Source organism: Euprymna scolopes, unplaced genomic scaffold (genome assembly GCF_053919585.1).
Source record: "Euprymna scolopes isolate OS-2025 unplaced genomic scaffold, ASM5391958v1 sca46, whole genome shotgun sequence".
Taxonomy (NCBI): Eukaryota; Metazoa; Mollusca; class Cephalopoda; order Sepiida; family Sepiolidae; genus Euprymna; species Euprymna scolopes.
Window position 1 is genome coordinate 64,638 of NW_027633502.1, and position 72,089 is coordinate 136,726.

At 32.6% G+C, this 72,089-nt stretch overlaps 2 pseudogenes; both read right to left on the bottom strand.

The window, feature by feature from the left end:
• Positions 1–7,733: 7,733 nt before the first annotated feature.
• LOC145274800 (U2 spliceosomal RNA) lies at positions 7,734–7,871 on the bottom strand (annotated as a pseudogene).
• Positions 7,872–30,147: 22,276 nt separating this feature from the next.
• Positions 30,148–30,266, bottom strand: LOC145274799 (5S ribosomal RNA; annotated as a pseudogene).
• Positions 30,267–72,089: the final 41,823 nt, after the last annotated feature.

The following is a 72,089-nucleotide window of genomic DNA, read 5'->3' on the forward strand; positions in this document are numbered from 1 at the left end:
ACGTTTATATTTCCTAATCGCCTTCGTTTACTTCGCTTTCTTTTCACATCCTACCTATTTGTCTGCATAATTCTTTCTCCATTCACACTCCTTCTTTCTTTCTTCCTTTCTTTCTTTCTTTATCTCTCTATTATCTATATCTATTCTCTAGTATCTCTTTACTTTTTTATTTCTTCTTCTTCTTTTTCTTCTTCTTCTTCTTATTATTATTGTTGTTATTATTATAATTATTATTGCTATTATTGTTATTTTTATTATTGTTATTATTATTATTATTGTTATTGTTATTATTATTATTGTTGTTGTTGTTTTTATTATTATTATTGTTATTATTGTTATTATTATTGTTATTATTATTGACATTATTGTTATTATTATTATTGTTGTTATTATCATTGTTATTATTATTGTTATTGTTATTATTATTATTGTTATTATTATTGTTGTTGTTATTGCTATTGTTATTATTATTATTGTTATTATTATTATTATTGTTATTATTGTAATTGTTATTGTTATTGTTATTATTATTATCATTATTATTATTATTATTTACTCAGTAGGAGCTCTCACATCAGTCATCACCAGAGATTACTCACTGGCAATAATCGGTGGTGTTCTCTGGAGTATGGGTCCCCAAACAAGTCTCCCCAGATTTCGAGTATAATCCAACTCTTTTAATACTTTTTTGCAAATGAATTTGCGTTATCACATCAGCTGCTTACCATTTATTTCTCACTGGCAATGATCATTAGTCCTCAATGGAATTTGGAGACAATAAGTCTCCTCAAAACCCAGCACTTTTTCAGTGGATGTCTAGTTAGTGCTGTCTCTCCTTGGGCTTTCCATCTTCATTGACTCTACGCAGTTGTTTTGTCTGGTATAAGCCGAGAGAACCAGTTCATCATCATCATCATAATCATCATCATCATCATCATCATCATCTTTTTCACTTTATTTAACTGACAAAACAACATATTTCAACAAGCCATGCACAAGTCACAAGATATTTACAACTATATACAGTCAGAATGTTTCGCTAAGGTCACGTTAAACCTTGCATATGGTGTGCATCAAGCCGATTACGACGATGTCAACTGTCTGGTGGTGCTGGCGAAAGACCACGACTTGACACTGCTATGAACACCAACAAACAATAGGTAGATTTAAATAGTCGTTGAATATATTGTAGGCCAAACTCAGGTCTCATCGCACCCGAAACAGCTCAAATGAGAACAGATTTCATCTTAGAAACTATTCTTTGTCGATAACTGTGGAGAGTCTCGTTACCATCCTGGTTACCAACCCTTGAATACTGATCAGGTGTACGGTATCTTTTTTTAAGATAAAGATTTGTTGCTTGGGCTGCATAGTCAAGAATAGGCCTACTAAAGTTATGTATTTTTCTTCTTCTTCTTCTTCTTCTTCTTCTTATTATTATTATTATTATTATTATTATTATTATTATTATTATTATTATTATTATTATTATTTTCTTTTGCTATCTGCTTCTCCGTTTCAGGTTTTCCCCATTTATCCCCTCTCTCTCTCTCTCTCTCTCTCTCTCTCTCTCTCTCTCTCTCTCTCTCTTTCTCTCTCTCTCTCTATTATTATTATTATTATTAACCTCTTAATATACCCATATCGCTTCACGCCCCTTTCTTCAAAGCTCGTTGCCTCCTTCTCATTGCATTTCTGTTCAATTGCCTATTTTTGTACGTCAATATTTAATCGTTCTGTCCCCTTCCTGCCTATCTATCTGTTTGTCTTCCTCTCTTTCTCTTTCTCTTTCTCCCTCTCTCTCTCTCTCTATCTCTCTCTCTCTCTCTCTCTCTCTCTCTCTCTATATATATATATATATATATATATATATATATAGTCTGTTTATTATACAAACATTATTGGTTACATATATGTTTTAGTGGAATCTCAAATCAAAGAGACCACCTCATCATACCATTTTTTCTCATTTATTTTTATTATTCGTTTCCGACAAGTTTTTATTTATAACATATCAGGCGGTCAATAAAAACACACGATTGTACTTTCATTAATCATCACGACTTTCCATCTCTCTCTTCCCCCTTCTCTCTCTCTCTCTCTCTCTCTCTCTCTCTGTAAATATATATATATATATATATATATATATAATGCTTGACTTTCTTATGTAATGTCGTGCACACACATACGTGCACACAGAAACATACACATGCAATCATTAATTTCGTTTATGCTCCGCCCATTACAACTGCGTTTAGTTTAAACGATATCTTAGTAAAAATGCGTTCGTCTGTGGAAGCCCTTCAATGAAACAATTTGAGAGGCCGTCTACGTTTGCTTATCATACAAGTGATCGGTATATTTATTCTGAAATTAAAAAATAATAGTGGGTGAATTTCAACCCTTTAGATGAGCAGATAAATGCACGCATCCTTATAGAGTGGCACATACAGAAAAAAAAGTGGAATTGATTTCCCAAACAGAACAGTTTTGCAATAATTACGAAGATTAAAATCAAGATGTAATTCTACTAAATTTTATGTCTAGAATCCTTATTTAAATTTTCATCAAAATCTACGGCATGATTTACATTCTAGAAAATGTCTAAATTATGAAGATGTCTTCAGAATATATTGAAATTCGGGGTATCTTGCTTCATTGAGGTCTATTGACTATAGATTAAATTCAATACAAATATGAAATACTTTCATTTCCAGATGTTAACGAAAGTCTCATTAATGTTAGGACGATTAATCATAATCGGAATCGGGAATCGATAAAATCCGAACATTTTGGGGTATCGGAATCGGAAAAATATGTGCCTATTTTCCGATGTCAAAACGATTATTTTAATTGTCTTTTTTATTAGAATTTTTTTTAAACAAGATCTTCCACTTTCGGTTGATGAAATAATAAATATTTATTGATTTTAAACTACCGGTAAATCTAAAACCTATAGATAATCCTCAAAGTATATCTTTACGTCTGCGAAAATATATACACAATTAACATGTTTTTTTTTTACGGTAAGCAGTAAAAAATATAGTATATGGTATATAGGGAATTCAAACATGTGAAAAACTTTTTAATCGGTTTTCATCCGGAAAAAGGCAGCTAAGCAGTTGAAAAATTAGTACTTGGGATTCATCGGATTTTTTTTGTTTGTAAACTTTCTCGAATGCGCATGCGGAGCCGTGTAAAATGACAGTTTCATTATGATAAGATTAAGTAGGTTCGAAAACATTTTATATATAGGATTGTCCAGCTGGTCTAATGGTTATCGTACTGACCTCGTTGTCTCTAGGTTTTAGTTTCGATCTTAATTCGAGTATTTTCTTTAAACTTACAAGAATTGAACTGTTTAGAAAAAAAACATAATACTCGCACGCACGTATCAGTTTCTGTATGAATTAAAATATAATATTAATGCGTATTTTACGACAGGGCAACGCCGGGTGGCCTGCTTGCTACTAATAACACAAATAATTTTTTAGATCTTTTGGATTATTCTGACTTCTGTCTTATCTTCAATGTTTCGGCTGATGTAACTCCGACCTTCTTCAGGTGTATCTTGTCGAACTCAGGAATCTTTCTGCCGAACTCTGAAATGTACCGAGAATTTAGAAATGGATATTTTATTTACTCCATGGAGCTAGCATGCTCTTGTTCCGTCAGCCATGACTGGATAGAAGTTTTAAGTAATTCGCAGTTGTATTCTTAGTATCGTCTGTACTGAGGATTGTATCTTCAAGCCCAAGGAAAGTATCATGTACACCTGAATGTTATTAAATACTTCATCCAATACGCCACGGCTTATTGCAGATGTCCGTAAAGACCCAACGCAAAACGGATAAAGGTCGGGGGTTATATCACAGAAAGGTTGTGTGAATAAGAAATAACATATAATAATAAAAATATATAACATATAATAATAAAAAGAAATAACATATAATAATAAAAATATATAACATATAATAATAAAAATATATAACATATAATAATAAAAATATAAAACATATAATAATAAAAAATATATAACATATAATAATAAAAAATATATAACATATGATAATAAAAATATATAACATATAATAATAAAATATATGACATATAATAATAAAAATATATAACATATAATAATAAAAATATATAACATATAATAATAAAAATATATAACATATAATAATAAAAATATATAACATATAATAATAAAAAGAAATAACATATAATAATAAAAATATATAACATATAATAATAAAAATATATAACATATAATAATAAAAATATAAAACATATAATAATAAAAAATATATAACATATAATAATAAAAAATATATAACATATGATAATAAAAATATATAACATATAATAATAAAATATATGACATATAATAATAAAAATATATAACATATAATAATAAAAATATATAACATATAATAATAAAAATATATAACATATAATAATAAAAAATATATAACATATAATAATAAAAAATATATAACATATAATAATAAAAAATATATAACATATAATAATAAAAATATATAACATATAATAATAAACATATATAACATATAATGATAAAAATATATAACATATAATAATAAAAAATATATAACATATAATAATAAAAATATATAACGTATAATAATAAAAATATATAACATATAATAATAAAATATATAACATATAATAATAAAAATATATAACATATAATAATAAAATATATAACATATAATAATAAAATATATAACATATAATAATAAAAATATATAACATATAATAATAAAACATATAACATATAATAATAAAATATATAACATATAATAATAAAAATATATAACATATAATAATAAAAATACATAACATATGATAATAAAATATATAACATATAATAATAAAAATATATAACATATAATAATAAAATATATAACATATAATAATAAAAATATATAACATATAATAATAAAAATATATAACATATAATAATAAAAATATATAACATATAATAATAAAAATATATAACATATAATAATAAAAATCAGAAAAGTAATCCAAATAATCCAAATAATCATCTCAAAAATTCAGAAACATTAATTAATTTTGTTTTAATTATTTTTTTTAAAACGACTTTGTTGCACTTTGAAAATATATCAATTGCTTATTTTTATTAATGATAAATTAATCATTTAATTTATTTATTTTTCCACATTTTATTACGTCTAATATTAAAGCTCTATCTATAATATTGAGTAATCTTTTATCAAGATAGGATCTAATATAAAATATCTATATTGCTATTATATATACATATGTGTGTGTGTGTGTGTGTGTGTGTGTGTGTGTGTGTGTGTGTGTGTGTGTGTGTGTGTGTGCGTGCGTGCGAGGTGCCTTCAAAATCTTTCCAGATATTTTTTGTACAGGCATTTAAAATTTTCGTAGACTTTCGAAAATTCAGTATGTTATTGCTATACATCTTATGAGTATGGCTGACCAATTTTTATGATTTCCGGCTCAAAGGAACAGCTACAACAGGAATTGAAATACACCCTACTAAAGCCTGATTGTCATAGACGGTGAATTTCAAAAATGCAATCTGGACGTGACGACACTTTAAAAGAACGATATGCAATAAAACTTTGATTAAAACTTGGAAAAATGGCACAGAAAACGTATGAAATACTTCAGATTTCTTTTATGAATAAGGGCTGTTCTTTGTCTATGGAGACAATAAGTGCACAGTTTGATGTCAGCGTCGAAACTGTGCACACCGTTATTCTTTAGGGATTGAAGATGCAAAAAATTTGTGTGAAGTTTGTTTCAAGGATGCTCAGAGAAAATCACAGACAGACCAAGATGTGCATCAAGACAGTTCCTCACCCTCCCTATAGTCCAAACTTTGCTCCCTGTGACTTTTTGTTATTCCCTAAGCTCAAGGAAAAGCTTGGAGGTTATCATTATGAGACAATTGAGGAGAAGAAAGAGACTGTGACAAGGATCATTGACACACTTACAACAGAGGATTTCCATTGAAGCCTCCGAGAAGTTGTTGTCACGCTACAACAAGTGCACTGCAGCCGGACGAGATTACTTCGAAGAGGACTAGAGTTTCATGCGTGCACTATCAATAAAAGTGCCCATACGAGAAATGTCTTAAAATTTATTGACGGTACCTCATACATATATGTGTGTATGTGCATGTGTGTGTGTTTATATATGAGTAGTGGGGGGGAGTTCGGTCTTGTTGGGTCGTAAAATACGCTTAAATATATTTTAATTCATGCATATTTCATATTTATTATTACAGAGCCAATTCGTTATTGGATATTATATTGTACCTAAACAATGATTTTGGTGCCATTAGCTAGAATCGAAACAAAAACATTTAGGGTTCCAGCCGTGTCTTCTACCGGAGCTTTAGACTTAGAATGGGTCCTTTATAACAAATGGATACCATTTGGTATGAAACACTCATTCTAAGTCAACGGGCTATAACTTTTTCTCACTTTTCACGGGTTAATGTATCTAGTATTTATTGTTTCAAAAATAATTAAATGTAATGTTAACTAAATAGATAACATAATCGCTGTATTTATTTAAAAAAAATTAACTGACACTCACAGTTAATTTTAGGAAACAAGGCGGATAGCCATTAGTCGCGTGCTCTCGTGTAATGAATGAGTGCGTGAATGTAGGATTGACATGAAATTCTTAATGCATCTAAAACCAAACTCCTATCCTTACATCATCAACGCTTTGATCCCCATCTGGCATCAATTGGGATGGATGGCTCTCGTCTGGGAGAGGCCCCGTGTTTTGACAAGCTTCTGGGTTTGACCTTTACTCCTGATCTGAAATGGAACACGTACATCAAGTCTGTTGCCAAGGTCACTGGAAAGATGGTGAGATCCTTCTACCGCTCCAGAGGATATCTCACTACTGATGCAATTCTCTATCTATATAAAAGCCAAGTATGTCCAAGGATGGAATACTGCTGCTATATCTGGGCAGGAGCTGCTAAAAACAGCCTATCCTGCCTTGACAGAGTACAAAATAGACTTCGCGGCTTAGTGGGGGGTGCCCTTTTCTCTACCCTGCAACCTCTCTCCCACAGAAGAGACGTTGCGAGCCTATCCTTGTTTTATCGTTATTTCCATGGCAGGTGCTCGTCTGAACTCTAATCTCTGGTCCCCCCTCGCCAATCTTTCACGAAAAACACCCGTCTAGCTGAATCCACTGTGAAAAATTTCCCCCACTCTTTATCTGTGGCTAAATCAAAACGTGGATTCCATGAACAAAGCTTCTTTCTTAGAACTGCACGCCTGTGGAACTCTGTTTCGTCTACCTGCTTCCCACCTGACTACACCTTGGATGTCTTCAAGTCCAACGTTAACAAATTCCTAATGAACCGCCCCCTTAAGTAAACACTTCATCAAATCTCCACACTAACGTAATGTACTTGCAATAACCCTTATCCCTGAGTGGCTTCCGGGCCTTGATAAGTGGTGACCACTGTGTAAAAAAAAAAGAAGATAAACTAAAATGGCCGAAAAATGGGCTGAAATGACTTAATAAATAAACAGTAAATGACTTAGAATGACTTTAATGAACTTAAGGATGAATTGAATGACCTTAAGAATGACTTAAATGCTTAAAAAATAACTGGAATCCTTCAAAACAACTTGAATGATCTGGAGAATGACTTGAATGGCTTTGAGACTGACTGGTTGTAAAGTGGGTGATCATTTTACTTTAAATTAATACAGAAAAGTGATCCCCCACTTTATATCACAAAGTTACAAACATAAGTACAGCATGTAGTAAGGACAGATACTACACTTTGATCTTGGCCAAAAAGCCAAGAAAAGGGTATTTATTTGCTCCCCCAACGAGCAAATTAGGCACAAGGCCGATTTTTAATGTGAGGAGTGAAGGGGAGATAGGGGACCAACTCCCCGGGGAGTAGGGGAACTGGATAGTGACAATTGGTATGAAGGGTTTCCCCTACATTGACCAAGGCCAAGAAAAGCTTTAAAGGCTAAGAACAGCATGTATTAACAACAGACCTTTGATCTTAATCAAAAAGGCCAAGCACAAAAGTGTTACGGACAGACCGACCGACCAACAGACCGACGGACCGACGGAGTGACTTATAGAGTCGCTTGCACGCGACTAAAAAGAAATACAGAGATTTATTATTTAAAAGAGAAATATTATTAGTGAATCATACAGATTGGTGTAGAACGCACCGTGGAACTTTTACGAGATTACGCTAATTTTTCCTTATTATCGGTAATGAATCGAGGAAACAAAATCGCAACTACAATTAAAATCTTGGCAGATGCGTATCCTTTATTTCCGATGCGCACTACTAGTTTCAACGGTTGTAGAGAAGCGGCCTGTAAATGGTGACGATAAAAAAGGCAGCCGAACGGGGAAAGGAAATACAATTAATATTAAGTATTAATAATAAATGACATTATATAGTCTTAATACTAATACTATATAGTCATTAATAATAAATGACATTAGATAGTCATAAAGCGATCACCTTTTGAATAGATTCATCGCAAAATTATGAAAGGTCCGTTATTTCATGTTTATTGATACAATACTTGATATTGATCGATTATCGATTGATTGATGAAAACTGTGTACGGGTTTAGTCCTTTAGCTAACTGGAACATTAAGGTGAACCCCAATGGGTCAGTTAATCTTTATTTATTTGCCTCCCGATAAAGGCATAAGTTAAATACAAGGTCATTATTTATTGTCAGGAATATGCAGTTCACCAAGAAATAGAAAGTTCAAAATTCAAAATTGACTTCTCCTATTTATTTGTCTCCTCCCCTACACACGAGGTTAGGGAAAAAACGACACAAGCTCGAATTTTAACCACCCCACTCCAAAAGGGCATTTTGGCGATCGAGCATATTTGCCAGCCAAAATGACTTTCGGTTTTTGAAACATATCGCAAGTAAAAAGTGTCACTTAGTCTAACTTACGAATGAAACATACTTTTCGACAAATATCATCTATTGGGTTCGTAATTATTATGTAGTTTAATTATGTGTGAACAAATACCCATTTTATTTTCCTTAGGTTTATTTTAATTTATAATGTGTGAAAAATTCATATTTTTTTAACTATGTTAACATTCATTTGCTTTTCTTTTTGATTTATCATATTTTCTTATATATAAAAACAAATTATTTTACATTCAGTATTAATATTTTCTGTAAAGATTTTTCTGTAAGTAAACATATTAACTTGAGAAACATATGTAAAAAACATATTTACTTAAAAACAAATAAATAAACACATTTACTTAATAAACACATGTAAATAAATATATTTGCATTAAAAAACACATGTAAATATCATATTTACTTCCAAAAAACACACGTAAATAAATATATTTCTTTAAAAAACATATATAAGTAAATATATTTATTTTAAAAAATCGCATGTAAATAAACATATTTACTTTTTAAAAAATACGTGTAAAAAACATATTTGCTTAAAAACAATTGTACGTAAAGAAATTTACTTTTAATAACACATGTAATTAAACATAATTATTTAAAAAACGCATGTAAATAAACATATATATTTGAAAAGAAAACATCTAAATATACATATTTACTTTTAAAAAACACATGTAAAAACATATTTATAAAAAAATCGCATGTAATTTAAAATATTTATTTTAAAAGAACACATGTAAATAAACATTTTTACTTTAAAAACACATGAATATATTAATTTTTAAAAATTACATATAAATAAACATAATTATTTTAAAAAACACATTTGATTAAATATATTTACGTTAAGAAAACACATGTAAATAAACATATTTACTTTAAAAAACACACATAATTAAAAATATTTACAGTAAATAAATATATTTAAGTAAAAATAAAATTATTTTAGTAAAAAATAACATTAAATAAACATGTTTATTTAAAAAAAACAATGTAAAAACTATTTATTCGAAAAACATTTATTTTATAAAAACACATGTAAATAAACATATTTATTTTAAAACACAACTAAATAAACATTTACTTTAACAGAACATATGTGAATAAACATATTTACTTTAAAAATCACAGGTAAAACCACACTTTCTTTAAAAACACATACACACACACACACACACACACACACACACACATATATATATATATATATATATATATATATATATATATACATTTACTTTAATAAAAACATGTTAATGAAAATATTTATTTTACGAAACATGTAATAAACATATTTATTAAATAAAACACATATAAATAAATATATATATTTTTTAAAACACATATAAATAAATATATTTATTTTTTAAAAATCATATATGGAGGAATATTTACTTAAAAATCACATGTAAATAAACATATTTACTTTTAAAAAGTATATGTAAATAAACATGTCTTTAAAACATGTAAATAAGCACATTTACTTTAAAATATTACATTTAAATAATATATTTACTTTAAAAAACGCATGTAAATAAACATATTAACTTTAGAAAAACGCGTGTAAATTTTTTTAAACACACGTAAGTAAACATATCTATTTTTTAAAAATAAAAATATGTTTTATAAAACACATGTAAAGAAACATACATACTTTAAAACATGTAAATAAGCATATTTAAGTTTAAAAACACATGTAAATAAACATATTTATTTTAAAAACACCTATAAATGAACAAACACATTTATTTAAAGAGAACAATATAAATAAACACATTTATTCTTTTAAAAAATCGATATTTACTTAAAAAGAAACACATGTAAATAAACATAATTACTGTTTCAAAATACCTGTAAATAAACATTTACTGTTCACAAACACATGTGAATAAACACATTTATTAAATAAAAAAAAACACATGTAAATAAACAGATCAACTTCCATGTATTTTTATACTTTGAGCTATATTTACTTGGATATCATCAGATTAAGTAGCACCATAATTTCGAAAAGGTACGAGTAAATTACGCACGACTAAAGGTACGACTACTTGCTATTGCTAATTTGACGAATTAAACAACTTGAATCAGTCGTTCGGGTAATCTGAGCTTTTCAGCGCAAAATGTTCTTGCAGTATTATTGTAATAAACAATAAAATGAATTTAGTCACAACTTTCATCCGAGAGTTCTTTTCTTTCTACAACTAGCTTTTTAGGTACATTTTTACGACCATTTGGCGCCGACGGACCCAAATCGCCTGAACCAAAGTTGTTTGAATAACAAATCACTATTAACAGCATAAATTCACCGTATGTTAGTCGTGCCTGATTTAGTCGTACATAAATAGTAAAACCATAAGTTATGTAATTAGCTTATGCAAATTTTAATATTCTAATATATAAAAATGTATAAAAATTACATTCTGTTCGACAGATTAAATGTTTTCAAATTGCTTTCAACTTTCAATGAGCCATGGAGTAATTCATTCATTTTTTTTTTTTTTTTTTTTGCAACTAATATTCAAAGATTAAGATGATTGGCTTGTGTTATTTATAAGACTAGCCGGATCGCTAGTCTTGGGTTGTTTGAATCCGTATAATTATGCGTGCCCACATAATCAGACGTAAACAAAAATAGTCTATTGTATTTTTTTTAATAACAAGTAAGTTGAACGATAAGCAACAATGTTTATTCTCTAGTGACAATACTGACAGCAAGGAGGGATCACAATATGGCTGAGATATGATGTTTTCGCTATCCTGCCCGCGGTCGCTTCTTCTCTCGTTGTTTGCTGTCTCCCTTTTTAATGGTACAGATAACGTCAGAACATTCCTCCATGCTCTTTTTGTTTATTGTATTAATGTCGATCAGTCCTGCTCATCCAAATTCTGTGCCTCCCATTTTGGACTTCTTGGCGTCATTCCCGGCGCCCCTCGATCCCGAATCGCTGCCCTGATCGCCCCCCCTGGAACCGGACTCTACTGACGTCATCCTTGCAAGCCCATGCGGGTGACTGTCCTCTCCAGAACCACCTCTGCCACCTGCAACTCCACCCTCCTCTGTAACACTTGTTTACGAAGAAACTTAATTGCATTCTGGTTGAGTTAATTTGGCAATTTAATTATCTATTTTAAAAGGCCTTTTCTTTAATTTCGTTTTAATTTACGCCATATTATTTTTATATCGATAAATGTTTGATTAATCGTAAATAAATAATTCTAATCTGTAAGTTACGTAGTTGCGATTAACATAGTTACACTTGTTAAATTCTCTCTTAATAGAACATACAATACGATATCAAACATATTTTAATAGGGAGCAAATTATCGCCCACATTTGGACAGACACACAAAAAAGAATGTTAAAACTAAACACATTCAAATCGGTAATATATATATGTGTGTGTGTGTGTGTGTGTGTGTGTGTGTGTGTGTGTGTGTGTGTGTGTGTGTGTGTGTGTGTTTTTGGTGTTTGTGTGTGTATAGTGTGTGCATGTATGTATGTTTGTGTGTATGTATGTATGTGTATGTGTGTATGTATATATTAACGATTTGAATGTGTTTAGTTTTAAAATTCGTTATATATATATATATATATATATATATATATACACATATACTTTAGACGTACATAAATAGTAAAATCTTAAATTAAATTATGTAATAATTATAGTAAAACCCTAAATATATACATATATATTAGTGATGTAACGATTTTAAAATATTTCCGGATTTATATACAAATTCTCGATTCCGAAACAATTACCGATTCCGATTTCAGTTGCTTTCAAAATCACTAAATATTTAATTATAGAGTTGTTTTACTTTGGATTATAGTAATAACTCATGTGATAAATCTTAATGAACGTAAAAATGCACTCGTATACATGACCTATACATTTTAATTTTGTTTGTAGCTTAAAATCAATGCATATTTATCATTTTATCTTTAGTAGCAGTCATGGAAAATTAAATTTTGAACAAAACCAAACCAAATAATAAACAATTATAAGAATTGATTTTGGCATCGGAAAGTAGGCACAATTTTTCCGATTCCGATACCGATTCTGATACCTTAAAAACTTCCGATTTTCTGGATTGCCGATTCCGATTAATCGTCCCAACTCTAATATGTATGTATGTATGTATGTATGTATCGGTTTCTTCATTATGAATAACTATAGAAAAGATCAAAGTGTATTATCTGTTTGTCAGATGCTGCACTGCAATTACTTGTTCTCTTTCAGTGGAGAAGAAATCCTTCACGATTGAGACAATTTTTATTTTTGTTCCTTTTCTCCACGTTTAAAAACGATCCTGGTGTCTAAATCTCTCCCGTGGGGAAGCAAAGTAAATAGGAACTATAGAAAAGACGAAATCATTTTGTCTAAGGTGATTGTACTTTGTAATGACTACCGATCGAAACAACGTCACGTCAGTGTCGTCGCTTTAGTATACAGTACAATTATATATATATATATATATATATATATATATATATATATATATATATATATATATATATATATATATATATATACCTTAAATGGATGATGTCACAGCAGGTATTGTTTATGACGTCATATATTTACAGATTACAACTTATTTGTAAAAACGTGATTAACAACCATCGTTAAAGTTAAGAGATTGTCACGGGTGGTCGAGGCAACTAATAATTTTTGGGTTATCAAAAATAAATTTTGAGTATTTGTTTATTTAATTTTTACGAGTTGGGGTTCATTTCGCAGTGTAATCTGATCGCCAATAATAAAATTCCCGACAGAAGGCGGAAGAGAAAGCCGTCCGACATGAACGTCATTCAGGTACGGGAGCGTCGGGGAGGCTTCCTTTCTTTTATTTCCGCACAGTAGTGCCTCGTGCTTCTCTTGTGGTTGTGTTGTTGTACCATCACTGGTAGGGTACTGTAGGCCTACTGCATCCCTCTTCCATCGCCGGTCGCCCCAAAACAAGGAAGGGCTAGGGCACACATGTCAAGCAGCTACAAATGTCCCAGATGGCGTGACGATGGGGACCACTTCATAGACTGGTTTTGCTTTTTTTTACCTCACCAAGGGTGACGCCCCACTTCCCTGTAGAGACAATCACAGCGACACACACACACACATGCGCACGAGCTCTTCTATCGCCGACTAAACAAGGTGCGTATACACGCACTTCCTCATAAACTGAAGAACGTATTTGCATGACATTCATATGCATACGGCCAAACAGTAAACACACACATACAGATACACATACAAATATATGTGTGTATATGTGTATGTATGTATGTATGTATGTATGTATGTATGTATGTGTGTGTGTGTGTGTGCGTGTGTGTGTGGGTGGATAGCTCAATATACAAATTTAGCGTTTTTATTTTGCTAAAGGCACTTTTCTATCTATCAACGGAACAGTCGGTTTGTGGGTGACTACATATATGCCTTCAACCTTTCTTCAGTTAAACACTGGTACGAGAAGCTGCTATTATTGATGAAACAACGTTCTAAAAAAGATAGTATTTATGGACAGTATTATTTCTCTTCCTCGTGACTTGTGAGAATAGCACAATAAATGGAATCTGAGACTATCAAGAAAATCCGATTTCAATAATAACCTGAAGACCTTGCCTTGGTTTTCTAGCCACATTGAGGGATTGTGATAAAGCCAAACAGTGCCTCTATATGACTTATATGGTAACATATACTCAACATTGCCCAGAATTCGTGCAGCTCGCGGTGGCTAAGTGGTTAACGAGACGGACTGAAACACCGAACGTGTAAAGTACGAATGCAATTTGTTTCACAAAAATATTTGTCAAACTCAACCCTGACTTTGTGTCTAACCTCCTTGAGAGGAGATAAATAAAACATCATCTTACAATATTTATCTTTATATATTTACGCATAACAGTATCAAAGAACACCCAAGCTCCAAAGTCACGATGTGCCAATTAAACAAGTTAGCAAATATCTGGGCTACTGGATCACACTTTATGGAAGGTGCACTACTGAAATACAAAGTCGCATAAACACCAAATTCAGAATACTCCGAACGTATGCGTGGTTTGTTCCTTTTATACAATCACCAACAACACGAGGAAGAAACTAGAGGCATCTGAAACTTGGTTCCTGAGGAGAATTTCGAAGATATTCATGTACAGAAAAGAAAACAAATAAATAGGTATTAGAAATGGCAAGGCACGAAAGGTCTCTAATAAGAAAAATACGAAAAATACAAATGAGATTCATGGGACATGTCTACAGAAAAAAAAAAGCTGAAATAGAACAGAATAGTTTGACGCTGGAAAGATCATAGGTAGAAGAAGCAGAGGACGACGACAAGAAACATACGGCGACAGTTTGAATACCTGGGCAATATCAAAAATAATGAGCAACAATGAATTCACGAATGCCACAAGGGAGAGAGATAGATAGAGAGATATAGCCACCAATGTCTGTACCAGGCAGGACACAACTTGATGTTATATTTATATTTTATAAAGTCAAAATTTTGGTGAGGCTCAAAAATGTGCTCTGCATTTATTGGGTGGTAATGAGGTTTTAAGTAAATGAAAAGTGCACGAAAATTTAATATTTTGATCTTGGAATGTAACAATACTGCGATTCGTTTATATATATATATATATATATATATATATATATATATATATATATATATCTTTTATATATATATATATATATATATATCCTTATGTATATATGTATATATGTATATATATCTTTATATATATATATATCTTTATATATATATCTTTATATATATATATATATCTTTATATATATATATATATATCTTTATATATATATCTTTATATATATATATATATATATATATATATATATATATATATATAAAAGTGAAAGTGCCTGTGTATCTGTGTATCTGTGTGTCTGTGTACATTTCCCTACGCAATAACTCTGTCAATTTTAGTCTACAGACTCGAAATTTGGTATACAAGTTACTGAGATTTGGGAAAATCGATGTGATCAGTTTTGGACCTGAAATGTTGCGATTAAGGGGTCAAAGTTCAACGATTTAACCTTTGAGAACTCTTCCGACAATTTTGGGTCTACCCACTTGAAATTTTAGATCTAGGTTCCTTGGACATGGATCTAACTTAATAACTTGATTTGAGCCCAAAACAATAAATTTTAAGCGGTCATAATAGGGGTCAAATTAAAAAAAAATGACCTCTGCGGTCTCTTCCAAATTACTCAGACAATTTCTGGTCTAAATATTTGAAATTTTACATAAAGTGTATTCAGAGTTCAGAGATAGGGCAAGCTTTTTCATCAGTTTGGGTCAAAAATGTTTAGTTACCAATATATGAATGTATGTGTGTATGTCCGTTTTCATGTCTGCCTTAAACTTTCAATAGAGGAGACGGATTTTACCAAGATCAGTATCGTTTTAAAGTTCGATCTTTCATACGACAAATATCGAATAATTGGCTAAAAACATTACTATATTCCCCTTCAACTAGGCACTTTTCTACAGGGGGGGTCACTTTTTTCGCCGATATTTTTGAAAGTTATCCTCTCCTTTAGATTGTCTAACCTTAATTTTAAAAAACGTCGCTTCCGGTTTAGCGGTGGTCGTAATAGCATAAACGTTAGGTTTTACCCCGTTCTTTTCCTCCTTTGCGGTACGGGTTCGAGCCTGCCTTCCTACTACCACTTTTTTTTTGCTCAACATACACATCCAAACACCCGGGCAACGCCGGGCGCACATGCTAGTATATATATATATATATATATATATATATATATATATATATATATATATATATAATTATTAAATACCTACAGACACTAATGCTTCAGCCTTTCAGGAATCATCAGTGCAGGACGTCACGATTAACACCAGTCGATAGATTCGAATCCGACAATAGAAGCCATCTCTGGCTTTATTAGCAAGGACCTAATCGATTCGGCAACCGTTAACTGCGAGAAATATTGTTGAAATTTAAACATTCATTTTTTTAAATGCCTTTTAGCGTCTGTCAGAGTGATCTAATCATTATATGATGATTTGCACATAAGAGCTAAATTGACTGACTTTTCAACTGAAAGTGCTCAACGATAAGAAACGAAGATCCAAGCTCCAATATGCAAACTACTGCTTTTATTCACATCTGTTATCAACAAGTGTTTTGGTGTTCATGTGTAAGATTTTAATTTCAAATCATATTTTAGTATATTTCTAATGGTCTACTTTTCTATCTCAAGAGCAGTTCCTATATTTCTTATGGATTTGCTTGGGTCTTTCGGAATTTATTAATTTAAGACTTTTAATAAAAGCTTCCGTACGATCTACTTATCTTTTTCTTTTCTTTTTCTTCACTTCCAGACTTCCTCGTAATAGTTTTTTTTTTTTTTTTTCATAGTTATTCTATTATGTACATTATAAACATTTTTTCATAGTTATTCTCCCTCCCACAGCACCAAAGTCAGCTTAATCGCCGCCAACCGCCGAGTATTGGCCGAGCTCCCGTCAGCGCTTGTGGAAAAGGCATGCTCCTAGTTCCGGACCCATATCCAGGCGGTGATTGAGGCTGAAAGCGGCTACATTGAATAGATGTCAGCTCTACTACATAATCAAGTTACCTGAATTGATTTTTTTTTCAATAAAAGTTTTAAAATAAAACTGTAATATTGTTTTCTTTAGGTTGAAAACTTTATCGTTCCATCCTGTATTGCTTCAAATCAGTCACCTTCAGAAAGTCTTTAGATAAAAACGAAACGGTAGTGAATATCTATATATTAATACCGTAGTACCTTTAACGTATATACATACCTGTGTCACAGTTTTCAGATAATAAATTATTAGATCGGTATATGGATACGTTAATTTAAAGTTTGTAGTATGTTGTCACCTTCTATCCTCCTGTTTAATAAATAGGATATCCCGATCACAGAAGAGGCAATGTAAAAAAATAAAAATAAAATTTTTAAAAAATGATGTCGCTTTTGAGCCGTACGTGAAACTAAAATATACTTCTTTACTCTTCTGGCTAGGATCCAAGGGTAGTATCTGTTTAGTCTGAAGATAGTATAATGATATCATGGGCTTTCGTTCGCGCCGGGCGTCCATGCAATGAAAACATGTCACAGACTCCTGTAAAGATATTAGAGATAAACTGTAATAATCAGATATCGTCTGACACATTAAACTGATTACTTATATAAAGACTTTTAAAGTTTTAACAAAAAGGCTACAATAATATTGTGGGGTCTCCATTCACGCTGGACGTCCACAGAATGCCCAGCAGCAATATATTACTAGGGTTATTACAACAGCATATTCTTTTCATTTTTTTTTTTTTTTTTTTTTTTTTTTACTTTAAAGTGTGTATACGTTGATATCTTATATGCTTTTATATAGAGTGATGTGGTTCTCGGTTGATTAACTGTGTCTAACCGTGTCGGATATATACTTGAGGGTCAAAACAATGTTAAAAATACGCTGTTGTCATAGCCCTATATATTACATATGAAAGATACCGCTCTGGAGTTTCCACGGTTCCCGCTAGTATGAATAATTTTAATTTTTAAGTTTTTTTTCCATATGTGTGCGTATATGTGTGTGTTTCGTCGCTTTTTTTTTTTTTTCGTTGCAATAATAATGCTATGTATTAACAAATTAACATGTAAATTGCTTCATGATAGCAAAGATTGCCCGCATCGAAGTTCATTAAAATATTTTGCATCAATTATTAACATAGTTATAATGTTAATAACTGTAATTGGGTGGTCACTTCTAAGCGATGTCGCTGAATGGTTCCGGGCACAACACTAAATTGTCGCACACAATCTTGGACAAGGTTTTCGTTTCCTTATCTTTTACATCTTTTGCTGCCTATCTTATTTCTTAGCTCTATCTAATATTCTTGTTTTCCCAAACCCAATCACCGTGGGTATGACACAAAACTGTATTCAGTGACAAGGCCTTTATCTAGGGTCTTTAAGGTTAGAGCTACCCCTTAGTTATTACTATTACCAAGAACACATCCGGTGGAGTGGTAGTACTTATCAGCGTCACATTTATGGATTAAACAGAAACTACTAATATTTTCAGCCGATATGTTTACAAAATATAGTGTTATGTATTCGCTGTGGCCGGTTGTTCAAAATGCGTTTGTCCCGTCTACATAATTGTTAACATCTACTTTTGTTGCTGATACAAGACTTATACACATTGATAGCAGGTAAAACCACAACACATTTGATCTATATAAAATGCGAGTGCCTTCAATAAGTTTCCAGACCGTTTTAATAAGTGCAGCTTCTTTGAAAGTACATACATGAAACTCTAGTCTCTTTCGAAGTAATCTCCTCCGGCTGCAATACACTTGTACTGTTCCAAGAACTTCTGTAAGCCCCCATAGAAGTCCTCTTCTGTGAGCATGTCAATGATCCTCGTCACAGCCTCTTTCGCCTCCTCAATTGTCTAATAACGACAACCTCTAAGGATTTCCTTGAGCTTAGAGAATAACCAAAAGTCACAGGGAGCAAGGTCTGGACTATAGGGAGGGTGAGGAACTGTCTTCATGCTCGTATAGTCAAATTGTTTGTGACAATGATGGAGAACCATTGGGGCAAACTTCGCACAAATTTTCTCCATCTTCAGTTCCTTGCGAATAAGTGTCTGTACAGTTCTCACACTGACATCAAACTTTGCACTTATTTTTTTCTATAAACATACGACGGTCCTTATCCATGAAATTCTTTCTTTAACCAATCAACTCTGGTGTTCTGACTTCCTTACTTCCCCCACACCATTCATCATCCCTCACAGATTCCCGGCCTTCCTTGAATCTCTTATGTCTTTCATAATCTGATGCTCGATTCATGCAAGATGGTCCAAAAGCAGTCTGAAGAATTCAATACGTTTCAATGGAATTTTCCTAGTTTAAAACAGAATTTTATTGCATATCATTCATTCAATTTGTCGTCATGTCTGTATTGCATTTTTGAAATTCACCAGCTGTGAAAATAAGGCTTAAGTGGGGGGTATTCCAATTCCTGCTGCAGCTATTCCTTGGAACCTGAAATCATAACAATTGATCAGTCATCTCATAAGATTTATAGCAATAATATACTGCATTTTCAAGAGTCAAGGATAATGCCCGTACAAAAAACTCTGGAAACACCTATTATATTGCTTTTATTTCACATTATTGATTATAAATTATTACTGGTGTTTTGACATATGTGAAAGGCGTGAGGGGTGGTGCGGGTTTAAGCGGTTGTCGGGCAGTTAAGAAATGGTCACACAGCCTGTCTCTCTCTCTCTCTCTCTCTCTCTCTCTCTCTCTCTCTCTCTCTCTCTCTCTCTCTCTCTCTCTGACCGACTGAGAGATTGACTCTCTCTCTGTGACGATTATATTTATAAAAACATTATTTTCCTATTGTAAAGTCTAACGTTTCCTTTGTCTATTATTTCCACCCTTTGACCGATATCCGCTTACATATTTCTGGCTCAAATTATGCTTCCGTTAAACAATAATGGAAAATCCCGCATTTTTCACATCGCCTGTGTGTGCAAGCCATCGAATGTTTTTTGCTTTTTTCCCCGGTGTTGCCTGCCCATATCTAACAATACGCTTACATAATAGATTAGTCTACTAATAAATACCATACAAATTTCTCTATAAAACGATTAAAACTAAACAATAAATATCTAAAAATATAAAGAACTTGAAGAATGGAATTTTTTCCCAAAAAAATTATCGGATTCTGTATTAAAGAACTAGAAAAGCGTTGATATGCCGCAAAGCAACACAACAAAACTAAACCAAGCCAAATCATATTTACGGTTTGGGCATAAATATCTGCCTTCTCGATCTTTATCCTATGATCTGCTAAAAGGCGAAATCGATTATATGTCTTCTATCTCAAGGAGCATGTACTTCGTACATCTATCTATTTATCTATCTACGCTTTTTCTCTCTCACACACTTTATACATATATATATATATGCGTGTGTGTGTCTGTGTGTGTATACACAGACACACACACACACACATATATATATATATATATATATATATATATATATATATATATATTACTGTTTTAAAAATAATACAACTAAAAATTTAAAAAATAAAATGTTATATATACGTCCAAACAAATTATGGACGACTTTCTAAAATAAATAAAAAAAAACAATCGAGCTTCAAGGCGAAGCCAATATTAACCGAATCTATCGTTTCAAAAAAAAACAACAACATATATATATATATATATATATATATATATATATATATATATATATATATATATATACGAGGTGACTTCAATACGTTACCAGAGTTTTTGGTACAGGTATTTAAAATTGTCCTAAACTCTTAAAAGATTCAGTATGGTACTACTATATACATCTTATGAGATGACTGATCAATTTTTGATTTCAGGTTCAAAGGAACAGCTACAGCAGGAATTGGAATAAACCCTACTAAAGCCTTATTTTCACAGCTTGTGAATTTAAAAAATGCAATATAGACGTGAGGTAACTTTGAAGAATATGCAATAACATTCTGTTTTAAACATGTAAAATGCCGCAGAAACGTATTGAATTCTTCAGACTGCTTTTGGGCCATCTTGCATGAATCGAGCATTAGTTTTTGGAATGACATAAGAGATTCAAGGAAGGCAGAGAGTCTGCGAGGGATAAGGAGAGATTTGGGAGAAGTAAGAACCCCAGAGTTAATTGGTTAAATAAAGAATTTCATGGATAAGAACCGTCGTGTGTTTATAGAGACAATAAATGTGCAGTTTGATATAAGTGTGGGAACTGTAAACACAATTATTCGGGAGGAATTGAAGATGGAGAACATTTGTACGAAGTTTGTCCATTATTGTCACAGACTATTTGACTAAAATGGGCACCAAGAAAGTTTCTCACCCTCCATATAGTCCAGACTTTGCTCCCTGTGACTTTAGGTAATTCCCTGCGCTCAAGAAAAACGTTAGAGGCTGTCGTTTTGAGACAATTGAGGAGATTATAGAGGCTGTCTCATTCATTACAGCTTTTTGAATCCGAGTGAAACGATTACGGAGGAGAAGTACTGCCGACAAATTGACGAAATGCACCAAAGGCCAAAACGTATGTACCCGAAATTGGTGAATATGACGGGACTGATCCTCCTTCATGACAACGCTCGCCCGCATGTTCCTCAACTGACCCTGCAGAAGCTGAAATGAATTGGGCTACGAGACTCTGCCACATCCATTATATTCACCGAACCTCTCGCCCACCGATTATCACTTTTTCAAGCATCTCGACAAATTGCTGCACGAAAAATGCTTCAAAAGCTGAGATGATGCCGAATCGGCCTTCAATGACTTCATTGCTTCCAGAACTCCGGATTTCTATGCTAATGGGATAAACTTGTTTCTCGTTGGCAAAAATGTGTCGATTCTAATGGTTTATATTTTGATTAATATAGTTTATTATGAAAGTAGTTATGATCTTTTGAAGCTGAACGTCAAAAATACACATTATTTTTGCACCAATCCAATACACACACACACACACACACACTCACACACATATATATATATATATATACTTGCATACGTGCGCGTGCCTAAAAACACAGTAATTTGTGTTTTTTTATGTTTATTTTTATGTTTTTTGTGAACTTTACGAGTAAATATCTCCATTTTATTTTATCAACATTATTTTCTTCACCAAATCCCTTTTTTTTTATTCAAAAGAAGAAAAATAAATAAAACTAACGAATATACATTAGTCTCTGAGGAGATTTTTGGTGTGATTCCACTATTCAACGAAACATGTGTAAAACGTACTTCATAAAAATGTGAACTAAAATCTGATGAGTGTGAATTAAATACATATTCTGATTCATAATGATAACTAACGATACACACACACACACGCACATATATACATACATACATGATGATTGCAACGTCTTGTCAGACGAGTGCCACGCCCTCAGATATTTAAAATCCATGAGCCCAAATGCCTGAGGGAGTATCTATACAAAGATGATGTTACAGAGTCTTAGCTTTGTACGACAGCTAAGTCTCTCTCTCTCGGTTCAAAATGTTGAGATCCAGCAACAAACAAGAGCAAGATAGCCAGCAACAAATTAAACTGCAGACCAGCTTAATGCGGGTACTGGTCTCCCGCTTTATGGTTTTTAAATCAGAGATTTGCTTCTCCTAGAAAGGTTGCCTTCACCACGGCTTACGGGAGCCCTCTCCACCCCAATACACATACACACACACAAATATACACGGTGCTAGTTGGCCGTTGACCCCGAAAAAGAGTTCATTCGCCCTTTGGAAGGTCTTGTTTTTAATCCTCCAGGGAGACTAGCCGCCCTCCTCACCAAACAAGTCTGGTGGGGGAACCAGTTTAGTCGCCGGTGACCCGACCATGAGGCAGGTAGTACTGGGTTACATGGTACCAGTAGCATATGACATGACCTGACACAAATACATACATACATACATACATACATATATATATATATATATATATATATATATATATATATATATATATATATATATATATATAAGAACTAATAGTTAATAAAACATGTTAAAAACACTTTGAAAAAGAGTTAAAATATATTTAATATTAAAAAGAAAACACTAAATAAGTAGTCCTCGATCCGCGGAGTTTCATCAGAGGGTAGTATTTAGCAAAATGTTGATCGGACACACACACACACACACACACATATATATATATATATATATATATATATATATATATATATATATATATAAAGTGCACGGGTATCCTTATTCATTCCATGGGTATATAAATGTATATTTTAATATCATTAGTGAGTACATTCTGTAGTATAATCATGACTAAGGTGTATACTATTCACATATTGTCGAATAAGCGATTTGAGATGTCGTATAGCGTATACATATAAAGAGAGCGCGCAATGGCAAACGAGGGCATATCTGATGTATTATTAACGAACCGGGTCGTATAATGGAGCCATTGACACGCGAGTGACATGTGTCGGCCTCAACTCAGCACATATGGGCCCAGTGTCTCTCATGTTTCGTTTTTCAATCGGAACTTGCGTACCTGTTAGGAAAACACGTGCACGTATGTGTGCATGATTGCGCCTGCTCGTGCGTGTGTGTTGGTGTGTAATTATCTGTATCTATGTGCGTCTGTGTGTTTATGCAGTATTTCACCTGAAAAGATACATTCAGGCCTCAAGTACTTTTAACAAAAAGTAATAATTCCGTTTCATTAACTGCTAAATATTAATGCTTTGTTATGCTTTTATGATCATTGTCGGACATACTCGTGTAAAAGTCGGCGTTTAAAATATATTAATGGAAACCCCGTGGAAATTGCACGTTAGCTGTCTGCATCAAATTATTTTTATCAAATTATTTCTATATGGAGATTTAGAAAAATGTAAACATTGTAGATGAGTTTCATTTTATGAGAGTACAAAGTAAGATATTTATTTTTCAGTTTTATTTTCGTACTTTATTTTTATAGAGTGTTTTTCTCATAACATTCTTAGCAATAACGTTTGTAATTAAATTTACTTGTACAAAATCAGTTGTCATCTGCTTTATATTTACAGGTAATTTTTTCTGAGTCGAAACTACAATCAGAGTTACTGCAATTTGATTACATTACCGTTAGACGACGGAACCTTGCCAGACTTACTCGAATATTACACATGTACACATTAATTTAGTTTGTTATTGTTTTAGACAATAAAGAGAATTAAATGGGTAAAGTTATCTACGGTGAAGTATTTACCTAAATACTATGAGCCGTATCTTGTGCCTCCGCTATGGACAACGCTAAAAAGCTGTATTGTGTGGCTAGACATTCAGGTACGTAAATTCGGGATCGAAACCCAACAATCTAGACAATAGTTAACGCTCCTAACATCTCCGCTTTCTTTTCATTCAGCATCTGCCTAATGTAAACATAGCCAAATATAATCATTGTTACTACACACGCAGAGACACATGCACACACACACACACACACATATATATATATATGTGTGTGTGTGTGTGTGTGTGTGTGTGTGTGTGTGTGTGTGTGTGTGTGTGTGTGTGTGTGTGTGTGTGGAAATAGATTCCTCCAGTCTTGACAGACTATGGATAATCACTGTAAAAGAGTCTGCACATTGATTTTTTGTGGCAAGAGTTGCGCAATAACCAACAGCACCTCTCCTGGATCGGCGTTGTTAAATACCAGTGGCAAGTGAAGGTTCACGACAACTGGAAACAATGGCGAGATAAGCAGAGAGCACATACAGAGCCTAGAACTCCCAAATCGTTATACATTTTGTACTAGCCAGGTTCAACATTGCTTAACTCCGATGAACTGACCAGAACCAGTGTGTCAACCTCATTATGCCGTATAATATTTAAAAAAGAAAAGGTTTTTCCTTGATAATTGCGACAATGAAATGTATTATTCCTCACCCAAAATAATAAATTTTTGCGCAATCTCCAACCACACCTCTCCTGAGTCAACATTGTAAATACTAGTGGCAAGTGAAATGTACAGGACGACTTGAATCAAATGCCGAGATAAGTTGACAATATATATATATATATATATATATATATATATATATATATATATATATATTTATTTATGTATGTATGTGGATTATATATATAATCCACATAGACTACTTTTTCGCTGTTCCACAGCTCATAAGTGCGGCTAGACAAGCAAATACCTCAAGACAGGATCGAAACCCTATCGCCCAAACGACAGTCGGAGCTTCAACCGTGGCGCTATATATATATATATATATATATATATATATATATATATATATATATATATATATATATATATATATATATATATATATATATATATATATATATATATAACATGTTCAAAACACTTTGAAAAAGAGTTAAAAATATATTTAATCTGAAAAGGAAACACTTGATAAGTGGATAGTCCTTAATCGGCGGAGTTTCGAAGAAATACTTTCCTTCTCATCAGAGGATAGGAATTAGCAAAATGCGGGATCGGATTTTGCATACAAAAGTATTTGATGAAACAACAAGTAAGTCAAAGATCTTACTTGATAACAAAAAGTGAAGCAGAGGGAATATATTGAAGAAAAAAGTGATTACACGTGAATGGATAGTCTGGTGGAAAATAAAAAAATCTATATATATTCTGACACATCTAATTGAACACGACGGAGGTATTCTTTTTTCATATCTTAATGGATAATTTTTCAATTTTCCGGGCGGTCTCTTTAATTTCAGTAGGTAACTTACACAGAATGACGCCCAAAGGTTGTTTCGACCATATTCTTCTCGAGCGCGTTCTTCCGGTGCATCCGATTATCGTCCGGAGCGATAGTTGTTGTTTTGTTTTCTCTTTCTTTTCTGTGAGGCTTGGTGTAATTATAAGAATTATAAAATTTGAATTTAATTTACCTTTTTACGTTATATTTAGTTTAGTTTCTATATGTTAATTGTTATCCAATACTACTTTATTTATTGCACCATTCTATAATCCTCGTATTAAATTCATAATTCTCTTTCTACACTAACATTTTACTTACAACATATTCCTTAATTACTTTTTATTTTATTGTTTTATACGTGTTATGTTAGGTGTGATAATAGAAATTAATTTCTGTGTAGACACCTTTATATAACATAAAACTTTTTGTTTAAAATTTCTTCTTTAATATTCACTCTGATGTCTGACTCAAGTTAGCATAGATTACATCATTTAGATTTAATAGGTTTATATTTTCTAGTTTTATCCACTATTGACCATTTTAATTAAAATTATATTTTATTTTTACGTATTTCTCTTGTTGTTATTAATAATAATAATAATAATAATAATAATAATAATAATAATAATAATAATAATAATGATAATAATAATAATAATAATAATAATATTCTTTAATAATTATTCTCTCTAATAATTATTCTTGTCCTATCCTTATTTCTATCTTCAGTCCAATTTGGGTTCGTTTGTATGATTTGCCTCTGTGTATGTGCGTGTGTTTCTTTATGTGCGTGCGTGTGACACATTAAAATGAAAGAGGGTGGTGGGAAAACGTGATCAAATGTGCGATACTTCATTTGAAAGGAAGAAAAAACATATCGTAAACGAGGCAAAAGCAACAAAATAGCGCCAAAATATATTAACAATTGGTACTAGTGTACTTATTGATCCGTGTTGTAATATTAACCTTATTATTTAAAAAGCCATTCTTAACCTGGGGAGGGTGTTTTGTACATATTCTGTACTTTAACCTTACAATTAAATAAAAAAAAAACATATCATAAAACTTTTATTAAACTTGGAAATACGATTTAAAAAATAGCGCGGATCAGTAAGTGCACTAGCATCTAACAATTAGTTCAAAACGGGCTGATAGGTTCTAGTGCAATCAGTTTCGGTGAGAGGAAATATTGTTTAAAATAATTAAAAATCAAAAAGAAAAAATCGCGAGAGACATTAAAACAGAAAAGGAAAATAAACAAAACAAATTCGTTTGTTTTTGTTTTGTTTTTTATTTTGTGTTTTTTTTTTTTTTTTGTTTTTTGGTTTGTTTATTTGTTTAGTATTTTTGGTATTGTCGTTAATGCGAGCAGCAATGATTTTTCTGTTTGTCTGAAATGCAGAACGTGTTGGTTCCGCTGAGCGTACAATCTGTCGCTTGTGATTTTCTTACAGATGGTCGACAAATGGCTAGAGTAAAATGCATCAGCCCCACCCCATCTTCCCTTCCCGTAAAAGGCGCTTGCGGCTCGGGCATGAGTCGTTACGAGGAGGAGAAGACGGAAAGAACAAGAAAGAAGTTTTGAAAACGTAAGAGAAAGAAGTAGAATACAATAAGAGAGAGGAGAAGCGGGAAGTAAGTGAGAGAGAGAAGTGTCACAAAGTCAGGGAGAGGAGAGAGAAAGTAAAAATATGAGAGAGGAAGAGAGAAAGTTAAAGTACAAGAGAGGAGGAGAGAAGGTAAAAGTATGAGATAGGAGGAGAGAAAGTAAAAGTATGAGAGAGTGAAAAAGAAAGTAAAGCTACGAGAGAAAGAGGGTGAGAGAGAGAGAAAAGAGAGAGTGAAAGATAATAACAGAGAGAGACGCATAGAGGTGGAAAGTAGGAGAAAAGGTGAAAAAAAAGTAGGAGAAAAGATGGTGATATAATAAGAGAGAAACAGATGGAGGTTACAGTGGCTTAATGGTTAACGACACGGACTGAAAACCTAGTGGACTAAGTTTGAATCTAGTTCGTTCTACAAAACGCCTTCATTAAACCCATACTTGACCTTGTGTCGAACCTCACGAAGAGGAATTAAATAAAATAACTTAAGAACAAAGAGTTACTTCCCTTTTAGATACAGAATAAATCTAATTTATAAAAGAGGACGATATAAAATAATAAGAGAGAAATAAAGTGAGAGGATAAGTATTAACGCTGGCGTCCTTTGGAGTTCTCTCCTAGACCTGATTCTGTTCCTGATCTTTATTAATGAGCTCCCAAATCACATTCTTAGATCATTTGTCGATATTTATGCAGAGGACACTACCATCTATGACAACACTTCAAAGACCGGTAACGATCAAGTCCTTTCTGGTTGATTGTCATTTTCTCTGAGAAGATACTTTGCGAGCCTATATCTGATCTATCGTTATTATCAGGGCAAGTACTCGACTAAATTGTAAAGCGTTCACGGCAAACACCCGACTAGCTATTACCAAAAAAGTTGTCGAGATACTTGAAAAAGTGATAGTCGTAAGGCGAGAATATCTGGAGAATATGGCGGATGAGGCGGTTTCGTAGCCCAATTCGTTCAACTTCTGCAGAGACAGTTTGACAACGTGCGGTAGGGCATGTTTGTTGAGGAGAATTAGGCCTTTTCTGTTGACTCATGCTGGGTGTTGTCGAAGTGTCTGATGCATTTCATCCATTTGTTGACAGTACTTCATCGACGTAATGGTTTTGCCTGCATTTAAAAAACTGTAATGGAGGAAAACCGTTTGCAGACCACCAAACAGTCAGCGCGACCTTCTTTTGGTGCAACTCTGGCTTCGGGAAGTGTCGTGGAGTTTAAAATGAGCTGAGCGTCGCTAGTTGTCGTAAAGAACACACTTTTCATCGCAAGTCACAACCTGGTCGGGTCGTTCTTGTTGCGTAAAAGAAGGGAAGATGACAGTTCATAACGCCGTTTCTTTTGGTTGTCGTTCAGTTCGTGAGTCACCTATTTGTGAAGTTTTTTTTTCTTTCTAATCTCTCTCAAGTGGTTGTAAATTGTCATATACGTTACGTCTAATTCAGGATCAAGTTCTCGAACAGTTGTGCGTGCATTGGCTTCGACTAAGGCTCTTAAATTATCGTTTTCCACATCCGATGGCCGACCACTACGGTCCTCATCTTCAAGCCTCTCGTCACCGCCAGGAAATTTCATAAACCATCGTTGTGCTGTGCGTTCAGTAGTAGTTCTTAGATCAAACGCTTCGTTGATATCGCGAGCTATTTCAACAGTTTTGCGGCCTAGCTTGAATTGAAATCAAAAATTGTGCGAATTTGCTTTTTTCCTCTTGTATTCAACGGTCTGAATAGAAGACATAATTGTTTCAAAATGATTGTAATTTAAACGATTAGATAGAGTGAAAAACACTCTTTAAAATGATATATAAAGTAAAGTTATTATAACAAAAACCTATTTGAAAATACATCATTTGAAATCAAAATTAAAAATTCCTCAAGAACTGACTTCTCAACCTAATGAAAATAAAAATAAGGAAGAAAGTCTTAGAGAGGAAAGAATAATTAGAGAGAGGAGAAGAGGAAATGGGGTAGAAGCGTGAGAAAGTCGGAGTAATGAGAGAGAAAGTATGTGTGAAAGAGAGAGAGGGTTGTGAAAATAAAAGAGATTGAGAGAGAGAAATGTGTGTGTGTGTGTGTGTGTGTGTGTGTGTGTGCAGTCAGCACCAACCCTATTCAGGGTTTAACCGGCTTCCTCCGAAGGAGGAAGTTTCATGGGAGTATGAAATTCACAATCAGTCCCCAGTCGCATGTATATCCCCGTTAGGGGAGATGACGACGATAGGTTTTTACAACTTTTTGCACGATGGGTAGACGTCCTCCTACATACAGCACCTGGACTTCCCAAATTGGTCACCCATTTTAGTAATGGCCAGGCTCAACGTTGCTTAACGTCGGTGATCTGACGGGAACCAGTGTGTCAACGTGATTATGCCGTATATATAGAGAGAGAGAAAGCGGCAGAGTAATAAAAAGAAGAGATAAAGACACAGAAGAGGTTGATAAAAAAAAGAAGATGGAAAGTAAGAGAAATAAAGGAGTCAGAAAATAAGAGAGAGAATAATAAGATAGACAAAGAGGGGGGCGATGACTAAGCGGAAATGGGTAAATAGTCTTACGGGGGAAAGAGAAAGTAAAAAAGAAAGAGGAAAGTAATGGTCCAAATGGATAAACTCTTTATTGAGAGAGAGAGAGAGAGAGAAAGAGAGAGAGAGATAAAAAGAAAGTAAGAGAGAGAGGGGGAAAGGAGATATAGTAAAAATGGAGAGGGGGGGGGAATAAGTCAGAGAGGAAGGATAAAATAATAGTGTGAAAAAGGGCAAAAGAGGAGTTAGAAAGAAAAAGGGGGAAATAAAGGGAGAATATAAAAGGGAGAGAGAAGAGAAAGTATGATAGAGTATCGATAAAATAAATAAAAGATGGAAAAATCAAAAATAGTCCGAGAAATAAATTAGAAAGAAGGGATCGATAATGGGAGAGGTGGAGAAAAATAAATATAAAGGGCACGTGTGTGCGTATGTGTGTATGTGTATGCGTGTGTGCGTGTGTGTGTGTGTGTGTGTGTGTGTGCAATCAGTAGGGTTGTGAAAAGAGAATATTCTTATCATTTCTTGCCTCCAGATTATATATCCGACTAAGTTCGACACAGTTAATCAATCGAGAACCACATCACTCTATTTAAAAACATATAAGATATTAACTGTTATATACTCCAGAGTAAAAAAAATGAAAAGAATATTCTCTTGTTATAGCCCTAGTAATCAGTCAATGGAAAACCATAGGTTCAGAATTTCGTACTGAGTTTATTGGGCGATTTTAAAATCAAAATAAATCCCAACTTCTGTTTTCATTTTTCTTTTATGTCAGAATATTCTGTAGAGAATGTTCGGCGACCGTATATATATATATATATATATATATATATATATATATATATATATATATATATATATAAAAGGTGGATGTAATTTCCTTGAAGCATTGTATAGTATGTAGTTAAGTGAAAAGTGTAGAAGGCGGTACAATACAGAGGTAACCGAAAGACACAAGCTGAAGCAGGTGAGAAAGTTTTATTAATACAAGTTACAAATACATGTTTACATATTCATGCATTTCGTATACACATTATATTTATATTTGCATCGTGATTACCTGTGAAAGTCGGTCTGGTGGTATATCTGTGTTATATAATATTTCGAGAGAGATCTCATCGTCAGATATTTATTTGACTTTGGTTCAAACGTGCTGTTGTAAACAGTAACAGTCTCGCAGCAAACAATAGCCCAGAACTTGTTGATAGCATTTTAATTAATTAATTGACTTGATGAGCTGCTCTAAGGGGAATAACCGTTTTATCTTTTGTATAAGTTCGGCTATTACTACTTACAGATATTTCTTCTAAGTTAAGTGTATAATATTGCATTACTTTATAATATATTTATTGCTTTATTTACATTTTTTACATATGCATCACCACTTATCAAGGCCAAGAGGCCACTCGAGGATAAGGGTTAAAGAGTGTACAGTAGAAATTGGACAATATAGTAACCGTTAGTAATGGAGATTCGGTAAATTTGTTAACTTATATGGAACGGCTCATCAAAAACTTGAAGTAAAGAGGAGGAGACAACGGGAAGCCGTCCGTTGTCTTCTGAGTCCAAATCAAATCTCAACGATTCAGCTAACCTGATCACATGACTCGCACGCAATCCAATCAGCTGATCTTGACTTCCGGTCAACGTGTCTACACTATAACTCACCTCTTCCCCCCTCTCTCTCTCTCTCTCTCTCCCTCTCTCTATTCCTTAACACTTGGACGTAGCTGGCTCTTATATAGATAGAGAATTGCATCAGCAGTGAGATATCTACTGGATCAATAGAAGGATATCATTATTTTTCCAGCGGCCTTGGCAACGGATATTTAATGTATATGTTCCATTTAAGATCAGGAGTAAAGGTTAAGTCCAGAAGCTTGTCAAAACATGAGGCCTCCCCAAGACGAGAGCCATTCATTTCAATTGATGCCAGATGAGGGTCAGAGCGTTGATGATGTAAAGATAAGAGCTTGGTATTAGATGCATTAAAAGTAACAAGCCACCTCTTTCCCCATTGTACCAGTTCAAGATCAGAGGAGAGAAAATCAGAGAGACCTTGGTCGTTTATGGTCTTAGATGTGCTACCATAGATAGTAGTGGCATCAGCATAGATGTCTACAAATGATGTAAGGATCTGATTTGGAAGATCATCAATATAGATCAGGAAGAAAGTTGGGCCGAGGATGGACCCCTGAGGGACTCCAGCATTAATACTGTGAGCTTCTGATTTCTGCCTATCAACCACTACTCTTATGAACTTATCAGAGAGAAATGATTTAATAATTGAGAAGACATTTCCAGCTATACCATAGCTGGAGATCTTGTGAAGTAAACCTTTATGTCATACTCTATCAAAGGCCTTTGATATGTCAAGACCAATTGCCCTAGAAAGGTAGCCGCCGTCGAGAGATTCGCTAATCCTATGAGGTATAACTGTAAGTACATCTGCTGTAGATCTAGAAGAATAGAAACCATATTGCGTGTCACTAAGAAGGTTATTTTTGCTAAGATAGTTGATTACTTCTCTATTAACACAGATTCCAGCAACTTACTCATGACGCACAGGAGACTTATTGGCCTGTATTGTGAGGGAGATGAGCGATCACCTGAATTCTTAAATTCGGGGCATACTGATGAGATTTTCCAGGGTGACAGGAAGCAATTCTCTTTAAGACAACGTTTAAACAGTTTTGTAAGTATGGGCGCAAGTTCTGGTTGAAGTTTTTTGAGCACTATAATTGGAATACCGTCAGGGCCGGTTGCTTTACTGGAATCATGGTTCTTGATTAGCTTGGCAACATCACGTACAGATATTTGTATATCACATAGCATATTTTCTGATACAGGAGGAAATATTGGAGGTTGGCAGCCGTGGTCGCAAAGGTTAGAATTAGTTTCAAAGTTCTTGGCAAAGAGTTTGGCTTTTTCTGATGCTGACGAGATTACCTCAGGTCCATTTATTGGGTTGGGATAGAGCACACGCTTCTATTCAGGATTCTGTTAGCTATTTGCCAAAACTGGTGGGAACCAAGCCGCTGCTCAGCTACTTTGGACTTGATGGACTGAGCATACAACTCTCTTGCGTTCTTTATGACTTTTTTGTAGTGGTTGCTGGCAGTTCTGAAAGCGGCTTTAGTCTCTGTATATCTGGAAGCAACGGAAAAAGTGATTTCTATACGCAATGGCAGCAGCACATTCCGGGAAGAACCACGGCTGGCTGTTAGGTTTTTGCTAGAATTTTCTCGAGCGTATGAAACGGTTTATACCTATAATTAACTATTCTATCAGGTCTGATACTATAGAGGACACATCCTATTTTAACATGGAATGCAGAGGTAGATCTGATATAAATGTGCGGAAGCTATCCCAGTCAGCCATAGAGTATCGATATACTGTACGATGGAGAGGTACATCTGGGGATTTATTACATTTCATTTTTATCTTAACTGATACAACTGAAGATCCAAGAGGAGACAGAACAGAAGCTGAACACAGTTCAGGACAAGTTGTGAGAAAGAGGTTTTATTTTTTTTTTTTTGGTAATATTATTCCTATTCTGGGGGGCTATTTTATTTAATTCGTTATGTAGTATATATATATATATATATATATACTCATTATGGATTCTTGTATCTTTTATCTAATCATATAGTAATATTTGATTGACTTTAATTATTTATTTATATACGCAATGTGATATGACGAAATAGTTAGAAGTTATTACAAAAGTTTTTTCTAATTTTTTATTTTTATTTTTTATTTTTTATTTATTTATTTTAATTAATTTGAATTTCTTTTTTTGGTGTATTATGTCTTATTTGTTATTTGCGATTAATATTATTAGGCTAACTCGGGGAAATCAATTAGGCCATATAAGGCGATATAAACTTGCATGAGCCCATATACATGCAGTCACGTACTATGTCTAAATACAGTGCATAGACTACATATATATGTAAGAGTATATATTTATGCACCCACGCACATCCATATATGCATGTGCTGGTCTGCACGTGGCCCACAAGCTCGCACCATCTAACTTATATATCATAAACTTGCTATTTAATTGTTATACAGTGTTGTTATTATTATTAATGTGTAGTAATCTTAAGTAAGGATTGCTTATTTATTATTTTGTTTATTTATTTATTTTGGTTTATTTTAATTTAATTTTGGCTTTATTTTATTTTATTTTATTTTTTATTATTTTTATTATATAATGGTGGGATAGTGTGGGTTAAGTTAAGAATGGAGAGCCTAATTCATGTCGGCCATTAATCTTGGGATGCAATTTGGCAATTAGGATTGATTCTTTGATACGAAGGTTGCCAACATTGCGTTCAGTGGCTAAAATATCTACTTTGATGGATTTGTTAGTATTTCCGCATGTGTGAAGGTGTCTGCGAACAGAAGAGGCTTGTGTTTGTGTGTGTTCTTTTACTCTAATATGCAGGTGTCTCACTGAGCTACCGACGTATGATTGGTCACATTTGGTGCACTGTATGCGATATACTGTGTATGTACGATGGCACATGTTAGTGGTGTTCACCGGGCAGTTACTTAGGGTGCAGGGTACATTGTTTAGGTGAGTTTTGCGTTTTGAAAAATGCTGTCGTAGTGATGGCACAGTGTGTATAGGTTGTATGTCTAGACCCTCCCTGTGTATAGTTTTGCGGATGTCTGTTGTGATCCTGTCGTTGAAATGGGGCAGTTTCAGGAAGCAGGTGTTAGAAGAGGAATGCTGCGTCCGTGTTTTAGGTTTATTACGGTTTTCAATGGTTGGTGTGGGGTATTCATTGGTTTTTAGCACTTGGTTGAATTTATTAGTGCAGGTGTTTTTGTCGGCTTCATTGCTGCATGTAATGCGGATGCGGATGCGCGTTATTTCATTCCTCGGTTTCTTATAGAATTTGGTGGATATATTCCCGACTTCGGAGATGTTGAGGCTGAAGTCTAAAAGTGCCATGGATCCAGAACTGGCGGGGTGTTCGATGGTGAACTCAATTTGTTGGTCAGTGTTGTGGAATATGTTAAAAATTGAGTTCGCATCCTTCCGGGGAGCTCCTACAAATAATAATAGATAACACTTACTTCACATACAAACAAAGCACATATAAACAAATCACAGGGTTGCTTATGGGGTCTAGCCTGTCAGGACTACTCGCTATCGCATTCATGGATAAACTTGAACGCCGTGCCCTCAACTCTTGCTACTCCTACATCTTCTTCACACGATATGTTGATGATATTCTACTTCTAACATCATCCCGGGAGGATGCGAACTCAACTTTTAACATATTAAAATAATAGCAAAAATGATACTAATAATAATAATAATAATAATAATAATAATAATAATAATAATAATAATAATAATAATAATTAACAAATACATAGACAAATATACTAGTATAAAATAAAATATAAGTGAAAAGTATCTAGATTAAAACTAGGTTATTTCCTAACACAAAGAAAAGAGAAATCCGGTCCCCACAAAAAAAAAAACAAAGAAACAAGTTAATTAGAGGTGACGTAAACTCTTGCCTCATAAATACGTGCTACGATAAATGAGTGTTTGAATAAGAAAGAATCTGATTAACTGACTAGGAAACCTGGTACAAGGAGAATATATAAAAACACGAAGCAGCTTCGATTCCATCCAATAGCCTGACGAATCCTCACAATGGATAAAACGCGGAAAATTCTGTGTAACATAATTGCTATATACTTTTTAAAACTTTCTATCGAGCTCTACTTATGTATTGAACCCAGTAAATATTGAAAACGGATAACCTACATCTAAAATTTCAAGTGTTTAAACACAAAATTGGCGGAGGAGTTTGGTAGAGTCTGCAAATGACAACTCTTTCAACTTTGACCTCTTGGCAACCAAATTTTCGCCCAAAAGTTTATTAAAAAGCTTCCCAAATGTTTGAATACCTTTTATGTACAATTTCAAATTTTTAGACCCAAAATTGGCTGAATAGTTTGCTAGAGACCGCAAAGGTTAAATCTTTTGATCTTTGATTCCTTGGCAGGCAAATTTTCGACCCAAACCGATTTAAAAGCTTGTGCTATGTCTGAATACACTTTTTGCAAAATTTCAAATGTTTAGACCAGAAATTGTCTTTAGTAATTTGATAGAGACCGCAGAAGTCAATTTTTTTTAACTTTGAACCCTATTATGGCCCCTTAAGATTCATTGTTTTGGTCTCAAATTAAATTAAAAAGTCTGATCCATGTCCAAGTAATCAACATTTAAAATTTCAAATGTTTAGACCCAAAATTGGCGGAGGAGTTTGGTAGAGTTTTCAAAGATTAAATCGTGAACTTTGACCCCTTAACAGCTAAATTTCTAGCCGAAAACCGATTAAATATATTTTCCCAAATGTCAATAACTCTTATGTAAAACCTCGAGTCTGCAGAGTGAAAATTGACAGAGTAATTTGGTAGGAAAATATACACACACGGACACACACAGACACTGCCAATTTCACTTATATATATATATATATATATATATATATATATATATATATATATATATATACTTGTTTATTGTTATATAAACATGCTCACATCCCGCTGCTACAAATAGCCACTTGTTTCAATCAAACAACAGATATCATCAGGCAGCGACTTGACTATTCAAAAGTTCAATGAATAATCATTATTCGTTATTCATTGAACTTTTGAATAGTCAAGTCGCTGCCTGGTGATATCTGTTGTTTGATTGAAACAAGTGGCTATTTGTAGCAGCGGGATGTGAGCATGTTTATATAACAATAAACAAGTATTATCAGCTCTTTTTATTGAGCACTATCTAACAACCTCGTTGAATTCATTAGTCCATTACTTTTGAATATAAAAAAAACCCGAGTATATATATATATATATATAATTTTTATTTCTTTTGTGTAAATGTAGTCATATCTTACTACGATGTGAAGACCGTTTCGATCATTATTGATCTCCGTAGGCAAGAAACGTTTTACAAAATAAAAAAAAGTTGAAGAAAACTTTATAATTTTAGAGGAGGAAATATTTTACCATGTCTAACGTGTAGCATGGTTTAAAAAGCTGTTAAACCATGGCACGCGTTAGACATGGTAAAATATTTCCTCCTCTAAAATTATAAAAAGTTCTTCAACTTTTTTTTTTAATTTTCAATTTTGTTTTCTTTCATCGTGATCAAACGGTCTGCACATCGTAGCAAGATATAACTACATTTACATAAAGAAAATATAAAATTATAAATTTGCTCTCTTCGATTGAGAACTATCAACGACCCTTGTTGAAATTCAATAATTCTATTATTTTTTTTATATTTTCAATATATATATATATATATATATATATATATATATGTGTGTGTGTGTGTGTGTGTGTGTGTGTATACATATATATATATATATATATATATATATATATATATATATATATATATATATATATATATATATAATATTGAAACTTATTTTCAAGAGTGTATTATGTATTATACTGTTTGTTTTGCTTAAGCTAAGCAAAAAGGTTATTTAATTCGCGGTGCTAAGGATTAAACAATATTTTTACAAAAGTGAAAAATAAGGCAGAATCAGTCTCATCCTTCACTTTGTGGTATGCTTTGTATACTGCCGTCTCCGCGGATTATAACTTTTATTTAACGATAATGCGCGCGCAAACATTAGCATAAAAAGCAACATATTAAATATATGTATGTGACGGGGTTGGGGGTTGTACAACGTCAGGAAATGTGCTTTTGAGTAAGTTTGTGTGACGGGTATTACGTCTTTAGATATTTATTCATCTATGTGTCTGTGTGAATTATGATTGTATCATTGCTTACCTTATTCCATCTGCAGACATTACCACAGTCTCAATGCTCTGGAGCAGATAAAATTTATTGATCGAAAAGTCTGTTAAAAAAATAAAATAAAATAAAAACACGTCGCTACATTCAAGGTAAAGTGACACTTGTTCAGTGATTAAGATCACAGACTGACGATTTAGGCATCCCAAGTTCACTTTGGATGCTGGCAACCTTCACGTTGTCCTTTCGGTAAGTACCTGATGTATTTCTAGAAAGAATTATGACTAGAAAAATATCGGAGAAACCAATGCCAACAATAGAATCTCCGGGTCCATACGATATGATGATGACTACATAAAAACTTACGAAATGATTTATTTCTGACGGTTTTTATCAATCACTCTTTTTTTATACGTTTTCTTTCGCTGTCACATTTCTCATTTTCTCGTTTTTAAACAGCTGAATGAAATAAAGAAAGAAAATAATAAAAGACAGGGATGCCTCATTATAAACTAAATTGAATACCATTAATTGTGATATTATGTAGCAATATAACATGGCCGTTATGCTCAAACTTTGTTCGTTAAAGTATAAAACTCTCTCGGACCCCCCACGCCGTCTGGTACTGTCGAAAAGAGCAAATAAAAAATAAATAGATAAATCTGACTCGGCTTCTTTTCTGTTTTAGCAAAAGTCATTTATTACCGTAACTTTCCAAATAATGCCTGATTCTTGTTTTTTTTTTTTTTTATTTTGTCTACCATATGATAAACAAAACCCTACCGCTCCAACACCAGCTTAAAAGATTATCGCCACCACCACCACGAGACCATACGTCCATCTCACCCGGGTTTTTTCCTTTCTTTGGACCTCACGCTAGCATAAGCCACCCATTTCTTGCCTTTTACTTTACACGTCTATCTTATCAGGCGCGGAATTTGCTTTTACTCTCCCAACCACGTAGAGTATTTCCTATTTATTTTTCTTCTGGGCGCACACTGCCTAATTTGCATAAGTGCTTCTTCGGCTATTGCTGCTTCTATCTTCTTATATTTTCCCACGCGCTCATACGGGCTCTGTTACAGTAGAATATGTTTAACATAAATTCATGAAATTCAACACATTGAAAGACTCATTTTAATGATAATGTATGCGAAAAGTAAAACCATTGCTGTTTTAGATTACAATTTTATTATAGACAGATGATGAAGAATTAAAACACTTTTTATATATTTGCTAAATATTAAAAGTATATTTTAAGCTCAACAAATGTCAGCTTCTGTCGGGGTTCGATATACAATTTACTAAAACAAAAAACTAATATATGAAAATATATTATTCAGAATAGTGAATACCGGATAACAATAAAGCCCCATAATTGTTAAACAAATATATTAAGCACAATTCTCGAAATATTTCCACTATTTGAAAGTATTGAAATTTGAAATGTACAACGGTTCAGAGATCAATCAAAATGCAGGTCATTTTTTTTAATAAACATTTTTTTTTATTATTTAAATTCTGATTCTCCACCGTTCTCGACTGTTATAACAGGAAAATACAGAAAATAGTGTTAAATCTGCGAAGTCGGTCTCTGGACCGTTGTACGTTTCAAATGTCAATACTTTTAAACAGTGAAAATATGTTTACTACTTATTCATACATGCACATCAAGACACAAAACCACTCGAACATAAAAAATATATTGGTCTTCATTAAGAACAAAAGACTACGTACGGCTTAATGCGTGAAATAAGAAAATACATTGTCTGTAGTAAACTGTATGTATGGATGGATCTAAAATTAGAATTTAAATAAATGTTAAAAAATCTGCATTTTGATTAGTCTCTGGACCATGGTATATATATATATTGAGAAAATTTAGTTTACGATAAGAGAACCCAATACAAAAGTTAAAACTGGAGAGAAGAGGTAAACGTTAGAAATGTCTACGTTCGTAAACGTTCGTACATACATTAGTATGTATTGGATGCTGATAGAATTAAAACATCACTATATATATATATATATATATATATATATATATATATATATATATATATATATATATATATATATATATACATATATATATATATATATATATATATATATATATATATATATATATATATATATATATATATATATATATATATATAGGTTGGGCCAAAAGTTACTGAACCATTTCAATTTTAAATCATTCTTTTAGTCCTAAGTATTTTTTAATTTCATAATATTTTTTTTTTAGATTATAAAAATTAATTATGGAAAAATTCAGTATCGTCCAACTTACAAAAATTGTACAATTTTACTATAAAAATAATTCAAACCCAAATCAATTGGGCACATCGTTCTCCTGATCTCACTAGTCCCGACATTTTCTTGTGATATATCTAATCGAGAAGTTTGGGAAAAGGTTATGAGAGAGGTAATCAAAAGAGATCAAATTTGCGAAACAGAAAATGGAAGGCATTTACAGAGTGTTATTTTTCACATTTTTCAATACAAGTTTCTCAAGCTTACTAAGGTCAAATAAAGTTTATCGCCTTTATTTTATGATACTATTATGTCATGCATATAACTGTTAAAATAAAAAAGTTATTAAAAATTAAAATGGCTTACTGCCTTTTGACCCACTCTGTATATATATATATATATATATATATATATATATATATATTATATATATATATATATATATATATATATATATATATATTCAGACATACATTGTTAAAAACAACAGAAAGCTTCTGTTTGGTAATACCTGTATTTAGTTTTTCAATTTTCGTATTATCTTTTTTGTATATACATTAAATGTATGGATGTATAGTCAAATGGTTTTTTCTCGAAGTGTCTGCGGTTTTTGCTTTTAATGTAGGCGTCTACGCATCGTCAGAAATGTGTGTGTTAGGCTCTGCAGTGAATTGTGGGAAGTTATTATTGGGGTGCGAGCAAAGGTCATTGGAACTGCTAGCGGTGGTGGAGTGTTAATGTCAGTGGAAAAAGAGAGGAGAGCGTGCTAGTTCTGGGGTCAGTAGCTGGGGCGTGTTGGGTGTGAGGGGAGGAGGAAGTCATGCTAGGAATTTAAGTATATTGGTACTGTTTTGAAATGCAATCTTTGCATTTTGATATAAATAACTTCAAGAATTTTAAGCTTCTTTACATTCGATCGTGGTGTAGTATTTTTGTGTTATTAACTATAATTTCCCTGAAATTCGAGGAGGGTAGTGATGTTTATATATATATATATATATATATATATAGAGAGAGAGAGAGAGGAGACAGACAGACAGACAGAGAGAGAGAGAGAGAAGGGAGTTCCAAAGCTAATACCTCCTATTCATTTATTCTGCCAGAATGGATCAGAGGGAATTAATAAATTGCATTATTATGATGACTGCATTCATGACCTTAAAGTTTAGTTTTAACTTTTTTGTTGCAGATATTGACGCTGTGAGACTCTAAGAACAACCTCTATCAATAATGTGCTTCAGGAACAGAGATCCGTTATTTTGAACTGATCAATATTCATCGACTCTTGTTCGAAAAATTTACGGAATCAATGCAGCTGAAGTCAACATAGTTAGGCGCTGGCTTCATCATTGTGAGGCACAAAATGTCATTTATTTTAATGGTATCACTCCCGCGTTTGCGATTCTTCAATTTTTTGCGTTTTGGAGTTAAAAATAGAAGGGCTTACTTTTGGAACGACCCTTTTCTCTCTCTCTCTCTCTCTCTCTCTCTCTCTCTCTCTCTCTCTCTCTCTCTCTCTCTTTCTTTCTTTCTCTCTTTCACACACACACGCACACACACACACATATATAGTATGTGTCTGTGTGTGTTTGTGTGTGTGTTAGTGTGTGTGTAATGTTACACATGTTTACACATTCTAGCAGAGTTCAACGCAAGAAATACAGGACAAGTAATAACTCAACTCCTTTTTTTTTTTTTGTAGCAACAGCTTTTATTTCCTCATTCTCCCGCCACGCATGACTTCTCGTTACATCTAATATTAGCGAAAGTCGTATTTCACCAATGAGGATATAATGAGAAAATTTCGGATCGCCGATTCAAACCATTGGAGTCGGATCTTAGAAAAGTTATGGCTTCAATTTCATAGAGAAAACAAGATTTCACGCCTGCTTTATATCATGCAGCTTTCTTATTAATTGATCATTCAGTCTAGTATGGTGTGTTCTGATTTTTTTCAAATACGTTTTAGAAGGTGAAGTAATATGAAGGCATAATCTTCAGAGCCGCTTCTCAATAAGCGTGGATGTAGAATCAATGTAGGTAAACTTTTCTTATTTGATTATTTTATGATATAAAATGTTACTATTAGTGATACTATTGAAAATATTATGTATTACAGTACAAAGTTGTGATCTAAAAGACGTTTACTTTTATCAATGCCATAAAAAAGTTTAAATTGTATCGATGGGTTATTATCATAATCCTGTTGCATATTCATAATTCCGATGCAATTACCAATTTTTATTCCAATTCTAAAATTGTCTATTTTGGGAGAGGTTCGAATAATTTTCTTTTTAATTTGACAAATCTTTTACCCTTATGTTAGATTCGTTGTTAGATTTTTGTCTTTGTTTTCCTCTTGTGCCATTTTGCCTGATTTATCTATTCGTACCATTTTTACTGGTGCCATCTATAGCTTGGATTTTTTCAGGTGCCAGTTTTATCTTGATTAGTTTTTATGATCTATAATTATTGTTTTACTGGTAGTGTAAAAGCAATAAATATTTATTATTTTATCATTAGTACCAGTAATGGAAAATTAAAAAAAAAGTTAAAGAATCAATAAAGTTAAAGAATCAATTTTGGAATTTTGGAATTATGCTATTAATTTTCGATTCCAATACCCCCAAATATTCCGATTTTTCCGATTCTCGATTCCAATTCCGATAAATTGTCCCAGCACTAGTAAATATAAACTAATTCAGATTAAATACTATTGAATATGATAATTGAATAGTATTTTTCTTAATAAGATTATGATATTTATTCGGGGTTCTAAAATTCTTTTTAAAATATTTAAAATATTTTTTAGGAATGTTGGTTTTCATATTATTCGAGGAAAGGGGTATAAACCACATAATATTATGTCGCCGGTTTTTTCGTAAAACTCTTATCTACCTTTGAATTTTTAGTGTGTCTGATGATGATATTTTTCTTAATGCATCGGGGGCAATTCTGAGAATCTTCATTATTGGATAAATAGTCTGCATTATTGGATGTATGAATCTACGTTATTGGATGTATGAATCTACATTAATGTGCGTGAGTGCACGTTCATGCATAACTCGTGTAATTTGAAACTGTGATCAAATTAATCGGAAGTAATCGCTTCCCAGCATTTCCAATAACAATATTCATACAAAAGCCATTATTTGTATTTCTAGTGTAATCCATTGCATTTTTTTTTTTCATTATGAGTTGTTTTTGTTTCTGTTACATTTATTATTCATTTATTAATGCTTTCGTGTGCATTTTGGTAAGAAAAACAACGACAGAAATACGGAAGCTAATGTTAACATTAAAAAAATAGCATGTGTTTCATTATTCTTTATTTATAAAATGTTGTAACCTACAACTTCACACGCTGTCCTTCGACTTGCTTACTCATAAAACGTGAACACGAAATGCTCCCAATAAATCCTTAATAAAATTCACAATCCTTCATGAAATCTAATCCTATTCGGTACAAAGAAACTATACTTGATTTGATCGCTAATGTTCAGCTATTAATAGCCAATAGTCATGGGGAGGGGCGTTCATTTTCGTGATCATCTCAACATCAGCTAGAGGAAATCCTAAGAATATGATGGCGCACAGAATGTGTAACAAAATAAAGTTTTTTTTTATCGAAATTCCGTGCAGACAAAATGCAACTTTTAAAAAAAGTGATGAACTTACGTTGGCCAAAGGATGTAAGAATACAATCTTTATTCGTTTTGACATTTTTACTCTTTTACCCGCCAAAGAAGGTTTGTTGCCACTTGAGTCGTGCGGGACTACTGTTTGGAATCGTGTTAAACAGGAGATTGTAGGAAATTGTGTAGCAAGATGTCTGTTTACGTTGCATTTAAACTTCTGCAGGGAAGTACAGTCAGGAAGCAGGAAACAGAAAGGAAATTGTCGTCTAGCACTTTGAGGGAAGAAACTATTAGGCTTTGAACCATCTAGGGATCTCAACAGTGAAGAGGTGGGATTTTACTTTTTCTTCTTCTTCTTATATATATATATATATATATGTGTGTGTATATATATAAATAAATAAATAAATAAATATATATATATATATATATATATATATATATATATATATATATATATATATGAATCGGAGAATCATTAATTATGCAAATCTACAACAATTTTTATTGGATCTGCGTTCTAAATTTCTATTTATATTGAGCATATTAAACGGCGTTTTATGCAAGCACAACATCCCATTTGAAAATTAAACTATTTCAGATTTGCATTGAATTTGAGGAATAGTCATAAAGATCAATTAAACAAGATTCCTTGAATTTCCGTTTCGTCTTAGGACAGTTAAGCTTAATAATTGCATTTTAGCTATTTTCCAACATAAAATCATATATTGGATTTCAATCAGAATTAAAATTAAAATAAGGTTCAGTAAAATTGTGAAAGTAAACATCAATATATTTATATGTGTGTGTGTGTGTATGTGTGTGTATACATATATCTATTATATTATGGCAGTAGAGTTTAGTTTCCTAGAAGTACATCCACTGATAGAACATGTGTCTACCAAAAAGTGCTCAATGAGTTAACAGAGCAGGTATATCAAATTTATTTATACAAACATTGATGGCTACATATGTGCAAACATGTTTCTGTAATCACCCGTTATTGGGGAAATTACGTCTTTGGGCCAAGAATTACTCAGTTTCCGAGAATAATTCTTGGCCTGAATACGTAATCTCCCCAATAACGAGTGATAACAGAAACATGTATGCACATATGTAGTCATCAATGTTTGTATAAATAAATTTAATATATATATATATATATATATATATATATATATATATATTCAGGCAAACATTATTAAAAACAACAGAGATACCTTGCTTAATGATTCTTTTTTTCATTTTTTCGATCTTTCGTAAGATTTTTTTAACTTCAAGATGGAAGGTATTTACAAATGTTCCATGGTTCACACGCGCGCTTTCGATTCTTTCTTTAATCATCATCAGGTGGAGATAAAATATTAAAAATAGAAGTGAAATATATAGTTACGAATAATAAAAAGAGTCAATGAAAAGTCGATTAAAATATACATTTACGAGTGATAAAAAACTCGATTAAAAATTAGGATGATAAAAGGCAATGTTAGTAAAACCAGTCGCATACTGGTTATGCTAAACATTTCAGCACATTATTGCTACTTTCAAAATTAATACTATTTATAGATGGGTGCTGGGTTTTTATATATAGTGCTTTATTTTTAATTTTTTACAATTACTTTCTCGTTGCAAAATCCTTGTGTTGCCCACGGGACCTTTCTAAGATTAGAGGGGGGACAGCTATGTTGATTTGTTAAATGCTGGTATATTGAGCTAGTACTGTTCAAATGCATCGTTAATCGACGGGACAATGTTGTTTTTGTATGTCCAATATATGCGTTTTTATTTTCGGAATTACACTCCCCTAAGGGGAATTGAATGAATGAATGAAGAAGTGCTTCCTAAATACACTAATACATATATATATATATATATATATATATATATATATATATATAGATAGAGAGAGAGAGAGAGAGAGAGATATATATATATATATATATATATATATATATATATATATATATATATATATATATATATATATATATATATATATATATATATATATATATATAGTGCAATAGGTTAGAAGCTCCGACTGTCATTTGGCCGGTCGGGTTTCGATCCTGGCTTGAGGTAGTTGTTTGCCTAGCCGCACTGATGAGCTGTGAAACAGTACTGTATGTGGATGACTATATATATATATATATATATATATATATATATATATATATATATATATATATATATATAAAGGGTAAAAGATTCTTCTAGTGATGATACACTTTCATCGCTGATAAATTGCCTTCCAGATCGTTGCTTATCATGGATAGACCCTGTCTCTTTAATGTTTTTCATCCACTTTACAATAGTGTTCCTACGTGGAGGTCCATTTTTTAATTCAATTTTTAACTTTATTAGCAGAGCAATAGCAGAATTTAGTTCAGCCAACTAAAGGACACAGTTTACTTTTTCCTCAGTTGAAGCAATATATCAAATATATTTAAAAAAAAGAATATATTTCTTATTTTTATTATTTGTATTCATCGAACTACTGTTCTCATCTTGAGTGTGAAGAAATATTCAATAACTTTACTTAAAACTAGGTATATGAAAGATTATAACATTTTACGGACATTTTACAGACTATTTCTATCGAAAATGCAAATAAAGTTTTAATTTTTTGATGCACCCGGACTTTATGGGCATATTTCACATTATATTATAGGTTATATAATACATAGTACATAAATTTGTACATATCTACTTCAACAAAACCCAATTTGTTAGTAGAGTTTCGAAGTAAAGAATGAAAATATATTTATAATAATTTAATATACACGGAGACATCAGTGTATCATTGCCGCAGGTAAACGTCTGGCTAAGAGCCTGATTTTCTTGCTGTAGAGCATCAGCAGGCAGACTCCTCTGTGTAACTTAATTGAAGTAAATATATTTCATACTTTACTGTATATATATATATATATATATATATATATATATATATATATATATATATATAGTCTTTGAAGTTTTTAACATTTGAAACCACACAAAAAATTATTTTTTATCATTCATTAAAAAAAACATCTAGTCAGTAAGTCATTTAATCACCTGCAATCACTGCATCAACTCTCAAATTTACTATAATACCAATTTTTATATTTTTTAAGGGATCATCATATATATATATATCCTAAAACTCTCTGGCTTTGATGGAGGGGAGAATAAAACTTGCTGCTATGGTTTCCAATGATCTGAAATAACAGCAAGGGAAGACGTGATTCCAAATTTTTCTCATATGTTATATCTCCCCTCTTTTGGTAATAGAGTATGATTATGAATATTTTTAGTATTAAATAATTCCTTATACACTGTGAAATATACTTCATTTATAAAAACCAAAGAGGGGAGATATAACATATGAGGAATATTTGGTATCAAGTCTTCCCTTGTTGTTATTTCAGATCATTTGAAACCATAGCAGCAAGTTTTAGTCTCCCTTCCATTAAGGCTAAAGGTTTTTCGGAAATATCAGATATTTTGTAATGCATATGCAAAACTATGGTAACAAATAACTACGATTGAAATGTTGGTAAAAGTGCAGTATCGTCCCACTCTCAAGAAATCCGTTAAAGTTATATACTATACAGATTTTCGAGGGTGTTGAAAACAAAAATAGCAGTTAAAATTCCAGGAAACGAGTAGTTTCCAAATTATAATGAAATTTTTGTTTTAAAAAGTGGGGAATTACCTTTCTATATTAATGTAACGTAAACTGAACACCCACTTTATAACCACCTGCTATTTTTAGGGGTGGCGTTTATTTGGTAATTGTGATCTCGTACACCAACACAAAACCTACTTTAAAAATTTGTTTTCGGGCGTGTTAAAAAGAATATTGCATTTAAATTTGCCACAAATAAGTATGTTTCCGGGTATTAATCAATGCAATTCTTTATTTTATAAATGGTGGTCATTGTTGTACACGTAAACCCGAATATTTTTGTTTAATACGCAAAAGAAAATACTTATTTACGGAAAGTTTAAATGTGATATTCGTTTTCAGCACACCTGAAAGCCTATAGAAAACAAATTTTTATATAGTTGGTTTTGTGTTAGTCTGCCAGCATACAATAAACACCACTCAAAAAAAAAATTACGGACGCCCCAAAAAGATGGCCATAAAGTGGGTGCTCATTTTACGTTAAATTAATATAGAAAAGTTATGCCATACTTTTTGAAACAATAATATGCGACCTTAACGGCAAATGTCACATAGCCCAATACACAATTCATTTCGAACGAGCCTTCATTTTTAAATTCTGATCAATAGTCGCTGACATGTCGAACTTGTAAAATTACCAAAAAAAGGTGGTATATATATATATATATATATATATATATATATATATATATATATATATATATATATATATATATATATATATATATATTGGGTATTTCTTTTATTTTCCCTTTTTTTGTTTCTTTTGCTGGTGTGTTTCACAACTCGACAACGACGCAGTTAGTCCAATATATTTCCTTTGGTGTGGAAAAGTTCATATAGCAATTTCACGTGTTTTCTTTTCTTGCTCGCGCGCTATATATCTATCTCTTTCGTGGGGAAGTAAATTCATCGCATTCTCTCGCATGACTGGAGAAGGTCGCGTCGTTTACGTCTCGTGTATCGATATCCTTTTCGCATGAGAGGAAGAGGTCATCTACCTCCTCCCACGAGGAGAGAGACCTCTTAACAGATCGGCGACCCAAGCCGAAAAGAGCGACTTCCGCTAGTGTCCAGTTAAAAAAAGGGAAACGGGAAGCGATAACTCTTCCGGTCTCCCCCCTTCCTCTCTGCTTCACAATCCGGTCTAAAAATAGACTTGACGAAATCTCCAGCCGGTAAAGTCTCTGCAAGTTTTAAAGGGGTGGAGGGTACATAAGTAGACCTTCGCTCAGTTCCAAAACGACTACTGCGCTAGTCTATCTTGTGGGAATCGTGTTTTATTTTATCTCGGTGACGAAATATGGAAAACGAAAACGATATATCTCGTCAGCCTAAAATTAAGTATTTAAATTTTGACTTAAACACATAATCCAATTTAAATACTAGGCCACATTCCCCCACCAGAAAAAAATGAAAAAGCGTGGTATGACGCGGTTTTTCATAAAGCTTAGGACAAGTGGAACAGACAATTATCACAATCCTCATGGTTTTCACCGCCTTACAAAACGCTAACTTGAATGGGAGTGCCTCCAAGTACTTATCTGACGGATGGCCTTTATACCAATTTTTATGTCGACTTAGCTTTATTCTTATAGCTGTCATCATTTTTATAGCTTGGTGTATCTTTATTAATATCACGTACATAGTTGCCGTTATTATTCTCTTCCCATCATCCTCATCGTATACCACATCTTCGTTTCTCATGTGGTCTTCATGATTATCACTGTCTTTTTTAAACTCATCATTATTACTGTCTCCATCGCTGTCGTCACTATCGTCGTTATCTTTCTCTTTCGTGTTGTTACCTGGAATTTCCTCCGCTGCTATGAATATTTTCAATCTCCGTCACATGGTTCATTCTCGCAAGTAATATTACCGTCGTCTTCATTATTCGGTTTGTTTCATCAACATCACTATCATCATCGTCGTAATCATTATTACTATTGCCTTCACCGTCAACATTATCGTCGTCGTATTTGTTACTACTATCGTCGTTTACATCGACTTCACCAACTTTTTTCCAACACAGGAAAGTTTAGTCTCACTGGCTTCCTTAATGAATTTCTCCCACTCAGATTTTCTTTTACTACCGCCGTCGTCATAATCAGTATCATCTAGCTTATAACTGTCTTCTTCTTGTATTTCGATATGTTATCGTGGTCCTTATCACCTTTGTCGTCTAATTTCTCCTTACTGTCATTTTTAGCTTTTTCTTTCAATTTATTCCCACTAATATCACCATCTCTGTAGTTTATTTTATTTATTCCGACATCGCTATTACTTGGCTTAACTGGATTAGGACAAACTAGTTGGGGTGAGAAATTCGTAGAACTATTTGTGAACATGGCTACTGCACTTATATGTTCGTCTATCAACGCCTTCGCTTCTTCCGTACTAGTCGCTTGACTGATTTTTATATTAGTTTTCTCTGTCTCTACGCGAATCTTCTCTTCAGCTGTCGGTACTAATTTTAACGTGGCTTTATTGAATACTTTATTTTCCACTAAGTATATTGTCACTATTCGTTCCAACTGTGTCTTCCGCATACTGGGTGCGACAGCTAAGTTAAAACGTTTTCCTATGACTATAATATCGTTGTTTTTCAAGCTACGTAGACCTTCGAATGTGGAAGATTCTATGAAGCTATCTACTTCTGTCATATTTCGGCTTTTAAGATACTCCTCCACTATGGGAATTAATTGTGCTCTACGAAGAGCAGGTCTAACACTTAGTTCATAATGTCTCCCTATTGTCACAATGTCGTCCTTTGATGATTTTTGAAGGCATTCGCACGATGCCGACTTTAAAAATACTTCTACACTAGTCATTTTTCTATCACCTAATCCTATCAACTTTGTTATTTCTCGCTTGTGTTCGTCTGTCCCGCGTGTCTCGCCCACAAACAGATTATATGGCTCGTAGCCTCCAGTGATTTAACTCACAACTAGATTCAAATTTCCCGGCGAGAGCACCATTTGTTACACATGCGATAAAAAGAAAAAAAAGAAGAAGAAGAAGAAGAAGAAGAAGAAAAAGTCCAATGTGAACAAGTTCTAATTGAATCGTCCCCCTAAGTAATCCAAGTTACAAAATTCCCACTGTTTACTATACTAAAATCACAATGACTAATGTATACCTATTAACCCTTATCCTTGAGTGGCCTCTGGGCCTTGATAAGTGGTGACACCCATGTAAAATAAAAATGTGGGGATTTAAGCAACAAATAAACGTAGGGGTATGATAAGAAATTTCCGAGAAGAATGAAAACTGTTTATCTTTGTAACACGTTGCCCAAAAGGGAATTCGCGGGAAAGCAAAAACCCAAGTATTTTGTCTTTATCGCATATGTGACACAGCAAGAATTGAATAATAAAGCAAGTGGATGGAAACACAAGGACGGACACAATAAAATTGCGAGAAAATAACGAAATAACAAACACTTTTTCAAACGATACAAAAATAGATTTGTGTTTCACAACTCGACAACGACGCAGTTAGTCCAATATATTTCATTCGTTACTCAACTATGCCAAACCTTCATCAAAAAATAATTAGTTCTAACAATAAAAAATTAATAAGATACAAAATACAAATATACAAAATATAGCAGGCTGTAACTGTAGAAGAAAAAATAGATGCCCTCTACAAGGCTCATGTAAAATAAAAAATGTAGTCTATAGCTGCACACTATCACAAAACCCAAATTTAGAGAAATAAGATTATCTCCCCCTTTTTAAAATATTTGCTTAATTTTAAATTAAGCGTTTACAAACATATTCTAACCGATATAAAATTTTACATTGACATTCTTTTTGAAAATTCAACATTCATGCGTTTATAAGCTACAATCAACATCCAAATGAATGCTTTGAGGATAATTACGATTTTCAAAAGACGAAGAATTAAAAGGTAAATATATATATATATATATACATGCATATGTATATATAATTATATATATATATATATATATATATATATATATATATACATGCATATGTATATATAATTCTTAACATTTATAAAAAAATATATTATTATAAGCTTATATTTAAACCAAATTCAGATTTATAATTTTATTCTATTTTTATTTTTTATCCTCAACCCATATTAATTTGCTTATCAAGTAAATATTTTCCTTTTTATTTTAATTTTTTCCAGATACATCTGCGTTACTTAAAAATGCTAGGTTTATTTATGGTGTCGTTTACATATATTAAAAAAAACACCCAATATTTTTGGTGATGAGAAGACTTTGTTTCAAAAAAACTATATGTCAAAATTATTGCCCGTGGCTTAATGTCTATCACAATAAAAACATCGTTTCCGAAACGATCGTACAAATTATTGCATTTGTTGTTGTTCCTTCTTATGAAACAGATTTTTAATTTTAAATTCTAATTTGAATTTTAAATTGTCAATCACATTAATAAATATTAAAGTAGCTCTAGGATATTTGCCTATCGAGCTTATTATATATCTGCATTACAACGAGCACTGTTCTTTTTTTGTGTTTTAATTAAATTAGTAATTTTACTATCACATTAAAATACACTCTGCTCTTTAGACTACTGTTCTAATCCCCTTTAAATTATATATATATATATTATTATTATTATTATTATTATTATTATTATTATTATTATTATTATTATTATTACTATTTACTATAATAATTATAAAATATCTACATACACTAGTGATTCATCTTTTCGGGAATCCTCAGTGCAGGGTGTCACGATTAGCGCCAGTCGAGAGATTCGAACCCCGGCAACAGAAGTCATGTCTGGTTATATTAGCAAGGACCTGGACTATTCGGCTACCAACCGCGAGAGATACGGTTGAAATTAAACATTTATTCTTATTAAGTGCTTTTAACGTCAGTCAGAGAGTGAGCTAATCATTATATGACGATCTGCGCTTATGAGCTAAGTTGACCGACTTTATTACAACTGAAAGTGCTCAACGATAAGAAATAAGTTTATATATACACCTTTTTAATTGTATAGTATAGTATATAGTTTTAATGTATATGTGGGGGGTGTTCAGAGAGTGATTAGTACCTTTGGTAGGAGGGGCTCGCCATGTCCTTTTCTTAGGATAGCTCCTCTGCCACTGGACCTCAGCTTTCACTTGTGGCTCCCAGTAGCTGCCGCATGCTTGGTGAACTTGCTAAAGCAGATGAGGGTAGCCAACGGGTCTCAATCCCTCGGTGAGTTAGAATCGACTACATCAGCCTTACTTCATGCGAAGTCTGACTCCCGACAGAACAAGCGGAAGAGTTCACCTGAAGATCTAACCGTGATGAAGGCGGTGATAGTAAGTGTCGTTGGAGCGCTTTGAGTAGTACGTGGCACCAAAAAGTTTATATATATATATATATATATATATATATATATATATATATATATATATATATATACACACACACAATAAAAAATATATATGCAATAAATAAATATAAATATAATAAATATATACAATAAATAAATATATATATATACAATAAAAATGTGTTGTTTTTTTAATGCCAGATCTATTTAAGCTCAATGAAAACAAATTGTATTTTCAGAGCATATTTATAACTTACAATTAGTAAGTTTTCTTCTCTTATGACTTTAAAAGAAGTCCGTTTCTTATTCCACCCTCATTCCGTTTCTAACAAAAAAAAAAACTTTTATAGATTTATATGTGTATCAGATGAATTGTTTGGTATACCGTTCAATGAAACACGTGCAGGGGACTTACCATATATCAAATAAAATGATATGAATGTGTTATAAATATATGTGGTATTTGAATAGTTTACCATCGTTGTGTGTGTGTGTGTGTGTGTGTGTGTGTGTGTGTGTGTGTGTGTGTGTGTGTGTGCGCGCGCGCGTGCGTGCGTGCGTGCGTGCGTGCGTGCGTGCGTGCGTGTGTGTGTGTGTGTGTGTGTGTGTGTGTGTGTGTGTGTGTGTGTGTGTGTGTGAAAATAATCAAAGAAATAAAATAATTTTGTCAATGTCGCCAAAATTAGATCCTTCACAAACCTGAGTTGAGGAGTAGGATTTGATTAATTTTGTTGTTTGTAAGCGAAGATCTTGGCGTCGATTCGGATTTTGCGACGACCAACAAATAATCCATCGACATTTCCGTCTTTTGCATTTTTCCCCTTTTATTTAAATTCTTCTCTTCGTTATTTTTTTTTTTTTTTGCTTTTTTTTTTCCGTCATAGAGGAATTTTTCGGGGGGGGGCGTTATCCTAAGATTATTGGCGTCGCAAGTCGATTGCATTATGGAAATCTGGAATGTTCCTAAACGGTCGGACTCGGAAATACTGAAGCAGAATTGGATTCGTCTCGGAATATGACGGCCAGAAAGAAAGAAAAAAAACGTTCCTTATTTATTTTGACGGTTTTTCTGAGATTAAGTGTCGCTTATTATTAACATTATTTAAATGATTCGGATTTTTTTTTTTTCGTCGACTTCCAGACATTTCAGGTGACCCTTTCTCACCGAGGATAAGCTTCCGGAAATTTAAAACTGAATCCTTGATTCATTTTTTTTTATTATTTCATCGTATCATTTGAATTATTCGGATGACTGTTCTCATGCTGATGTTATTTGCACAAAGTTACACTCTTCTGAAGTTTGAAGGTTCAATACAATTGCGAATTATATATAATTTCTACTCAGTCATGGCTAACGAAACCAGAGCATGCTACCCTTGCGGATTAAATAAGACGTTTGTAGATTACCGAGTTCGATAGAAAGATTCACGAGTTTGATAGAATGATTCCCGAGTTCGACAGAAAGATTCCCGTGTTCAATAATATACACTTGAAGAAGTTCGGAGATTGCATCGACCGAATCGCTGTGCGAATAACACTCAAGATGAGAACAGTAGTTCGAATTATTCAAATAATATAAATCATCAACCCTCATCTAAAAAAACTTCAGAAACATTTTTTTTCTATTTTTATTTTTTTATTTATTTTGTTGTTACTACTGAGGTAACCATTCATCAAAATCAAGAGTCACTCGATGATAAATATTATTAAGATAAAAATGATTACCAACCACAAGAGCAAGTAGAGTATGAAAGTATTTAAACTGAGCCATGGATTGAAGTTCGTATGTTTGCTTATGTGACGGTCCGTGACAAATATCTGATGACATTCGTTTAGTAGAAGCAGTTCCACAATGTGTTTTGCAAACAAGAACCCCTTGGAAAGAAACTCCGTTCATGGGAATTCCAACTGGCGCTAGATACGCGGAGGAAAAAAAAAAGAAATTACTTTTTTTCTTCTTTTTTTTAATAGAAACACGAGTTCTTGCTGTGAATTTCTTGGGAAGAGAAACTAAATACTGAAGATAGATTGACTACCCATGGAAATAACGTTAGAGTAGACAGGGACTAACAACGTCTGTTCTTTGTTGTAGAGAAGAGAAAGAAATCACCCCACTAGATTTCAAAGCGAGCTTGTATTGTTAGAGAGAGAGAGGGGGGGAGATATGTGAGTTATAGTGAAGACACGTTGACCAGAAGTTAAGATCAGCTGATTGGATTGCGTGTGAGTCATGTGATCAGGTTAGCTGAATCGAAGAGATTTAGTTGCGACTTGGACGAGAGCGGACGGCTTTGCCGTTGTCTCCTCCCCTTCGCTGGGGGTGGGGAACGAACGCTGACGTGGTAGAAATAAGACCTAGAAGAAAAAAACAACACAGGCCAAATTCACTTTCCACCTTCTGCAAGACATCTGGGAAAGTGAAATAAACTATAGAACCAATTTCTTGTCTTGGTGTGAAATAAATCTTCGTCCCCAAAAACAGGTATCAAGTCTCCCTCCCAGACGAGAATTTCCAGATGGACCAACAAAATGGCAGAAGGTATGTTCAAATGACATGTCACACACATATTCACACTTAGCATATGAACATATGTAATAGAAAGACCACTAGATGATCACACACAAACTACATTAACTCTGATAAGATAATCAAACACGCAATCTTTTATAAATAGACACGTTTTAATATATCATCTCCACTCCAATTTCAACCAATATACAACAGTATTCAGTCAAACCGTTTCTTGTTGACTGTTTCCAGTTTGTGTTCCTATTCACTTGCCTCCCCACGTGGACAAAGTTAGGCACAAGATCGCCTTTTAATATGGAGGAAATCCAGCTCCCCAAAAGGGAACACTCTGGATTGAAATAAAAAATAAAAATTCTCTCAATAGAGAATGACTTTTTCATTGACCGAAGAGATTGTAGACTAAACGTAGCATCAGAACAGATATTTGTTCATAGCCAAAAGGTCAACGAACTGTTTTCGATTCGTGTTCGATGTCTTTTATTTTATATATTATATTAGTTATTACTAGGCTGTGACAACAGCATATTCTTTTCATTGTTTTGACTCTCGGGCATATATCCGACACAGTTAGACGCAGTTAATCAATCGAGAATCACATCACTTTATATAAAAGCATATATCAACGGATACACACTCGAGAGTTAAAACAATGAAAAGAATATGGCGTTGTCCTATCCCTAGTTATTACTCTCTCTCTCTCTCTCTCTCTCTCTCTCTCTCTCTCTCTCTCTCTCCCGCTGATTAACTATACTTACTCATGTGAAAAGAAAAATAATCAGCAGTCGATTGTTTCAACTCGTTTTCACAACATTTTCAATAAGAATGAAAAGAATATATATTTTTGTTCATTTTTACTACATACACTTGTAGTTCAAGCAAAACTGTTAGTATTTTCCCCTTGGCTCAAGTAAATGGGAACTGCTCCAGAATTGAATGAGGAATGCTATGGATCCATGTCTCAATATTAGGATTGCCTTTTCCATTATTAGTGGGAAAGATTGCTGAAACAATCTTTTCACTTGGTGATATAAGCACCAAAATTGAAATTTATCAGGTTTTCTTCTGCAGCCATCTTGAAAACTGGCAGCCATCTTGAATTTTCTGATGGCTAACGTTATTTTCTTAAAATGTATGTTCTGAACATCATTTGTGGCAATTTTGCTGCTTGTATCACTAAGTTAAAGATGTTCGTGGAATATTGAGATGACCTGCCCCACTAACAGTCTTAAATGACAACCGACATTTCTTGAAAATAATTGGGAACTGCATAACCCTGCTCCATATACTCGAGTATTCTGTTTCTTTTTTTATTTCTACAATTTTAAAGTTATAAAATAATGTAAGATTTGCTGTTTCCTTTGTACGCATGTCAGACACAAACGCAGACCCCATAATATTATTGTTCTTCACTTTCATCAACGTTTAAAATATATGAAATGTATACCAATATATAAAATACATACTTTTTTAAAATATATGAAATGTATACCAATATATAAAATACACACTTTTTTAAAATATATGAAATGTATACCAATATATAAAATACATACTTTTTTAAAATATATGAAATGTATACCAATATATAAAATACATATTGTATAAGGTTAATGCTGGTCTATCTCGAAAGTAAGTGTTTGCGATTTCCTTTTTATGGATGTCCGATATGAACACAGTGACCATGATGGCATCCTACGCCATTAGGTGTTACTATCTCTTTTCTTAAGGGTAATGAATTTATTGCCTGTGACAAAACTTCCCTATTTGTGATCGAGTGCTAAGGATCTATGCAGATAGTCTTGGAATCCTAAGGGTCCGTTTTAAGGTGTCTCATTTTCGAACATTAAAACAGATCTTATGTAAGTAAATACAAATAATAACCATTTATAAATTTTACGAGTACTTCTTTGTGCATTCATTATCTGTACTAGTCTATAACCTTAACCAAGGTTGCATCGGCATCTTCCGGCAGTTTCCGGTAAGTTGCCGGAAAAACGCTAACGTAACGCTGTCAGACGATAAATTCAAAACGATGAAAACAAAACTTTAACACAAGAAGATAAGACTTATACTAAGTTAAATTATATGAAAAAGATATTCTTTTTAAGAAAAGTATATTAAAAAATGTTTCAAAGAAATGACTTGTATTTTTAGACGAAAACAGGGAAACAACGAAAATCATTTTTTTAATGAAAATATCTAAAACGATTTTTTCCAATAAAAGTTACAATGAAATAAGTTTGTTATTTTTTTTTTTTTTTTTTTTTGTACCGAGGAAAAACGATTTTTTTTTTTTTCGTGGAAACAACTGTGATCGAAGCCGATGTTTTACAAGAAAAGTATCAGAAAATTGTTTTCTCTTTTCTATTGACGAAAACAATTGTGCCGTCTGCTGACAACTGGTTACAGATTGGATATTGGCGTCGGCTTTTTTATGGCTGCTTTTCCGTAAAATGCGGATTTCCTCTACTTTCGTCTTTGATTCATGAGCAAAGTTTCAAAAAGAAATTATAATATCAACTCAATTTTATAAAAAAAATAACAAGTAAAAATATATGATAAATTAGAAAGAAAATAGAAAGAAAATTCTCACACACACGCACGCACACACGCATGCTCACACATTCCAAGTTACCTCATCTCTCCCTTCCTCTTTTATCATAGATTGTCAGTGAATTTTTCAGATCGAAATTGAAAATTTATATCATTTAGATTTCTTACAGAAGAGACGTTGCGAGCCTGTCTTTGCTTTGTCTTTATTTTCGTGGCAAGTGCTCGTCTGAGCTCCTATCTATGCCCCCCTGGCCTGATTTTCACTAAAAACACTCGTCTCTCTGAAACCACTGTCAATAATTCCCCCACCCACTCTTTATCTGTGCCTAAACCTAAACGTAGATTCCATGAAAAAACTTCTTAGAACTGCATGCTTGTGGAACTCTGTTTTCCAACTGACTACAATATGGCCGTCTTCAAGTCCAACGTAAACAAGTTCTTGATGAGCTGTCCCCTTAAGTAATCCAATTTACCCAATTCTCATTACTAACGATTACTACGACATTTTTCCATTGACTACTGTACACCAATTAACCCTTATCCTTGAGTGACCCCTGGGCCTTAATAAGTAGTTACTCCTTTGTAAAAAGAAGAATAGCATCTTTAGCTGGCTTGTTATATTTAGAACGTTTTAGACCGGTGTAACTTACAAGCTTTTTTCGCGAGGATGTTTTTGAACTTAGTAATCTAGTCGAAATTTGAAATATTTATGTCGAACTCAGTTAAACCAAGACCGTCTTAAAAAGACAAGATGGCCGGTGGGCAAAAATAATTTAATCTGCTGACGTCATCACGGATAGTCCCTTAGTTGCTTGACACCGGTAGTCACCGGTAGTCACTCTTGGATATCGTAACGTCTTGAAGTCAGTGTAATATTTCTTTTTTTATTAAAATGCCTTCACGGTGCATCGTTCCAAATTGCTGAGGAAATTATCGTAAAGGACAAAAATTGACAGTATTTACATTTCCGAAAGATAAAGAATTATAATGCAGTAAAAAAAAAAGATTTTACACCATCTCCATTCAGCAAAGTAAGTTTTAACGTGCTCCCCCCCTGTATTTAACACGATGTAACTATAATTTAATTCAATATTATCATCCTAATTTTTTTACCATTCAAAAGAAGAAGCTTCAAATAAATTGCTAATATTAAAAAAAAAAATTTACAGCATACAAAACTAATGAAAATGCGAGATAACATCGACTCTTTAAAACACGTTCTTTTGAAGAGACGATTTTTTAAGCTGTTGACACACATGTTTTAAAATTCTAGCAAAAATTAATTTTCCTGAAATTTTTCAATATTTAAAAATAAATTATGCCGGCTGATAAAATTTTTTAACTTTTTTTTAAAGCTAGAAAGATAAAATTTAAAAATACTTATTTTTATATATATACAGTGATGATCATATTTATTGGCACGGTAAAATAAAAGTTAAATTTTGTCTAATAAATTCTAAAAAAGGGATTAAATTAAAGAAAATAACAAAGTATATTATGTATTTTTAACTGGCCTTTCCGATGCAGCAATCGGATTTTAGAAAAAATAAATAACAAAGGAACAACAAACATAATTGCAAAAAACCCTTGTTCAAAATTATTGGCACGATTTATTTAATAATCAATTGTATAGCCTTTGGCCTTGATTACCTTCCTCAGTCGCTTTTCATAGTTTACAACCAAGTTGTTGCACTCTTCAGTAGTAATTTTAGCCCACTCTTCCTGACAATAATCCTCCAATTGAATAAGATTCTTAGGCTTCCTTTGCATTACCCTCAATTTTAATGTTCTCCATAAATTTTCAATTGGATTAAGGTCTGGGCTTTGTGATGGCCACTCCAAAACATTAATATGATTGTCCTCAAGCCATTTCTTAGTCAGTTTAGCCGAATGCTTTGGGTAATTATCTTGCATGAACCACCAACGACGACCAAGTGAGAGCTCTTTAGCAGAGTCTTTCAGGTTTTCATCCAATATTTTAACATAATCTTCCTTTTTTATGCTACCTGTGACCTTAACAAGTCGCCCTGGTCCAGAGGCAGCAAAGGATCCCCAAAACATCAAACTGCCTCCACCGTGCTTCACTGTGGGTATGGTGTTCTTAGGCAGGAAAGCTTCGCCAGATTTTCTGTAAATATAAGACACTTTATTATGGCCAAATAACTCTATTTTCGTTTCGTCAGTCCATAGAACACGTTTCCAGAATGCAACATCTTTATCAATATGATGTTTTGCAAAGGCTAGCCTTGCTTTCAGGTGCATAGGCTTCAATAAGGGAGTCTTTCTCGGACGACATGCTTTTAAACCAGCTCTCTTCAAAACTCTACCAACTGTATGTCGAGATACATTCACTCCAGAGGTGCTCTGTTCATCAACAATCTCCCCAACAGAGATCCTTGGGTTTTGTTTTACTTGTCGAACAATTTTCCGTTCATCTCTTGGGGAAAGAATCCTTTTTCTCCCTCTACCCTCTAAACTCATAACGTGGCCTTGCGATTTGAACTTGTTTATTATGGCTCTAACAGTGGATTTGGGAAGGTTTAGCTTCTTTGAAATCTTATCATAGCCCTCCCCATTGGTATGGCATGCTACAACAAGCTTCCTGACGTCTTCGCTGTGTTCCTTAGTTTTAACCATGGCGATTGAAAATTATAATTTAGTCACTTATAATAGTTTAAATAAATCGCTATCTAAAAATTATCTGAAAAAAAATATTCAGTGAATTAGCGTTAAACAAGCATAATATGGCTATAAAAAAGTTCAGAAAGCACGTAAACCGGAAATTGATTGATATTATACTGATACTAAAAGAAAAACAAAGCCGTGCCAATAATTTTGAACAAGGGTTTTTTGCAATTATGTTTGTTGTTCCTTTGTTATTTATTTTTTCTAAAATCCGATTGCTGCATCGGAAAGGCCAGTTAAAAATACATAATATACTTTGTTATTTTCTTTAATTTAATCCCTTTTTTAGAATTTATTAGACAAAATTTAACTTTTATTTTACCGTGCCAATAAATATGATCATAACTGTATATATATATATATATATATATATATATATATATATATATATATATATATATATATAAAACTAAACTAAAAAAAACGCGCGTTCACTCGTGGTCTTACAATTCATTTCATTAACGTAATTGGGTTTGTATTACTGTACACTTAGATTCGAAAAAGCTGTCAAAAAACAAATATATAACAAATAAATGTTATCAAAGGCAAGATAAGTTACTTTTCTACCAAATATTTTTCGTGTTTTTATTCAATGTAACATGTTTATTTATCTTGAAAAACATAGTGTTTACCGATGTATTCGAAAATTCAAGATGGCGTCTGATTCTCTCTTTAACACGGTAAGTTTGGGATAAGGTGTTATAAATAAAAAACTATACAAAATACTATTAAAAACCCGCCGAATATATGTCAACCTATGTCACGGTAACATATATTGAGCGAGTTTTTAACAGTATTTTATCCGTTTTTGTATTTCTGTATGTTTTTGGAGCTGAATAAACATGTTACATTAAATAAAAACACGAAAAATATATCCAGTTTGGTAGAAAAGTAACTTATCTTGCCTTTGATAACATTTATTTGTTATATATTTGTTTTTTGACAACTTTTTCGAATCTATGTGTACAGTAATACAAACCCACGTATTTTAACAAACTGAAAATATGGATATAAAAAAATGATTTTGCATGTTATTTTTGTTATGTGGTGAAATAATCTTAAATAAGAAACATGATTTTTTTCTTTAGGTTAATTATTTTTTTACTGTGCAATATTTCATGAATTTATTAAAAATATTGTTTTTGATTTTGAAAAAATATTGTGGTTCATTTGCATTTAAAAATATTGTGGTTCATTTTGATTAAAAAATATTCATTTTGATTTTTAAAAAAATATTTTTCATTTTGATAAAAAAAATTTTCATTTTGATTAAAAAAAATTCATTTTGATTTAAAAAATATTGTTCATTTTGATTTAAAAAATATTGTTCATTTTGATTTAAAAAATATTGTTCATTTTGATTTAAAAAAATATTCATTTTGATTTATAAAATTGTTTTATTTTAATATTTGTTTATTGTCTTAACTCATATGAAATGTTTTGCTTGTGTTCTGCTTCAAATATTCATAATCTTACATGCATAATTTTCATTTAATTATATTAAATAAACTTCAAGTTTACTACAAATCAAATCGTGTTCCTTCACTTTTTTGAAATGTAATTTATAAGTAATTAAAAACGCATTCTAATCTTTAAAATCTATAATACAATGAAATATTCAATTGCTTATAATACTTAAACAAACAACTTGTGTTTTTTTTTATTATTTTTTTATTATTAATATTAGATGAGTTTCAGTATAAAGCATCGTGTTCTTTCTTTATTTCTTTATTTTAATCCAATTTTGAAGTTTTGTAACGCTGTCTGTAAAAATTACTGTTCATTATTGACAGTCTAAGAGTTCCACATATCTTGCTTGTTGGGACCTCGGCGATGACGTCATTTTTTCAGCTGGCCTAATCTAAAATGCATGAAACATTGATGTTTTTGTTTGTTATCTTTTACTTTTGTAAAACTCAATCATGCTCTGCAAAGTCAGACAAACAGCCGAATCAAGAACCATGATTACTTATTTAAAGATATAAAATACTTGAAGCATAAAAATTTGTCTCCCAAAATTACTGGATTCGGCATTAAATAACTTGAAAAATGTTGATATGCCGTAAAACAAAATGACCATACATACATACATGATGATTGCAACGTCTTGTCAGACGAGTGCCACTCCCTCAGGTACTGAAAGTCCATGAGCCGAAAATGACTTTAGTCCTGCCGGCAAAATACACACGCTCAAACAGACATGACACTGAAGACGGTTACTAGTATACATACATATATATACATGCACGCATACATACACATATACACATGCGTACACATACACACATACATATAACACACATATATGTATACATACATACACAATACATAATACACATACATATACATACATAAGCATACACAAGACGGTCAATGGCATATATATATAAATGCAAATATACATATATACACATACACATACATATCTGTCAACATACACACATATATACAATATATACATACACAATGCATAATACACATATATACATATGCATACACTCACGCATATACAAATACATATACACATATATATACATATACACATATGTACACATATGCACACATATATATATATACACTTACCTACATATATACATGCACATGCATGAATATGCACCCATACACAAACATACACATACATACATACACATACATACATACACATATGCATGCATACATATACATACATACATATATGCACATACACACACATGCATATATACACATACATACAAACAATATATATACGTATATACATACACACACATACATATATACATACATATACACACATATATATATACATATACACATAGATATACACACATATACGTACATTTGTACATGAACATACATACACCTATACATACATATATACATATAATGATGGCAGATCAATTATTACATGCATCCAGCATTTCAGGCCTACACGCGTCAGAATTTTTCCATGGCTGAGGGAGTATCTATACACAGATGATGTTACAGAGTTTTAGCTTTGTGCGACAGCTAAATCTCTCTCTCGGTTCAAAATGTTGAGATCCAGCAACAAGCAAGAGCAAGATAGCCAGCAACAAGTCAAACTGCAGACCAGCTTAATGCGGGTACTGGTCTCCCGCTTAATGTATTTTTTTTAATCTAAGAATTGCTTCTCCTAGAAGGGTTGCCTTCACCACGGCTTACAGGAGCTCTCTCCACCCCACATACACATGACAATAAATACAGATGTACGCCAACATACGTATGCATGTGCACACACATGCAACCATAATCACGTAGAGGCACACAAATACGCACATACATACATATGCCTATACATACGTACACACACATATATATGTAAATACACATGAAGGAACATTCCAAAAGTCATACATAGTAAGTGATCAGCGGCTGGATGGTTTTTGTCCCTTTTCCTTCCTGATCTTTTTCCTCCTGCCTTTTTTTTTTTTTTTTTTTTTGTTCACTCATATACAGTACATGATGATGATGATGATGATGATGATGATGATGATGATGATGATGATGATGATGACAAATTCACACATGATTTTCCAAATAACTCAACGTACGAATCGACGAAAAACAAGCGTCTATAAATCATATCACATACATACATGCATACATACATACATACATACATACATACATACATACATACATACATACATACACACACACATACATATTATTTCATGTATCTATCGACATTAGACTTTATGTATTTATTTTCAGTATTTACTTCAACAGTTCGGGAGTAGAGTTAGGTAGTAAGTTATGAAAATATATATAGCAATAAAGCTACATAGATTTTTTTTTTTTTCATTTCATGCTATTTATGGAATTGATGTAAATGTCATGCAATAGCTTATCGAATCTTCACAATGATGAAACGCTAAAATTTCTATATAGCTTAATTGCGATACATAGTTGTATAACTTTCTAGAGAGATAGATCGATCGATAGATAGTAATTTATAACAATATATGGTAATCAAGCTAATTTTCTGCGTTTCATCCCCGTAAGGATTAGTCAGGCTAAAATAAGCATATTGAGCACTGTTGAAGTAAATAGTGAAAATCGACACATGAAATATATATCCTTATAACATGTGAATATGTGAATACATAAGTTAGGCAACAGAAAAAAAAGCCTCTTTAAAAGCAACAAAATTTCTCCTGATTACAACCATTGATCGAAAGCGCTAGAGAAAAATGGCTGACAAAAAATCACTGAGCTACATAATAAAAATTAACTAACTGCAACTAAAAGAAATGGTGGGTAGATTCGAGAAAAGCAACAGAAAAATGATGAAAACTTTATCGTATTTCACTAAACGTTTCTCGATAACGACTTGCTGCCCAAATATACGCATATATATATACATACATATATACGTGGTTTTGTTGTTAATTTTTTTAAACTATATATTAATGCCAATGTCTCCGCCGCGAAGAACCAGTGTTTTTTCTCAGAAAGTTGCCCATTTTTTTTTATTTTGGACGTATTTTTATCTATTCATTTATTTATTATTTTTTAAAAACAGTAATCTACGGACACGCGTAGCTTGACTGTTGTTAGGATTCGAACCTTGGACCTTACGTATTTCAGTCCAGACACTATGATGTCACAAACGATCTACTACTTCGTTTTTATCGTTTATGTGTTTACGTGGTTTTGTTGTTGATTTTTTTTAAATATTAAACACACACACACACACACACACACACACATATATATATATATATATATATATATATATATATATATATTTATGTTTGCGAGTGTATGCGTATTATTTCTTATCATTGATTCGATTTTTTCCGTAACTTCTGTCATTTTATTTATTTATTTTTACGGCAGTAGAAGGGGGTGCACACGCCCCACTCAATCCCTTTCTTGCTCTCAATTTCAATTCTCTTTGCAAAGGAACCACTTCAAACGGGCGTCACTGAATACAATCGCTGCCTCCTTTTCCAACGACTTGCCTTCTGTTACACCCGATCAGCAGTTTTTGTAAATTCACCAGCCCGTACTACCACCACTACCACCACCACCATCAACACCACTACCCCTTCTCTCTCTCTCTCTCTCTCTCTCTCTCTCTCTCTCTCTCTCTCTCTCTCTCTCTCTCTCTATCTCTCTATCTCTCTCCATATTCGGACCTACCCGGTTTCTCACCTGATCAGCAGACCCTGCTTTCTACTCACTGTGCCTAACTCCCCGACCCAACCCATACTCTGTTTTGTGTTTTTTTTAATCGTGTTTTTTTTTTTGTTTTTGTTTTTTTCGTAATTTCCTAACCTTCCCACTCTACTATAATCTCTGACTATATAGGATCATTCATCCTGTTTTCGGCACTCGCCCATCCTTCCTCTCTCTCATCGTTTCTCTATCTCTCCGCGTTTCACTCATGCACTCGTGATGAGGCAGACCCCCGTAAATCTGCACCCTGTATTGCATTGTATTTTTTTTTATACCGCCATCTGTTCGTTACAATCTGTTCGTTACAATCTGTTCGATTTTAGATATCAAACTTTTTTTCTTCTTTTCTTTTTCATCCAAACGCTCGGGGTGTCGTAGTGGCTACTATGGCTTTTACGGTTGGGCCAGTTACTCCCTATCTGGTTTTATTTATAAAGACCCGAAGTCAAGGACACTTATTCATCTTCACCTTTTTTTTCAATTTTTATTTATAATTTATTTTACTTCATTTTAATTTCGGTAACAAAAAATTCTAACAAAATTTAATTTTCCAAATCCTTTACACAATTATAAAAGACGCACTTTTTTTTAATCCAAAATACATACTTACACGTTTTAAGAGTAAATAGACCACTTGGTAGTTTTTTCTTGTATCGAATTTATTAAAAATATAAAATAGACTTTTTTTTATAATATCTATTATCGCATTAATCTATTGGTAAAAAAAACATAAGACAAATCTATCATGCTATTATATCTTTTCTAATATCTACATTATACAGGGTTTCCCCAAATTATCTGTTGTTGGTAAACAAAATTAAATAACAATTAAATGAAGAAAAAAATTAATGTACGTAGAATGACATTTTATTTCACACAGTCTTAAATACTTAATCAGCTAAATGTTCTCCATCATTGCTAACACACGATTGTGGGTGTTCACGAAAGTTTTCAATAACTCGATGGGTCATTTCGGGTGGAATAGCAATTTCAGAACTAATAGATCGTTTTAATTCTTCAAGAGATCGAGGGCGGTGGATGAATATTTTTGATTTCAAATATCTCCGCAAGAAAAAAAAATCATAGGGGTTTAGGTCAGGCGATAATTTAAAAAAAAAAAAAAAGTATTTTCTTGATTTAATTGTTATTTATTTGTTTATTTATTTTTATTTATTATTATTTATTTATTTTGGCTTACGATTGTGTAAGATCATTTTGGGATACGCTATATATATATATATATATATATGTGTGTGTGTGTGTGTGTGTGTGTTGACGATTTAAATCATTTTTCAAATCATGCTCCAAAAATATGCACAATCGTATTATAGCTGTTTACAGCTGTTTCAAGGCAGTGTTTACTTTAAGTCACGAAATAGACATTTTTTAGAAAATTAGATTATCTCAAAACAAAAGTTTTTAGAAAATTAGATTATCTCAAAACAAAATTTTTTAGAAAATTAGATTATCTCAAAACAAAATTTTCACAGGTGTCCAACAAAAAACACAAATTAACAACAATGACGTCACAGTGGTTAACGACACGGACTCACAATCTGTGTACCCTAATTTCAAATCGAGTTCGTTTTACAAAAATCACGTTCACTTAGGATGTTGGCAATCTTCATTTGATCCCTCCCGTAAGTACCTAATGACTTTCTAAAAAGAATTCTGAGCAGAAAAATATCGGGCAAACCAATGCCAACAATAGAATATTCGTATTCATACTGAATGATGATGATGATGATGATGATGATGATGATGATGATGATGATGATGATGATGATGATGATGATGATGATGATGATCCCCCAAAAAGTAAGAAATTCCACCTTTAAAAAAAAACGAATCTCACAATTTGATTTTTCTAATTGTTTTGTTATATACTAACAGGACCACGAAATGAAAAATATATTAAATCAAGAAATGTGTTTTGATAAAGCTGATATGTTTTTGGATAGTGCAAAAAATTAATTTTTAATATAAAAACTAATAACACGCGGCAAATATGAATTTGTTTCCATTTCTATGAAAATAGTGTCCGTTGTATTTTAAATATAAAACTGACACAAATGAGATAAATTGATAAATAATAAATACTCAATTAATAAATACTCATAAAATAATATTGTGCTACATAGTTCAATACAAATAATAAAATTATATTGTAAACGGCTCCTTTAATCTGCTCCTCAAGTCCAACAACTTTTGGAAGATAATGTTCTTTTTGTACTGTGTTTATTTTTTCCTTTTTTTTTTCTTTTTTTTTTCGAATGTAACATTTCGCTGACTTCTTTCTTTGGTGAAGAATCGCTGCACGTCGAAATTACAATAAATTCCTTTCTCACACCATTAGAATAATAGTCATACATTATTATAATAATATTGGAAAAAAAGGCGACATTAAAGGGAGGTAATTCTCATATTTTTGTCCAAGGTTGCCAGGTTAGCCTTTTTAAAGCCAAATTTCGAGAATTTGGCCTTTTTTAAAAGCAATTTGGTATTCAAAAATTGTATTTAGTCTTTATTAACGTGTAACGTTACAGACTAGCAAAAGAATGAACAAGAAGAGTATTATATAGTTGCGTGTCTATTTTGACGATTTTAATCATTTTTTTTTCAAATCAAGTTCCAAATAAAGATTAAACACAATGGTATTATAGCTGTTTACAGCTATCTCAAGGTAGTGTTTAATTGTAGTGATAAAATGAACTATAACAATTTTTTAGACACTAGATTATCGCAGTACAAAATTTTTGTAGGTGCCTAACAAAAACACAAGTCAACACTGTCCCCGAAAAGTAACAAATTTCACGTAAATGATATGACAAAATCTATAATATTTTATATAATTACACATTGTACTTATATTATATCTTATATATGATATATTATACTTATATTGTTAAGATTTTACACAATTATATTCTAGCTGTTCACAACTGTTTCAATGCAGCGTTTATTTCAAAGTAATATTAATATTTGAAGAATTTTTTAAAAATAAATCTCCAACCTAATGGGTCCAGCATTATCAATTAAATTCAAACTCCTGTCTCATCTTCATCTTCCCTGTGTCGTTTTTAGAAGTATTTTAATGGAATGTGCTCTGACGAAGTCGTAGCACCTGTTCGACGTAAATACTACCGATAAACCAGATAAGCAGCAAAATCCCACCCCTTTACTATATAGACCCCTAGATGCTGGAAAGTCTTCTACCCTAATAGTTTCTTCCGTCGAACTGCTAGACTTAGGAATTCCCTTTTGGTCTCCTGCTTCCCTAACTGTACTGACATGCATAAGTTTAAATGTGAGGTGAGTAGACATCTCGCTGCTCAACTCCCTACACAGTGTCTCTGCAGATGTGGCACTGTGAAAATTTGGCATCAGACCACTTTTTTTTAACTTCTATTCGAATGAAATGGTCTTGCTACTTCTTGTGTGCGTTTGCACGTGTGTACTTTTCGTCACTACGAACACTACTTGCACGTTGTTATATTTTGTTTGTCGTGCTACTAGATCAGGCTGTCTGAGGATATTGGCTTCCTGATACGAAATGCCATTAAAACTGATGCTTTTCTTTTTGTTTTTCTACTTCCTTTTGCAAAACTTAATTATGTTCCTCAAAACCAAAACCAACAACCCACCTTTTCCCCCCTTTTCCTTCCTTCCATTTACCCTTTCTCTTTCTATCTCCCTCACTTTCTGACTGGTTTCATAACTTAAATTATACCAAAAATTAATACTATAACCCTTTTTCCTCTCCCATTGCAAAACCCATCTATGTTCTGCAGGGCAGGGAACAAAAACGATAAAATCCAATATAAAAAAAAAACAAACGCTACGAACTAGTGATTGAACATACAAAATGCTTGAAGAATAAAAACCTTCTACAAAATAACTGGATTCAGCATTAAATAATCCGAAAAGGGTTGATATGCCGTAAAACAAAACAACCAAACCAAACCAACCAGATTTTATTTATTATTTAATTCATTGTTTTTAATTGATTATTTTTCAATAAAAAATGTAGTGGTGTAAAATGGATCCTGTTAACAATAATGTAATTACATTATAAAAAAATTTAGTCCGCTGTAAAATAGCTGTAAAATATCAAAATTGGAATATGACAAGCGTGAGTGAACTTAAACTACAACAAGAAGCGAAACAATAATAAAAGTAAAAGACTCCCGGGTAACGCCAAGGTGATTCGGTTATCAAAATTGCTTTAAAATAAATTGTTTTATTAGATTAAAACTGGCGCTAATGTAAGTATCTCTACTTTTATTATATAAAAGGAACTTTGTCTGTGTGTCTGTGTATCTATGAGTTCGTTCCCTATGGACTCGAAAACGGCTGGGTAGACTTTTACTCTATGTGCCTGGCAGTGTTCTTAGATACGTAGGTTTTGTGTCGGAATGTCTTCGATAAGTATCGATAATCGATAATCGAAATAATCCGACGAAAGAAAGAACAAGCAATTTTGACCACACTTAACACCTTACACAGCCTAACATCACAAGTGCATTTGGAGCAGTTTTATTAACACACAAGCTGAAAGGCCTAATATATAAAATCAACAGCAGGTTCTTTTATATGACAGTGACGCGTTCGAAATGAATGTTTAAGGCACAATTTCACAATGACACTTGATTTTTTTTTAATTTTCAACTTATATTCAAGCCATTATCACCGCACAACTAGTAATGCCAAATATATAAAACTAACAGTAGGTTTTTTGGTATGACAAAGATGCGTTCGAAATGAATGTTTCTGTTTAGAGCACAATTGAGGCATACTATTTTCTGTTGCATTTTAAACTTTAATGCAAATCATTATATAAAAAAATAATTTATAAAATCAGTAGTAGGTTCTCTACAGTGCAATGTAGACTACAATATATTGTGAACTTAGTCACTGCGAGAGGCATGTGAAGCATCCTACAGGTGCATCGCGATGGGTCCCCAATTACAGCAGGTAATCAATCGATTTGATTTAAAAAAATTGTAGATTTCATCTATTTTGATCACAACAAAAATAGGTCCTGGATATGACCTTAAACTATATCCGATGGTGAGGCTTTGAGGCGGGGGAGCCACCCTTTAATTTGCATTGCTCCCAGGTCAACTCTGACCCGGAGTGGTAATACCTGTTAGGGTCCCAATTATGGGTTAACTAGAAACCGACTTGAAAAAAAAAAACAAATATATGCTATTAAAAACATTTTCTTCAAAATCACTGGATCGGCATTAAATAACCTGAAAAGGGTTGATATGCCGTAAAACAAAAACAACCAACAATAAAAATATGGGTGTTTAGCATCATGCAATCCCAGGCAACATCGGATCACTTTCCTAGTTCTAATAATAAAATTAATGAATTCATGAATAATTCTAATAAAACTTATTCCATTTTTTTAGGTTGTCTTATGAAATATTTCTGAGTATTCGATCCATATATCTCTATATACATAAAGTTGCACGTGAATTAAAAATCCTAAAGGGAAGATCTCATAACATAACGTTTCGTTAGTTGTTTCGGTGACGTTTTTTAAGGAGGAAAAAAGAAACAATTAAAAAATGTTGCAGGACCTTCTCATCTTTTACCAGTTTTATCTGCTTACTTCGCTCTTGAATAAACCCATGAAATAATGGGCGAAACGTTGAGTTATTAGGTCTTCCTTTTCCATTTTTAATTTATACTGTCCGATTTATTTCATCCTTTTATTACCATAAAGGTACATATGCGTGTGTGTGTGTGTGTGTGTGTGTGTGTGTGTGTGTGTGTGTGTGTGTGTGTGTGTGTGTGTGTGTGTGTATTTGTGTGTGTGTGTGCGTGTGCGCGTGTGCAATATAATCTTTTAATCTAATGAACAGATTATTATGAATCTTGGAATATATATTCTAGGTAACATGGTTTACACATTATTTTTGGTAAATACTAATATTTACACATGTATATGTATATATTTATATAAGTGACTGTGT